Below are 70126 nucleotides of genomic sequence, written 5' to 3'. Positions count from 1 at the left end.
AAACACCCCCAGCGATAGGGGTGTATGCACAGTTCGACCGAGACCCCGTCCGATCGGGAAGACGGGGGTGAAGCAGGACACCAGCTAACGGCACTGGGCAGCGGGCCCGGGTAGCGTGGTAGAGCGGGAACGGGGAGGACGCCGGTACGTGCGAGCGGTTCGACGCCTCGACGCCCCGGCGCGGTACTGGGTAACGATCCAGTACCGACGGGCGGAGGCGGAGCCGGCTCGTGGGCGTATCGCGTGCGTCCTCAACCCGCGCTCGGTGCCGCTTCTAAGGTACTTAGCGAGCGTTACCTTAGAATAAGCGGGAAGTCGGACCTTGACGGTCGGTGGGTGACAAGTCCGTGCTTGTCCCCCTCCACCGCCGCCGGTCCGCTCCATATTTAATATACAAAACAATCTATCATAACACTACAGTACCGAGGTACTGTAGTGGGCTACTGTAGTGCAGGTCGGCCTGCACTGTAATACTGTCAGCTATGTCGAGGCTGACAGTACACGTATCACCCGTGGTGTGTGCGCGCTTCGTTCGCGCGTGGTACACGTGTGCACGTGTATGCGCGTGTCCCTTCTCCCGGTGGTGTACACGTGGACACGCGCGGTTGTACTGTAGAGCGTCGAGCTCTACAGCAGGGGATCCTGTTGTTGATCCAATCCAACTAAAAAGCCCCCAGGGGGGGTTATACTGCAAGGAGAAGGGAGACGAGCTGGGACGTGCACAGGGGAAGACGGTGCAGGAGGAGCCAAGGGGTACGGGACAAAGAATTTCCCTTCCTTTCTGGGGCTGCGCGCACGGACAGACTGTCAGTCCGGCTAGCTAACGAGGGGACCTCTCTCGTCTCTGATAGAGGTTGACACCTGGCCACTGGAGGTGAATGGGACCGCAACGGGGATTTGACCTCCTCACACTCAGAGGCTCTCGACGCCCTTATCGGAGCATTCACGGGAAGAGTGGGGTCAGCCGGATCGACAGGAAGTGAAGTCGGTGAGACCGGTAACACAGGGCGTGAACGCAAAGGCTCCTGGGGACAGAGGTCGCGCTTGCGGGGATCCGCAAGGAAGACGGGCAATTCAACCGGAACGGGCGTCTGACTCCCATACTGCCGACTCAGACGCGCCTCGTCGCAAGAACATTGCGATCCCGTCCAGGGGTTAAACCAAGCGTAGTCTCCTGCACCACGATGAGCACAACCGAGAGAGAAGGAAGGGCGTTGCCGGACGAAGGAACGAGAGGAATTTGGACGCGGTATCAAGTTCCAATCGACCTCCTCTATTTTATCGAGGAGAGAATGCAGTTCGGTGTCTGCATCAGCACCGCCCGGGGGAACCGAATAATCGAGGCGTCGCATGAGGCTGATGAGCTGGGGAGGCAAGTACCACAACCTCCAGCAGTCGTAGGTCTCCCACAGGAGGGTCACTGCCACTTTGGTACACCAATCTGTGAGGAAGACTACCCAAAGGCCATGTCGAGAATCACGTAAATACCTTCCGTAATACGTGCACACAGGGCCGAGCTCAGCCCAGAAGCCTTGGCAGACCTCAAATTGGCTCCACCACGACGGAATACGTTGATAACGATTCGCGTAATGGCACCTCGCGATTTCGCGCGCCTCCAACATCTGGTAGGCCACAAAATAACCCGTGTCAGACTGAATACGGCGTTCGAAGCGCACTGTGTGCTGAAAGAAGGGGATGGTACCCCGCTTGATAAGTCGGAAATTAGCCGGAATTATGGCGTTGGTCCACATCATAGCGTCGCCCGAGACGAACAGCAGTCAGTTCTAAAAAGAACTTTTCCAGAGTAAAAAGATTAACATTTTTCCCAAAAATAGGCTAAATTCTTACTGTAGTCTTCCGCGCATACTGGCTATTTACGGCGCGACGACCAGAACTGCAAAGCGCCTAGTGCTCCCTTTCCTATTACCGCACCACCCTCTCGCGGGCGCCGTCACCCATCACCCCCCGCATTGAACAAAAAGATCCCGCCGATCGCGATAATCGCGCGCGTGTGAGATATGCACGGTGCCTTCTCGATGAGCACACCATAGAATCATACTGTGTTGTGCTCATCGAGAAGGCACCAAAGACGCGGGCAGGAGGTAACGCTAAAGCGCGACACGTGGATTGTGCGGCCTCCATCAATAGATCTGACGGCGGAGGGGAGACAGGTGTGGGTGGAGAGCGGCCTGGACACCATAGCACAGCGGTGGATGGAATTATGCGAAGGCGCGATGAGAGCAGCACGGCGGAGGCGGTGCCGACGAAGCGGTGTAGAGAGTCCGGAATACTTTTTAAAGATCCGTATCAGACCGTGCATATCTCACACGCGCGCGATACTGTGGTGTGCTCATCGAGAAAGCACAGGGGAAGCGGACAGGAGGTAACAGTAAAGCGCGACACGTGGATTGTGCGGCCTCCGTCAATAGATCTGACGGCGGAGGGGAGACAGGTGTGAGTGGAGAGCGGGGTGGACACCATAGCACAGCGGTGGATGGAAGTATGCGAAGGCGCGATGAGAGCAGCACGGCGGAGGCGGTGCCGACGAAGCGGCTTCGAGATTCCGGAATGCTTTTTAAAGATCCGTATCAGACCGTGTATATCTCACACGCGCGCGGTGCTCCAGCTCACGTTAGTCGACTGTAATTTGGTCATTCCTCATTCGAAACAACAAGTCCCCTCTACGTGTCATGATCGTGGGCGCAGATTGTGGAGTTCGCAACACTTCTGTAACCTCTGGAGTGAATGCATCTCCACGCCGCAGAATCAGCACTAAAATGCCGACATACCTAAACCGAAACGGAATGAAAGCGCTTTTCGAACAATGCGCTATAATCATTCCGTTAATCGTGGTGGGCGCTATGTGCTCCCTAAGTTCTTCGGGATCAGCGACAAGAGCTAGTCTTTACCTTGAAATTCCAACTAAAGCCCTTCTCCAAGCAAAGCTCAAAGAAAAACCGCTGTCTCACCACCGCGATGGGCACGCTCGACCTCTCCGGCCTCTCTCGCGTAAAGAGCGTGCCGTGCTGTTCGAACAAGGTAGCGCGCAACCGGAGGCGAACGCGGTAGCGACTGTGTGTCGCTGCACTGGGTGACCAGCTGTTGCGCAAACGCATCACATGGCGACTGTGAGCTTGCGGCACATCAGGCATCTAGCCCAGCTCTTCAATTCGAAAGCAAGTTTCCTCGTGCAAAATGCGATGCCCCCCCGTTTTGGCCGTTTCCTTCGGACAAAACGTCCTCCAGCCCTCCCGCCGACTACGCTCAGCGCCGCGTATGCTCGAACTAGCGCCCGCGCAATGTGATGCACCCCTCCCGTTGGCCCTTCCCTTCGGGCAGAACAACCTCCAGCCAATACATTACGACAACTGGAGCAACGGATCCCGTTTCACAAGCGTAACCTTGCCAGTAAGTTGTGCCCCGAAGACGCGCCTCCCCCTTTCCCCCTCGGTCCTCTCTTCCCCGCTGCCATAAACGCTCGCAATGGCCTTACGTTCTGTCCTCGTCCGGATCGTGAGACCCCCTCTCCGCCGCGCCATCTGCCACACACGCACGCCCTCCCGACGACTATGCTCGGCACCGCGCATGCTAGAGCCCGCGCCTGGGTCTGACATCTACGTCATCACTGGCAGCATCGCTTTGTGCATTCCGTTCATCGTGGCCGCAGCGACCTGGGCAATGACGACATCCTTTTCGGTATCTTGGACCTCATCAGGCCAGGGGTTACCGACGACATTGTAGACAAGGCTAGTGTTCTCGGACGGATCAGGGAAAGCTTCGGACTTGGGGGCAGGGACAATCTTGCCGGCGATCATGTCGTCAACCCATGCCTCGAAGTACTTTTTAGTGAACTCTATGCCTTCCGGGAGCAGATAGCGAGCATATTAAATAATCTCGCTATCTGTTCCCAGCAAGAAATTTTCTCGAAGGCGTAAGCGCAGACCGAGGTCTTACCCCTTTTTTGAGGACATTGAATTACGCACACAGCACTACATGCATCAATATCTGGTAAATACCCGCAGGGTGTTCAACGTTCTCCAAATGGGTCTAGTGCTTCCTTAGTAAGGCGCTGGACAACATCAGGGATCTTACCGGTCGTGTTCAACTCTGGAAAGTAAACAAGAACTGCTGCGGACGGTCTATCACTCTGTGATTGATCGTTTTGTTTCATGGGGGCGTAATTGCCAGTGTAGCACAAGCTCTCTCCTCTCTGTCCCTGCACAAGTTCGAACCACCGGACAGTCAAAATAACGTTGACAGTATTTGCATTCTCAACATGTTCAACTCTTCCCAACCAGAATGGCGTCACTTCGGTCACGTTTGAACCGCAGTTTACAGTTACCATGCTGCCTCTCTCATATGTGCACGTGTCCTCCAGAGCCAATTCGATTTCCGAATCATCATGCGAAACCTCAAGGTCGCGGCAATCATCGCAAAAAGAAGCAAATTGCCGGAATTCCCACTCTGGCAGGGCAAACTCTTTGCTTTCCATTGCGGCTATTTCGGAAAGAAGTGATAACACATTTTCTCTACATCCAATTATGTTCTCTGTCACATTTACGCGCTTGCGGTACGCGCTGATGTCCTCTTGAGAGGGCTTGTTAGTTTTTATGGCCTCTGCTTTTGTCATATCTGGAACAAAACGGAGGAAAGTACCAATGAATCCTTCGGTTCTATCAAGTTTCTCAAGCGCTTCCCTCTTTTCCACCATTTTGTACCCGACCAGGCAGGTAACATGAGCACCACCTCCTTCGAGCTCATGAGAATCATCCCGCTCGAAGACAAACTTTCTGAACGCGAGCATGTTGTTGATTCTCGACGCAACTGCACTTTGTTTATCACAGGCACCTGAAACATTGTTCATCCCAGAGACGCGGCTAGCATGTATGTTGTTTTGTACTGACGCGGAGTTTCCCCCTTGACTTTCAACAATGTGCCTGTGAAGTTCTGAAACACAGGCTGTATTCCTATCCCGCATGAAGACAGAAATTCGGCTGAATCGGCGGTCAATGTCCTCATGTGTGTGCCCAACCGGTAAAAAGTTAACAACAATGCGGTTGAAGAGCCCTTTATGCACCATGTAATCACAAAATGCAAAAAAGAAGCGATTCTTGTTGTCTTTTGATGTATCATCCAGCTGAACATTCAGCTCTTTCGGAAAACAACTCATACCTTGAGCTCTTTTTGCATCTCGCAACCGAAAAAGTGAGCGACATAGCGCATCAATTGTCTGATTCGCACCTGAGGGGATGTTGTCGGCTGACGTGAAAAAACAAACGAAATGCTGTCCAGAAAGTGCCCCATGATAGCAAACACTAGTGACCTTCTGCTTGAGAGCCTTCCCCATATCTCCTTTTGTCGTCGTGTAGAAGCGCGGTAGTCCAAACTTCGCCTGGTCGGCCCCGTCAATAATTACGGAAAGAATCTCTTGGGGCCTGTCAATTGCTTTTGACTGAATGAGTCGATATTCAGCTCGCCCAGAGTGGATTTGCTGCAGATGTGCGCGGAATCCTTTCTTAAGTTTTTCTCTAGATTTTTCATATCCTGTTTTCCTAGCAATTGAGAGCAGACCCTCCTTAAAGCTTGTGCACGTGTCACAAACGAAAAATCCGTGTCTTCGTCTACACTTGACATGTGAGGCATACCGCTTCCAAGTTTCGTAAAAGTGAGAAGAAGAGCACGCTCGACGGCCATACATCCCTTCATTTTCTCGAAACAGCACGTAAACGAGGTATTTATTTCCATGTGGGAGGTGCCGCTCGATGCTGTGCGGCATTTCATCTCCAACATCGTCTGCCAAGGCTCGCAGGAATGGAATCACCGAGGATTTTTTAGTTGAACTCCCATCCGATCCCCCCATTCTCCCGGGGAGGTGGGAAGCGTTCGCTGAAGGTAGTTCCATGACATTGGCAATCATGGTCGTTGACACTTCCAGAGTGTCAATCACCATTCTCCAACAAACCTGCCAGCCGTCACAGTAGAAGTATCGCTGTGAGCACTGTGGGTCAGGAACGATTAGATCGGCGAGGCGTGCCTTTCTTTCATCACGAGAAATTGACAGGAAATTCTCTCGCATTGCCCTACACTTCTCTGTACCGACTTGGAAGACGCAAAGACGCTTGCAACAGCGTTTTGGCATCCATTTGTTGATATTTTTGATGGATTGGCGTCGTCTCTTCTGTAATCGCGACTTCAATGTTTTGCGATCGAGCTCGATTGGGACTTTTGATAGGGGAGGAGTATCGTCTAACATCGTCATGATATCGCTCTATGTGCATGTCTCTCGGGTTCAACGCTTCAGGTAGTCATGACGGACCTGCAAGTATGGACTTTGGGCAAGCACGCACTGCGGTTTGGGATCAAGAACTTCTTGATTTTGCGCCTTCAAGGCGCAGCCGAATACCAGTACAGGATATTATCCTGTACTGGTATTCGGCTGGAAGCAAAAATTCAGCAGCCCAGCTCACTGTGTTTTGTTTTCCAAAGAGTAGACGTCAGGGATCTATACCAGATTCCTCTGCTGTTGTGTTTCATTTTTTTTCTGAAGGTTACGCTTCGAAGAATTCATCAAAGTCCTTTTCTACGCCTGTCACATGCCTTGAAAGTGACAAATGTTTTCCTTTACGATGCAAATATTGTGATTCTTACGGAAATGTTTCGTCAAAAGACGGGAAATCATGGTAGAGCGGAAAGGAATTTGTTCAGGACGATAACTGATATCTATATCAACTGCCTCCCCCCAACCATTTCCGAAACTCTCACATTCGATCCACTTGTTCAAATGTTTGAACTCAACTGTTCAAATCTTCGGAATGAGCCGTGTTTATTCTCTCATTCGCTTACGATGGTTTTTATGCCTACAAAAAACAACAGCCGCAACAATTTCCAGAAGCCTTTGCTTAAGTCAGAAGACTCGCGGCATTGCCTTTTAGGATAATCAAATCCTGCAACTAAAGCGAGGCAGAAAGTCCTGCAGTCATGAAGGTTTCAGGAAGTGATAGTACGAGTGATATTGTGACTGAATACGTCGATCCGCGAAAAATTGTCAATCTCTGGTACTCCAGGCCAATTCGTTCTCGAAATGAAGATATTGTCAGAGAGGGTTTTCTGCAAAATGGATACATCAGCACTTATCTCATATCATGTCGAGTGGCTACTGTTCCTGAAATACAGCTACTCTTTGAGAGAGAGCCACATTTCTACACGCCTGAAAAGGCATCAGAAGTGGCACAAGCAGTGATAAGAGAAGAGACAGATGGACTCGCTGGAGGGTATCGCTTTTGTTATGATGGTCACATCCGCAAAAGAGTAGCGATACAGCTAATGGAGGACAGAGTTTTGATAAAAGATTTCAAGTTGAAAGGTGAATTGGTAATGCCGATGCCAGCTCAAGATGGGATTGCGTATGGACTTTCGAGAAATGCTCTTCACTCTGTTTGTGTGCCGCTCTCTTTCCTCGCAACACTCCTACGCTGCCACGAATACGACGTTGAGCTGAATTCCTGGTTGAGCCAAAGGCGACAAAAACGTTTGTCAGCGACCGAAGTTGCTCGTCGCCTGGTGTCACGTACTGCAAGAGGGGTTCAGGATGACAGGATTATGAGCAAACAGACTGAAACTAAGCGCCAAATCTTGGGGGTTGCTCGCAAGCTTCCCATTCCCACGGTTGACTACTTACAGGATTTCATGTGCAACGATGATGAAGGCTTGCAAGTTGCGTTCACAATGGCAAATTCGCGAGCAATTCCCAAAGGAGTGACGCCAGAGAAAATTTTAATGTTGATGAAACGATTTATCAGGTACTATCAAGATTGCTTGCCTTTTCCGAAGCCGCTTCTCCCCAAGGATGTTTCAACACAGCTGGTGCAATTACGCCGAGCAATTAAAGAGCTTGAAAAATTCAAAACCCTTTGTGACTACGACGAAATCCCGAATGAGATGACCCCAATTGCAGAAAGAATGACGTGTACCCAGCTTCTGGACATCCAAATGCAGGAACATGCGTTCAGCAAACACATCATACCACCATTTGAAACTGCTTGCAGAAACATGGTGCCAAATGGGACCAACCATTTAGAAATCGCTCGAAAAAGATTGCAACAAATGTCTCAAGAGAACAGTGAGCACTCAGGTTTACAGAAACAACCTACGAATGATTCAGACACTGAACCATCATCTCCAGTTATTTATGAGAATGGAAGCTCGAAAGGCAGTGAAAAAGAGGGCTCTACGGTCAAAAAATCCCTCTCATCGCACACTCAATACGCAGACCGGCACTGTGAAGAGAACAATAAGAGACCAGTCGAATCAATTGTAGGGGCAGCGTCATTAATTGAGGCATCTCAACTAATTGAGGCATCTCAATTATTACCGGTTGGGTGGAAGATTGTGGAGGCTACACTTGAAGACTTCATGACACAACAAGATGAGTGGAAAACGGTGCAAGGGAAAGCCGATATGGTCATGACCGCTCTACAAGATAATGAATCCAATGAGGACTGCCTGAAACAGGTTGTACGTCACTGCGGTATGGCGATGAAACAGAGCGGCGCGTGCTATATTTTGTGCAATTTTATTCAATTCTCGAAGCTTTTTTCAATTGTATACGCGGAGGGCATGGAAATGATGAAGCACCCCATGCTTTACATACAAGATCCGTCAACAATCAAGAAAAAGACATTATCGCAGCACCCTCAAGAGTCAGGATTCATCGCAGCGGTATTCTGGAGATCGCGCGATCGCAGCCAAAAGCATCACTACTCATATGCTAAAGGTTATGGAAGCTCAACCCTTCCGTCATGGGTGAACTGTATCACAAACGTACAACAATCCCGAAATCCCCTCTGCTGTGAACAAGGAAAAATCCTTAATGTTAGAGACATGGAAAAGGATCTCAGTGTATCTATTCTCGAGCAGTGGTGCAAACCTGCAGGTCTCTGTTATAATCCTAGAGCAGGCTCCATGTCCATGGCCTTGGCATGTCTGGACTTAGGTATCCAATACATTGCGTTACAACATGACTCGGAAAATTTCAGAGCGGCAAAAAAGGAGGTTAGTGGCATCCGTTCAACAGCAAGCCTTCAAACGAAGAAAACTGGAGCGATGTAGTCGGGGAGGAATAAAGGAAACCGACAATGAAAACGAGAAAGAAGGAATGTTCTGCGGGATTGGGGAGAAGCATTGTCGGTTTCCGGGATTGGAAACTTCGTTTTTGTGCAAAGCATGCGGCGTAGGAATGCATGACCTATGTGATTGGGCCAAAGTCGTGAGAAACGTAAGCGTAGAGTCACGAGAAATGGTTGCGGTTTGCTCGGAGAAGTGCTTTTCATTGGAAAAATGAGTCAAGTGTCTTCGCCTGGGTATATGCCGTCACTCTCGCCCGCTTCCTCGACTACGTCGGTCTCAAGGACGCTAAAACCTCGGTCTGCGCTTACGCCTTCGAGAAAATTTCTTGCCGGGAGCAGATAGCGAGATTATTTAATATGCTCGCTATCTGCTCCCGCAGATAAGGCATAGAGTTCACTAAAAAGTACTTCGAAGCGTGGGTTGACGACATGATCGCCGGCAAGATTGTCCCTGCCCCCAAGTCCGAGGCTTTCCCTGATCCGTCCAAAAACACTAGCTTTGTCTACAATGTCGTCGGTAACCCCTGGCCTGATGAGGTCCAAGATACCGAAAAGGATGTCGTCATTGCCCAGGTCGCTGCGGCCACGATGAACGGAATGCACAAAGCGATGCTGCCAGTGATGACGTAGATGTCAGACCCAGGCGCTACCTCGAGCATGCGCGGTGCCGAGCATAGTCGGCGGGAGGGCGTGCGTGTGTGGCAGATGGCGTGGCGGAGAAGGGGTCTCACGATCCGGACGAGGACAGAACGTAAGGCCATTGCGAGCGTTTATGGCAGCGGGGAAGAGAGGACCGAGGGGGAAAGGGGGAGGCGCGTCTTCGGGGCACAACTTACTGGCAAGGTTACGCTTGTGAAACGGGATCCGTTGCTCCAGTTGTCGTAATGTATTGGCTGGAGGTTGTTCTGCCCGAAGGGAAGGGCCAACGGGAGGGGTGCATCACATTGCGCGGGCGCTAGTTCGAGCATACGCGGCGCTGAGCGTAGTCGGCGGGAGGGCTGGAGGACGTTTTGTCCGAAGGAAACGGCCAAAACGGGGGGGCATCGCATTTTGCACGAGGAAACTTGCTTTCGAATTGAAGAGCTGGGCTAGATGCCTGATGTGCCGCAAGCTCACAGTCGCCATGTGATGCGTTTGCGCAACAGCTGGTCACCCAGTGCAGCGACACACAGTCGCTACCGCGTTCGCCTCCGGTTGCGCGCTACCTTGTTCGAACAGCACGGCACGCTCTTTACGCGAGAGAGGCCGGAGAGGTCGAGCGTGCCCATCGCGGTGGTGAGACAGCGGTTTTTCTTTGAGCTTTGCTTGGAGAAGGGCTTTAGTTGGAATTTCAAGGTAAAGACTAGCTCTTGTCGCTGATCCCGAAGAACTTAGGGAGCACATAGCGCCCACCACGATTAACGGAATGATTATAGCGCATTGTTCGAAAAGCGCTTTCATTCCGTTTCGGTTTAGGTATGTCGGCATTTTAGTGCTGATTCTGCGGCGTGGAGATGCATTCACTCCAGAGGTTACAGAAGTGTTGCGAACTCCACAATCTGCGCCCACGATCATGACACGTAGAGGGGACTTGTTGTTTCGAATGAGGAATGACCAAATTACAGTCGACTAACGTGAGCTGGAGCACCGCGCGCGTGTGAGATATACACGGTCTGATACGGATCTTTAAAAAGCATTCCGGAATCTCGAAGCCGCTTCGTCGGCACCGCCTCCGCCGTGCTGCTCTCATCGCGCCTTCGCATACTTCCATCCACCGCTGTGCTATGGTGTCCACCCCGCTCTCCACTCACACCTGTCTCCCCTCCGCCGTCAGATCTATTGACGGAGGCCGCACAATCCACGTGTCGCGCTTTACTGTTACCTTCTGTCCGCTTCCCCTGTGCTTTCTCGATGAGCACACCACAGTATCGCGCGCGTGTGAGATATGCACGGTCTGATACGGATCTTTAAAAAGTATTTCGGACTCTCTACACCGCTTCGTCGGCACCGCCTCCGCCGTGCTGCTCTCATCGCGCCTTCGCATAATTCCATCCACCGCTGTGCTATGGTGTCCAGGCCGCTCTCCACCCACACCTGTCTCCCCTCCGCCGTCAGATCTATTGATGGAGGCCGCACAATCCACGTGTCGCGCTTTAGCGTTACCTCCTGCCCTTGTCCTTGGTGCCTTCTCGATGGGCATAACACAGTATGATACTGTGGTGTGCTCATCGAAAAGGCACCGTGCATATCTCACACGCGCGCGATTATCGCGATCGGCGGGATCTTTTTGTTCAATGCGGGGGGTGATGGGTGACGGCGCCCGCGAGTGGGTGGTGCAGTAATAGGAAGGGGAGCACTAGGCGCCTTGCGGTTCTGGTCGTCGCGCCGTAAATAGCCAGTATGCGCTGAAGACTACAGTAAGAATTTAGCCTATTTTTGGGAAAAATGTTAATCTTTTTACTCTGGAAAAGTCCTTTTTAGAACCAACTGCTGTTGACGGTCCGTTGGTTGAACCAAAGGCGGTTAGCTTCACGAGGAGGGTTATCGGAGGTCCAGGCCAGCATGTTATCGAGGTAAGATCGCTCGCCCTCGGTGCGAAACTGCCACGTGTCACAACCGAATTCCTCAGGGATGAGATCCTTCGTCAATGGCAGCTTAAGCCTGTCGCACACAGCGGTCATGAAGCGGGTCGATAACACTGCACGACCATGGGGCGGAGTGTGACACAGGATGGAGGGAGGAATGGCGATGCGAGCCAACCAATCGTAAGACCGAATATCTTGAAGGGGGATTCGTCCTGGAAGCATACCGGCTCCATCGGCGAACGAGTAAGCAATGTCATCGAAGGCGCATACACCGATCACTGAGAACCATTTGGCGGAAGCAAAAAGCTCAGGAGTAAGGCGCGTGGCCTTATCGTGGAGCTCCGACGCAGCAGGGTATCGACGCGAGGACGGAGCGTTAGGATCGGAATCGATGTGGGCAACAGGGCCGGCATGTTGGGAATCAGGGGGTAATCGAGGGATGGAAGGAAGACTTAGAGGGTCGTGGGAAGTGGAAGAAAAGCCCACGCCGTAGCGCTTGCGTTTGGTACCACAACTCGAGTGGGATGAAGGAAACATGAGGCCCGTATTGCTCTTGCACTTTCACCGATTACCGGATACGGCGGTGTAGGGTTATGAGAGAAGCGGAGAGGAGATTATACGATGGCGGAGCGGCGTACAAGAGCGCTCGGAAGGGAGATATGTAGTGCAAAACGCACCTGAAAAGGGGGGTGAAAGGAAAGGAAAATATTTGGATATGAAAAGTAGTCCGGGTTGGGGGACACACGTTTGAATAATTGCACAGTTTTAATTTTTAATTATTTTATATTATTTAGTTAATTAGTTGGCATTAATTTTGCTGACACTAATTAGATCTAGGATCTAGCGCCGCGAGCTACTGTAGTGGCTCCGGCGGGGCGATATATACCTTAGCCCTCTGACCACCAAGTCAGTAAAGGTAACCCGAGTTGCCAGAGTTGAATATCGCCTTGGTCGAAGTCCGTCTTTCCCAAAACGCTCCCTTTTACCACAGATTACGTTATCCTTTGCGCTCGGGGGTTCCCTTTCCTTTTCCTTTATTTCATCTATCCATTTCTATTTCTATCTCTGCATCTATTTTTCCCTTAATTGTGTTGGTTCCATTGGAGTCGGTTGCGATCGATCCGGTGTAGGTGTTTTAGCCATCGGGCAGCACGTTGTGTAGCGCTGCTACTGTTTAAAGTTCCGTCGGAAGGCTGTTGCAACGACGCCTCCGTCGAAAGTCTTACTGTATAAGACAGAGTTGGTACCGCCTACCGCGATCGCGATCGCGCTGGTGAGGGTGTTTTTAGCCATCGGGCAACACGTCGGTAGTAGCGTTGCTACACGGTTACGATCCCGTGGGGTAGTGCTGAACAAGCCCCCGTCGAAGACCTTGAATTACACACAAGGTGCTGAAGACGCTCGTCGAGCATTGGCCTTACAACCCAGCGAACCGCGGTTACATCCTCGTAGACAAGCCCAACCCGCACTCGTCGAGCGCTCAAGTCTTCACAAGTCTCTACCACCATTATCCTCCCGGGCCGGGTGCCTTCCCTTAACCCTCCCCGTCGGAGTCGAGCTACCGTGGGCCGCAAGCCCACACAAGGGGAAAGGGAGTCTCCAACGCTCCGTAGCGCGTGCCATCGGCAGTGGTTGTTGCTGTTGTTGTTTTTCTTCTTTTTGTTTGACCGTCGGACTGTGTTCGCGGCCTGCCAGGCACATTGCACTACACTCGAAAAGCGCTTTTAGATTTAAACAATGCGCTTACGTTGGAAGATTTTCGTGCAAACTTCACTCGAGAAGAACTTTGGCGAGAAATAGCGAAGCGCTTCAATGATGCATCTGTATCGTACGAGGAAGATTTTTCAACTTCCGTGCCAGAAGTATGTTCCGCTGACCCTTCCCTTTGCGCAAGGTCAGCTGAGAGGCTGAAGGATGTGTACCAGAGGACGCGATCGATGTTTACTCAACGCTTTGAGTATTACAATAGGTCTGGTAACAATGACCCGGAGAGCTTCCCGAACTATTTTTGGCCATACGATAAGGAGGGAAATGTTGTAGTAGCAGATATGAAACGTGCGTAGATTTTTTTCGTCGTATGTCGTCTAGATACGAAGGAGCCCGACCATTTTTTGCTGGATGTCAGCTTGAAAACTTTTGCTGCGGGAATGGAGGGATGAGGGAGGTACGAGTCTGTTGGAAAATCTACATCTTCATCCAGGAAGAAAAGAAGAAGTTCTTCGTTTGAGCAAGTTGGTGAGGAGATAAAGGAAATGCGAGTGGAGACCCAAAACCGCTGGGTAGAGGTAAGGGAAATGCTTGCCAGCGCGCATAGTACGACGGAGGTGGCAGGAAAACATCCCACGCCTCTTTCCGACGAAATGGTTAACGAAGACTGGTACGAAATGATCGAAAAGCGAACTCTGCGCATCAAACGAGTAAAGGATGCTGGGGCTGATGAACGCATAATTCAGATGTGTCAGCAGGGTTTGGAAGAGGCTATCGACAAGTTCGAGAAGCAGAAGCGAGATGCAGGCATTGGGGAGTCATGGTTTACAAGTTGTGAATTCGTGCTCACCAGTACAAGGCCGAGCGCCTATCCGCCTCGACCGGCAGCACGCTAGACCCGCCAGACGGGTCCACGCTTACGGGCAAGCTGCATCTCATCACCGCCTTCCCCACCGCCGCCCTTGAGAAAACCGGGGTCGTCATCCTCCCGCTCCGGTTCTTCGCCGTTCCCGTCGTGTGCGACCTCATCGCCCGGCATCTCGCGCAAGGCGCATTGGTCGTCCTCTTCCCCACCCAGGGCAACGTCCAGTGGCTCGCTGCAGATCTGCTCGGTCTTCGCGAAAACCGCCCCGAGGTCAAGCTCTTCGGCCTGAATAAGCTCCCGTACAATTGCAGAATCCTCGAGTTTGGCATGCCCCAGCTGGTAAGGACGCTTTTCGGGAACAGTCTACGCAGGTTTGGCTCAAACACGCTCGCAAAAATTCAACATCGCAAGTGCTTCTGTCTTTCGGATTCCCATACACCACGGTTGCTGAAAACTGGCGTGCACCACTAGCCGCTTAAACGTGCACAAGCTTGCTTTAAGCCGGCCTACGACGCCAAGAAGGCGACCGGACGTGTGCGATAAACAGCGATAGGGACACTCGCGAACCTCGCTCCAACCCCCACCTTCATACATAGCCTATCTTCAGCAGTTTCCAGCAGTCTCCAGCCGTATTCAACCTCAGTAGCACCTTCGCCTCATCTCAGCCCTCACCATGGTTAAGTCTGTCTTCCTCCTCGTTGCTGCCTTGCTCCTGTGCGTCCCGTTCGCGGAGAGGATGCTCCGGCTGGACGTTCCCGAGTGCGTGCGCCAGGAGGTGCTCCGCGGCCCGTGCGCCGGTCGCGGCGGCGGCGCCAAGCTCTGCCGCCGCGACCTAGACGCCTGGGAGACCTGTATCATCGTCCACTGTAAGCGCAGGAATTGCCTCGGCTTTTGTGGCACTTGCCGCCGCCCCGAATAAGCTGCGGAGGAGACGCACGCACGGACGCGCCGTAATTTGGTGGGATCCAAGAACAGACGTGGAGAACTTGCCGCGGGTGCATGCGTAATGGAAGATAGTGAGAGTAAAGGGCAGCGTCCGTTTGTGAGATCTCGAACTCGCCTTCGCCTCGGTTAGCGACCCTTCCCTCCACTGCGAGCCTGCGCAGGCGTCCTGGAGGTAGAACACATGTTCGCTTCGTTCAATGGCACCGCGTCTACGGTAGCCCCTGCGGCGAAGCGGGCTCCCGCATGCTCACGCAGACATATGGGGTTGTTTGGGATTGAGGCGTGAAGGCGGCTGGAAACAGGGAGACTGGGCAGGAAGGAGGTATGTGAGGGATGGAGGGGAGTGGAGGAAAAGAGGCCAGGAATTGCGAAAAGATAGAAGGCGGCGGACGAGGGAGCAAGGAGGATTGCGCGTCATGAGAAGGATGGAATGAGGGCGTGGAAAGAAATTATGTGGGAAAATTACAAGCGACGGCAGTGGCGGCGGAGGATACCGCCTGAGGGCTTGGTTGAGGCGTCCACCGTGGGACTGCAAACGGGCCTCCTCTTACCGGGCCACGGCCGACAGTCACGCGCGGTCCGACGTCGCCCTTGCTCTGCTGCCCGCCGTTTTCCTTGACATTGACGAAACCGCCACTGTACGCCTCGCCCGCGCCCCCTGGGCCCCTACACCCCCTACAGCTACAAACGGCGACCTCGTACTCGTGCAGGAACTTGGAGAACCGAACTTTCCACGGGGCTTGAATCCAGTTGGACTCCAAGAGGGCCGAACGGCCGACTGGGGTGCAAACGGGCCCCCTCTTACCGGGCCACGGCCGACAGTCACGCGCGGTCCGACGTCGCCCTTGCTCTGCTGCCCGCCGTTTTCCTTGACATTGACGAAACCGCCACTGTACGCCTCGCCCGCGCCCCCTGGGCCCCTACACCCCCTACAGCTACAAACGGCGACCTCGTACTCGTGCAGGAACTTGGAGAACCGAACTTTCCACGGGGCTTGAATCCAGTTGGACTCCAAGAGGGCCGAACGGCCGACTGGGGTAGGGTCGAGGCCGGGGCCGGCTGGGTACATGTACCAGTCGGAGCAGCGGTGGGAGAGCCATTCGGTGAAGAGGAGCCAAAAATGAGGGTGCAGGGCGTGTTTGGGGACGAAGGCAAAGGTGTGGTGCGCGAGTTGGCTCAGGAGGGCGTCAGCGGCCGGCTGCGGGAAGGGGAAGAGCGGGCGCTCCGTGGGCGAGGTGGTCCGGGGCGGTGGATGAGGTGCGCACTCGGAGGTGAGGGCGGTAGAGGAACAAGGCGGCCACGTCTGGGCGCTCGGCGTATCGGCTCCGCGCAGCGGAGAGACAGGAGACCGCGTGACGAGAGAGATGCGTGCCAGCGAGCAGGTGCAGGCAGGGGGAGAGCACGAGAGGAGCGATGTGGGAAGAGGGAACAGTGTGGTGCGCTGGTGGTGGATGAGGGTGAATTTTGCGTCGGAGATGGGCGGGAGCGGGGAGAAGTGGAGCAGGTAGACGGGTAGGAAAGGGCTTGGTCGTGGAGGGAGGTGAGCGTGGCGCGTATGGCGGTGGAGGGCGGGACCAGCGGGAGAGCGGAGGAAAAAGAGGAGGGTAAGGCATGGTGTGGGAGTGGCGGTGGCGGGCGGTGTAGGGGTTAAGGAGGCAGAAGAGGACGACGAGGGTGGCGAAGAAAAAGACGAATGGGGGATCAGCGTTCGGAGGAGAAGCAGGGTGGAGGGTTGGAAGGAAATGGGGTTGGAGGGAGGAGGAATTAGGAGGGGGAGGTGGACCGCATGACGTGAAGGAAGGAGGGAGTGAGCGAAGGTAGGGATAGACGCGCAGAAATTATGTACTTGCGCATATCAAATGCTCAGTTTATCCCACCACCACCCCGCCCAATATGGACGGCTCCTATGCTTGTAGAAGCACTCAAAAGAAATCTAAGGACGAAGAATACCTCGTTTCTCCAGAAATGCAACCATTTTCTCTCTTTTCTTCGACGAACCTCGCGTCAAGTCTGCCTCTAGAGAATCTCGCACCATGTCAACCATCTCAAGGTTGTCTTCTTTCGCAATCCTGTACCAGTCGCTCGTCTCTTCTTGTAATATGTCTAAAGAATTAGAGCAATAATTATTAATCCTGTGTGGGCGACCGTTGCGGGCAATGCAGTAATTGTGCAATATCATCGTGACCATAACGATTTCAATACAAACCTCCAACGAATATTCCAACTGATGCAGAATTCTCCACTTACAAGGATTCCGAAGGCTTGTTCAACATGTATACGTGAAGAAGACTGAAAAATTATACGCATCGCGATACGGGTGACCACGAATCATAGAAGCAGAAAAAGGAGTTAGTAAACTTTCGTCGCAACTGTACGCTTCATCGCCCGCCACCCAGTAGTCTTTATTCAGTAGACTAGCAGCCAAGTATCTTCCCAACGATGAAACCGAATGCGCCAAGGAATCGTGGGTCGACCCCTTGCACATAGCACAAACCATTAAAAAACGATACCGCGAATCGACAAGCGCTTGTACAGGAACAGAGTAGTAACCTTTTCTGCAGTAAAACCCTTGCAGGGCCACGGCGAAATTCAGATTGTTTGATCTTCATACAAATTCCATCCAAAGCGCCAATGCAGCCTGTTAAAGGACTGATTGTCCTCCTTGAAGACTTGAACTCATCGGCAAGGAGCTGTAGTTCTTCATCACTTTGTAGAGGATTTGGGAACCGCAATTTGCGCAAAATGAACTGTCGTGTATCCTTGAAAATTTCGTAAACAGTAGGCCTTCCGATGCCGTAATGTCGCATTTCGTTGAGGTAACTCCCTCTCGTAAGCAGGCTCAGCGTTATGCCCAAGCGCGCTGCTGGCCTAATTGTCGTACGCGTGTATCGTCGCTTCAGCTCATCCCTTAAATTTTCTAGCAGTTCGTAGAAAGAACACCTTGTCATCCTAAAAGCCCTCTCGAATTCTTTATCACTGTAAATGGCAGTACTTTCTTCGAACGAAATGTTGGTTCTGTTTCGCACAATATTCACCCGGCGAGGACCGTGTAGTGGCGAATAGGCAATTTGATTCAACTTTATCGTAGCTGCCACAGAGTTCAGAGATTCGTCTTCCAATACCAAAGCTGCAATGGCTGCAAAAACAGTATTTTTGTAGTTGTTTCTTACTCTTTGCCGCATTGTGGGACTGTGGTTTTTTCTCAGAACTTGCCCTCTTTTCATAACGAAATATGGCGTGGGGAGTGGCAGTGGTGGATGGCGGGTGGCGTAGAGGTGAAGGACGCAGAGGAAGACGAGGACTGTGGCCAAGAAGAAGACGAATGGGGGATCAGCGATCGGAAGAGAAGCGGGGGGTGAAGGGGTGGAAAGGAATGGGCTTGGAGGGAGAAGGCAGCGTTAGAAACCGGAGGGGGAGGTGGTCTGCATGACGTGAAAGAAGGGGGGTGTGAGCGAAGGTATAGATGGACGCGAGAATGGTTAGCATAATGTGTGCAAGACGCACATATCGAGTGCAGAGCATCGAGGGAGAGTCCCATTTGAAAGCAGCCGAGGAAAAATTGTTGCCCAAATGGATTGATACGTGGAGTAGAACGGCAGCAGTAGTTCGGTGGTGTTGCTGTAACAAGCGGCGTCGAGAAATCATTGCTACTTTGTGAATCGGGATCGGAACTATTGTCGGTGAAATGGAGGAGGCGGTTCTGGGGAGCGTGCCGTTCGTGGTGAGGGTTGGCCGAGTGTCGTCCCCCCTTCCCCGCAGCGCCCGTCACCCTCTCTCTTTTATTTCTACGAAATTCCTTCCAGAAGCGTCCACGCATCTGGCCCGGATTCCGCCGGGCCGTCCGCGTGCGCTTCTCTAAAATTCAAATAAAATCTTGGACTACAGAATAAAATCTCCCTCTACAGTAAAATGCAAATATTTCCCTAAAAATATCTCACATGACCCCCTCCTCAGGGTAGCCCACGGGGCTGCCGCTGCACGTAAATATACTGGCCCTGCTTCCTCGCGTGACCGCTCTGGCCCCTCCGGCCACCGTCTTTCCACCTTGCCACTGAACTGCGCTCTCCCTGCCTCCTCGCGCCTCTCTCGCCGTCGAACTTCTAACAGTTAATTTCAAGCCGCGCTTCATCTGCGTCGCCCGAATTCCGGTTGCCCAACGTCAGCTTCGCGTCAGCCTCGGGCCGCGTGGTCTCCGCGTCGCCCGGGACTGTGGTCGCTGACGTCAATCGTCGTCTGGAACTCAGGCCGCGTGCTCTGCGCGTCGCCTGAGGCTCTGTTTCCAGTCGTTCCCGTTTCGAGACTTCTCGGAAACGCACAGCGTCTCGAGCCGCGCACGGGAGCTCTGTGGTCCTTCGGGCGGTACTCCCTGTGCGCACTATGGCTCGAACCAAGCAGACGGCGAGGGCTTCCACCAGCGGGAAGGTACCACGCCGCGCTATCGCCACTAGGGCCGCCCGCCGTTCAGCGGGCATGTGGCGAGAGAACGGCCAGGACGTTACCGAAAGGGCGTCTCATGGCGTGAATTGCCCCTTCATCGACTTCGAAGACCCAAGTAATGCCGAACATCTCCCTGACCTTTGGGAGCACGCGGGACGTTCCGACGTCTCCGCGCTTCGGTACCAAGTAGGAGATGGTTCTTTCCGAATCAAATATAACAGGGGTTTCCGGTAGATCGGTTTCTAGTGCAAAGAACGTTCTTTTCTTTAGTTATGTTATAAGCCCACTAAAACGTTACAAAACTATTCTGCAGTCGTTGAAGACACTAGACAATAAGTAATGGGAGCTCCTTAGGGGTTCTGCAAGTATCTTAGCGTCTTCTGCTTGCATTTTGACCCTGGGAGGTCTCTTGGTGCTCTTGTAGCCCTCCCCGTGACTGTCACGCCATCACGGTACCCGATAAATATTTTATATATTCGTTAGTCTCAAGCTCAGGAACGTGCACTTGGAGTCCGTGACGAAGAGTACCACCCCAGCTCGGAGCCTCACTCAATCTGCCACGCCTCCCATACACCCGCCGGTCATTGTTCGCCGTTGCCATCAGATTCCCCCCGCGACGTTGACTCCCGCGCACGTCACCTTGCCTCTATGCAACCGCCAGCACACTCCCTTTTTGCCGGCCTCCTGCGAGTCCACGGGCCACAATTAGCCGGCACCATCACCGATGTACAACCCGTTTCCGTCGCCCGCCAAGCTGTACGCCATCTTAGAATTGCGCTGCCCATGCCATCCCTCTGAGTTCATTTTGAGCACCTCCTCCCCGCCTCTGACGCCCTCGTTCCGCTTCTCCTGCTGTGCGGCGATCGCGACCAGCTCCAGCGCGAGCCAATGCACGACACTGTCTGCCGCGCAACTGTACACCTCGTCCCTTGTGGGCACGAACGCAAAGGTGGTGAGGTTGCAGTAGTGCACGTAGGCGGCGCTGCGGCTGGCAGCACGCGTGCAGGGAGTCGCCGAGGCGGACGTCGCTGACGCCTCACAAGCCCATGATGCCGGCCTTGTTTCCCGTGCCGATGTGGGTGCCGGCCCGGTGCACTCGGCGGCCGTGATCCGCTTCTGGTGGACGTGGCGTACGCAGCGCGCGACACGGGCGTCGAACTGGCGGCCGCGCAGCGCGACGCTATGTGCATGAAGTTCATTCCTATCACTCCTTTTCGCTTCTTCTATCTCGAACTTGCCTTCTCTTATTGATTCAGAGAATGCTTTACTTTCTCTATCTTGGCATCAAGCTGCTTCTCTGTCGCATGCTGTGCACACCCAGAGTTTTAACAATCACTGTCGTCAGAGTTTTCCATCATTAATTCGCAGGAGTGTCCAAGGAGGAGCTCCAGAAGCTCCTCTTTGGACACTCCAGCGACTTCCAGCTGATCTTGAAGAACTTCTCCTCATTCCTCACAACCTGCACATCGCTCCCCACGCCCCCATTCCTAAGCATCATCTGGATTTCCTTCTCACGCTCCTCAAACATCTTGAAGCCCTCCTCGGCAGCGCTCATATTCCTCCTATCTGTCTCTGCAGTTCCCTTCGCAAAGTTGAACACCTCCTTCTCGCAATCCTTGCCAACTACCCGCGCCCACTTGGCGCTGACCTTCTGCGACGCGATCTTACACGCCTGCTCGCGTTCCAGCTTGCCTCTGACAAGCTCGTGCAGCGGCAGGGCCAGGGCCTTCTCCCGCCCTCAATCATGCGCGGGAGCTTCTTCCTGGGCTGTGCTAGCCCCTTCATGCGGTCCCCATCCCTCGCCACCGCGTCTCCGCCGCCCGGCACATGCAGCATGTGCTCCATCATGTCGCCCTGTCCTGCCCTTCGCGGTGCAGCACGGGCAGCGGCCTCTCCTCGCCCGCCGACACCACTTGGCACGCCAGCCGTTGCACTGCGCGAGAGCATTGCCCAATGGGACGTGCCGTGGGCAAGGGGTGGCGGCATCGGCAGGGCATTGCTCCCCTGCCGAAGATTTTTCCAGCCTTCTCTCGGCATCATTGCTGTAGGGCTTATTCTCGATAGATTCCAGCGAAGGCTGCAGATTGGTCTTGACATTAGGCGCGAAAGCCTGGTATGCCCCGGACCTTACTCAGCCACTACGCGGGGCGCATGCTTCTGCTGCTTGTCGTAGCAGTATTCCACGGCGGTCCGCATTCGGACTTCGGCGTCGGTTCCCATGCCACGCTCCAGCTCTGATTCAGAGTCCCAACGCGGTTCTGTGCGGCGCGGAAGAAGCTCTCGCAATCGCAATGCAATCAGCAAGTCAAAGTCCTCTACTGCAATGAGGCGTAATGCGCTTGCGAATGAAGCGGGGACGTACAAACCACCGGTGGAGTGCTGCGCACAGCGATATGGCCAGATCATTCCATTTCAGCAGTCGAGGGGCCTCCGTCGTTCCTTTTGCGCCGGCAAAACTCAAGTTCACCGGAAACGACTTCTCATCGGACTCGTGGCCGATCGAAATGCGCTTGACGACCGAGATTCTGATAGTGGATCGAGCAGCAAGAACAAGCCTGTTTTTCAGTACCATGGGATCGTAGTCTGTCGTTCATACATGCGCAGTGTAACAACAGCGTCGCCGGACTTACTTAATAGTGTGCTTGGTACTCCGCATGCGCCGTCTTCACTGTATGCAAATAGGCGCGCAAGATCTTTGGATGGCAGCAAGCACACCCTTGTTGCTGCGTATCTTCTCGGAGTGAAATCTAGAGACGCTGACCACAGTCCGGAGCGCGATGTTTTCCATCTCCCACAACGCAACAAAATAGAGGTATGGAAAGACTACTGTGAACAGAAGAGGGCGCTTGGTCGCCTCCCATGCGGTTACACGCACTTTGTGCGGACCTGGAAGGAAGTTGCACCTGAGATCAAGACGAGACGACTGCACGGGTTTGCTAGGTGTGATACATGCGTCGAGTTTGACGAAGATTTGGATGGACCTCTGACCGCGGAGCAAAGAGAGGATACGCTGCGGAGACGGTCCGAGCATATCCAGTTCGTACGTGCAAGTCGTGCCATGTACTACGCGACAAGAGACGAAGCGCAGCTCCGCCCTGACAGGACGATTTCCTTGATTGTAGACGGGGCTGATCAAGTGAAGTACGCATTGCCACATTTTGCGAGCAAATCGAAGGCTTCTTCAATTGGGCTGGGTATTCCCATACATCTCATTGGTGTACTGAACTACGGAGGGAAGTCAGCTGGTGCCGGAGCATTTTTGTTCACTGCGGAGGACTACAATCTAACTGGATCCAACCTTGTAGTCGAGGTGATTCACAGAGTTATTACGTCAGAGAGTAACCGATTACAAGCCTTGGATCTCATATTACCGCCCGTGCTCTTTGTTCAACTCGACAACTGCACCCGCGAGAACAAAAACTCGTTCACTCATGGGTATTTTGAGCTGCTTGTCGTTCGAGGAGTATTCAAAAAAGTGGTGGCACGTTATCTGCCTAAAGGTCACACTCATGAGGACATTGATCAGATGTTTTCTAGTACTGGGGCAGGCATCCGTGATAAGAACATATGCACTATTCCTGAATTACATGCCGCGCTTGGGGAGAGCTTCACTCCGCAGCCGATCATATCACATATTGACTCAACTATCAACACGAAAGCTGTGTTCGAGGTTAATAGGCTTCTTCGACCGTCCTCAGAGCTCAGTGGATTTACTGTGTACCACGAGTTCTCATTCACAGTTGACGCAGCAGGTGCCTCTACGTGTGAGGTCAAGCTTTGGCCAATTTCGCAGAGTTCCGTGTCTCTACTGTCTTCTGGGCTGCCGGGGGGGTTTCTGCGCCCAGGCTTAAGTTTGGACCTACGAAAAATGACAATTCCTCCTCTTGTACGCAAGAAGAGCACTACAGAAGACGCGCACAGGATGACGCGACGCATTCAGGCAGTTGAACGTCGGATCGGTTCCCAGGCGAGCATGGAAGCTCTTAGAACTCTCATCGCAAGACTGACACTTGGTGGCGAAGTTCCATGCCCTTGGAACCTAAGCACTTGTCCAGAGATGAACGGGCATTACACACGCGATGCAGTATACATGAGAGAACGGCTGCCTGATGGGCGATGCGGAGAGTCGCTCTAGCCAGGCTCTGAAGATGAGGAGCATGACTTCGACATGGATGAGATACCGATCGCGGGCGTGGTGTACAATGTGGGAGATCTTGTCGTGGTCCGACCGCACGTCACCCAGCTCAAGTTCCGGAGATTCTGGATTGGAGCGATAGTGAAGCGGAAAAAGACCAATCCTGTTCCTGGGCAAGAGCAACGCATCGCGGTGTTGTGGGTCCAATGGATGGAACCCGAAAATGGAGTCGCAGAGCTGACAGCTAAATTTTGCCCTGCGGTTGGCGATGCTGACGAAATCTATGTCGATTCCGTTCTCTGCAAATTTCCTAAGCTTCTCCGGAGCGGGCAGCTCCCAGTGAAAGTACAAAAAGAAATATCGAGGACGTTAGTCACGTGTGAATCTCGAGATGCTGGTGGCTAGATCAGCAAGCGAGGATAGAAAGTATTCGGCAGCGCGCTCATGGATTAAAAATGACCGACCAAGGCTTTCGCGGAGATTTAGTGCAGTTTATGGATATTCAGACGCTGCACACGGCGTTATAACGCCGTCGATGGCGGTTTTTTGATTTGCGGATGATAGTTACAACGGTTTGTGGGAGGAAGAGACGGATTGCTATGACGAAAATGGTGCCCGGAGCTCCAAAGTTGACTATGAGTTTGAGAGAAATAAAAAGGGAGATTTCATGTCGTTATCTTTAAATCCAGTTCCATGTTGTTGTTATATGCACACCTCGCTCAGCACATTAGTCCTGCTTGAACTGTCTCCATGCGTCAACATCTGTCAGTTCACGGCAAACTATAAACGGGTGACAGAGATGTTGTATATCCCCAGCAATCGCATACAAACTTCCCGTGAGAGGGAACGAACAAATACACCTATGAATAATACATGGAATCCTGCTTAGGTAGGCCATATCAGTCCTCATCTTCAAACTCAAACTCAGCTGGGTTGGAAAGCCTCACTTGGACGTCTGGAAACCTTTTCTTCAGCGCCATTCGCCTCGCTACGAGGCATCCATCAGCAATCTCAAAACGCTCAAACGCCTCTAAATCATCATGAGACTCCAGTTCCGGTACAATCTCGGACTCGACAACTACGATTGCATAAGGGTCCACGCCCACATCATCCCAGTCCCTTTCTCGACTGACCTTAGTCAACTTTCTCCTCCAGGTGGCCAGTGCAAAGCGGCCGTCGAGGTGTATAAAATGCTGCGATAGGACGATAATCAGGAGGCAGATGCGGTTACGTACTGGGAAATGAGTAGCAACATCTTGGCGAACCGGTTGAACATTCAGGAGTGGAGCATTGTCAAGGAGGTTTAAGATAAGTTGAGAGAGGCGGTTGTCGCGAACGGAGATGTCGGGAGATCGATCAAGTGCAGCAACGCACGTCAGGATCGCCGCGCAGAATGGAGGAAGGCGAGGCGGAAAAACTGGTCGCCAAGCTCAAGCGAATGTGTGGGTGCTCGGGGACGCCGTCACGGGCAAATCACGCATTGGAAGGCGACCAGCGAATGACGATAGCGGCGGAAACGCACCAAGTGCGGAGACGGGGACGGAAGGCTTGGAAATTGAATATGAAAAGTAAAGAGGGGCTAGGAAGGGGGAATGGTGAAAGATTAAATATATGGCTCCCAGAGTTGTGTGTACAATGCTCCACTCCAACTTTCTCGAACTCAACATTCACATTTTTCGGCCTGCGAGGATCCCTCCCAGACGCATGAGCCGAATCCTGTCCACTGTTTACATTTCTTCGCTCGGAATCCACGCTGCCGTTGTTTCGATTGACGAAGACTGAACCCACTGTCAGCAAGCACCCGATAATGTTTATTCAGGTCATAAGAGGTCCAAATATATTTGTTGGCAGAAGGAAATCGTAAAACTTCGGAAAAAAACACTGTCATAACTCTCAGATCGCTGTAAGTAAGGGTATGATATCCCGAAATGTCGATATTCTTTGCCTTGGCTAATATTTTTGCCTCTTCCAAACACCGAGTATCGTTTATTCGTTCTTTGCTGACAGTGTTATGGGGATAGGGATATGAGCTGATGAACACGTCAACTTCTCTACGTGGCGACGGTCACGTGGTGATCAGCGTCGGCTAGGCTGTGCTGGCCTGCTTCGCATGAAGCAGGCCAACTCAGCCTAGCTGAGCCATCTCACTGTGCTGATGGCACTGGATCCTTTACAACATCGAGTGAGGACGCATCGCGCAGCAGCTCGCTTGCAGAGGACTACGATCAGAAGCAATTTGCTAGATTTATCGCACATCTGCTCGAAGTCGGCGAAATGGAAAGCCTGCCGGCCGGTGATGGTCATGAGGCCGAGAGCGCAATGTCTTTCGCCGACATGTTTGACGGCTTCGTGCACGTTGACCCGGCGAGGTGTGTGCCTGGTGCGCGCATTCGCGCTGTCTCTAAATCTCGTGTACGTGCGCTCGCCCACAGCATCTCAACTCTGTCTTTTGTGTCAGCTTCCGCGGCCCTGACTGTGTACAAGGCGCTGCCGTCGGATCTCGTTCAAGCCGGCAAGGCCGTTGACGACCCAACCGCGGAGCGCGCAATCCAAGAGGGGGAAAAGACGGGAAATATATGGTATGGTGTGTGCGATGGCGCCGCGTTGCTCGAAGCCCTGGTTATGCTGGCAGAGGAGGCTCCCACTCCACAAGATCGCAAGGACTTCAAGGAGATGCGGCCACAAGCCCGACTGCTCCGAACGTGCAGCAGGCATTCCATGGTTATGCTGGGAACGATGCTTAATGCCGCGTCATCCAATCGCGTGAAGCTCACCTACGCGGATATGCTTGTGGCTGGCAAGCACCTTCTCGACCAAGTCAGAGCTGTAGATGGAGAGTTACACCTCGTGCGACGGGCCATGGACATGTATCATTCTCTTGCCAGTAATGGCCGCAGAAAGGATGCAGCAGCCTATGCCCGCGTTTCGGACAATTCCAAGTTTGCCTCTTCTCCCGCTCAGGGATTTGAATCTGAGAACACATTTCGGCAGCGCCTGCAGATTGCACGGAAGTTTCATTGGCCGGCGCTCCACCTCATGCAGAGCGTGATGACGGAGATCGGATACGAAAATCTCTGGACGTCTTCAAACACGAAGGCAACTGGGATTCACAAGCTGACTAGCCTACAACAAAAGAGATTGATTACGAGCGTGAAATTTCTCAAGAAAGATACTGGGGCGGTGACAAAATCACAGGTGGATGCTGCTAGCTTTGCCATGACCGTAACGTCCACGCATATTTCTCGGCTACTCGGCTATCTGGGCTACAATGTCTACGTGAACGATGATGCTGGCCTCGAGGCAGTGGACGAGAACTGTACAGTACCAGAGAAAACCCCGACGGGTGAATTTCGTCGCGAGCTGCTGCATATGGTGAACACTGGCGCGGCAGACAAATTGATTGCAGAGCAGATTTCAGACCAGGGAACAGCTGCTGACACCTCCCACATGATCCCGCCCGCACTCCTGCAGGCGGCACGGGCGGGGGGGAGGACAGCGCGACAAGATGCCGCGTAGCTGAGGGAAGGACTAACGTCGCTCAGGTGTCTCGAAACGGGGTCGCAGAAAAAAATGAAATGGGCGACAGCGAAACCGGTGGTCCTGCACCGGTTCAGCCGGAATTATCTGATGGGGAAGGCCCCCTTTCTGATATGTTCAGAGTGCTCCACATACGCCGGGATTACCCAATGATCCAAACACTCCAGGCTCACCCACGGCTCTACAGATGCCCCTACCGAAAGGGAAGCAGGTGCTCAACATCGAAGCATTCGCTGTAGCAAGAGAAAAGCTCTCTTGCATGAATATCGAAATGTTCCGCGAGTCGTTCGAATTATTCTCATCAAAATCGTACTTTGGAGATCATGTTCGAGGCAGAGCAATGCTCGTCATTGTCGATCTACCCTATAATATTGGCGTATCAAAGGGCACTAGAGACTTTATTAGCGCGGAAGATGTGAAGCGAGTCGTAACTCATGCAGCAGAGGCCTGTGCAACGCGTGGGAATATACTGCTTTTCTGTTCATGGCAGACCTATGTCCTAATTGTGACAACGCTACAGAACATGGGCTCGAGTTGTCCGTTTTACTTCAACATAATACCAATTACCATCGAAAGGGAAGTAGTGCTTCGGCGACGAGCGCCTGGGAAGATGATGAGACCGGATAACGGACAGGAACTGGTTCTTGTGCTCTACAAAAGCATCGATCGATTTACGCATTTGGACCAGCCCTATTCATATCTTAAACATACGACGCGAGCTGGAACAGTGAATATTATCGACCATGTCCGTCCCTTTTCGGGTAAGTTCCTGTGGAACTCCTATTTTGAGGGATACCTCGATACGGACGACGTCTACAGCACTCAGACCTCTGGGCTCCGTGCGCCGCGCGGCTCGCGGCGCCGTAAGCAAATTCGTCCTGAGCAGAAGTCGATAGACCTCCTGAAAGACTTGGGTCTTGCGTACTGCAAGCCCGGCGGGCTCTGGTACGACTGCATGTGCGGAACAGGTACAGCCGGGATTGCTGCGCTTGAACTCGGATCTCCTGCTGTAATGACGGACATTGACTTCGACTGTATTGACGCATCCGCACCGCTGCTTTTGCAGCTTCTAGAGAAACGTAAGATGATGCAAGGAGCGAAGAAACATCTCCAGCGTCGCAAAAACACGTTGCCGGAGTCTTCCTCCGACGAAGGACCTGAAAAAGCCGAGGTCTCATCCCATTTAGGATCCGTTTCTGAACAAGAGAGCCACGCTGGTGATGACGACATGATAAATGCGAGCGAAATCGATGCAAATGTTGAGCCAGGCAGCGGTGAAGGAGCAAGGAGCGCAATTCGTGATGGCTGCGATATAATAAAAATCGGCAAAGACGACGAAAGGGAAGAGGCGGAGCCGCCTACGAAGAAGCAAAAGATGGAGATTGCCGGCGGCGATGCTGACACGGATCAGCAACTTCTGCAACTACTTGATCAAATGTCTTCGAGCAGAAATTTGCCATTGATGCGCAAGAGGAGAGGTCGGAGGATGACAGCTGCCAGAGGGTTTAGATGCGCAGCAGCCTCCATCTGCGCAGTTCTCAGTGATGATGAGCTGACGTTTGACATGAAATGCGGGAACATGGCGTGCGCGAGTGATGCGAATGGCGGTGGACGTCTGCATGATATGTGTGCAGGGAAGGTATGGATGAGCACTGCGGCAAAGAAGCTGGATTTGTGGAGCGAGCCAGCGAATGGCGAGCCGGGATACTGCTCCCTCACATGCTGGAAGATGGTAGCGAGATCAGCCCGCATGTAAAAGTTTCTTCCTGGCCTCTTTAGGTAGTGCAGGATGTTTTTTGTCTGAAGTCCTTGACATCTGTCAATGGTCCGCCTTGACAACGAAGAATAAATCACGACTTAGTGCACTCAGTAAGCACAGCTCTGCTGTCAATTTTCTCAGCTCTCAGTTAGGTCCCTACTGCGTTGCAGCAGAATAGTAAGAAGACGTGCAAGAGGAGCGGAACGGGGACAACACCGACGACCTCGGTAGTAGATTACAAGCAAGAAACGAGGTTCAAAAATGAAAACGATGAGGAAGCAAAGACAACGACGCACAGGAAGGAAACAAAAGCGGATGTCAGACGCGATGATGCTGAGGACGAGAGTGAGATGACGACATGGTACGGATAAAAATGTGGTTGCAAAGGCATTCTTCGGAGCAGGGGGTACTGACAAGCCAGACTTTGATGCGATGAAGGAGGGTGAAATCGGACGGACTCTCCCCCAAAGCTGTGGACTTGGGCGCAGAAGTGCTGCCAGGGTAGGGCAGCTGGGAGGGGGTCAGGATGAAGAAGCGTCGCAAGGACGGGCAGGCTGAAAGCGCGTTTGCGCGGGCCTCTCGCGAGCGCTTGGCCACGGGTCGCTCGAAGGCGCTCTGCGCTAGCGCGGACTGGGACCTGTCGCGCGTGATCCTGGACGAGCGGCAGATCAACCAGGCGACGCAGTTGAAGCTGGCTTCGGGCCCGTTTCCGTTCACGTTCGGGGCGCAGTGGCTGCGCGACGCGACCGCGCCCGTGTGCTGCGACCTGCCCACAGTGCGGGCTTTCCAGGAGCAGGTCACCGGGCGCATCAAGAAGATGGCCACTATTTCTTCCAAGCCTATCAGCCTCTCAAGCGGGCTTGCCGCCGTCCTGCAAGACCGCAAGCGCAAGATCGAGGCGAGCAGTGGGGTTTTAGCGCGGCATCAGCAGAGTTGTGTCACGTCCACGCGCTGGATTCGATCCGCCGCTTTGATCCGACCGCATCCCACCCAATCGTTGCCCGCGTTGTGCGTTGTGTCACCCTCTAATTTACTCCGCTGTTCCGTACGATAGGCCGGCCCCCGTCAATTCATTCACCTCCCCCCAGCCTGCCAACATTTATTATTATACGCACCCTGCTCTATCCCCAGCCCAGCTCCCCTGGCCCTCTCCCCATTCGCAGTGTCTCACCCTCCCATCACAAGATGAAGCGCTCTTCTTCAAAGCTCATCGGAAAGGTGAGCTCCATGCGCAATTTGAACAAGCTCGAGTACAAGTTGGGGTTCGACCTCCACATCGAGTCCGTGGACAAGATTATAGCGTCAAGTGATGTTGTCGTTACCTGGGAACGGGAAGCCAAGGTTATGTTAATGAAGGCTGCAAAAATTGACAGGTCTTCTCGCATCGCTCATTTCGGAGGCGAAGTTCTTTCACAAGAAGTCATTCTCTTCAAGAAGAAGAAGGAGGGCTCCAACTTCGAAGACAAAGTCTACAGGCTTGCCGTTCGTCAGAACTCTCAGCGTGGTAAGATTATCGGCAAGATTAAGCTCCTTTTTGCCGATTATGTTGAGATTCCGTCATACTCGAAGCTCGTGGGCGCCCCGCTTTCCTGTGGTGGCCGTATCGCCATGCGCGTCGTTTCTACGTTTCTGGCAGAGGCAAAAAATAGGAAACCATCTCGCGGCACAGCCCTCTTCGGCTCTTACGATCCGGGATCAGATGACCAGTCATCTACGGTCGGAGATGACGACGAAGGTCGGAAATCGATGCCGGTGATTCTCTAGACGACATCGGTGTTGACGATGCTACCCTTAACGTGCAACCACCGCAACCTAAATCGCAGCAATACTTGAGAAACCCCTCGAATCTTAATCGTCAAGGGAATACACCCGCTCCTGGAGATCCTGTACAGAAGTCAAAGATACAACGCAAGCCATCTGCGTCACCGAGAACCGTGTTTTCAGGGACTGACTTGTCACTTGGAACCTCATACAGCAGTCATTTTAGAAGTACTGAGACGGACGTCGGTGCCATTAACACGGCAGGACCATCACGGGTTGAGTGTGACAAGTTGCGTAGGGAAAACCGAGCGCTCAGGCGACAGAACGATGAACTTCTTCAAGACAAGGAATCGCTTGAACGGGAGCTAGAGGACAGCCGGTATGGAGAAGACGCAGAATCTCTTAAAAACTGATGGCAGAAAACACAGCTCTGAGACGAGATGTAGGGGATCTGGAGGTAAAGCTTTCAAGGGAGCCCGTCTATTCAGATGTCGTGCGTGATTTGCGAGAGACGAAAATGGCACTCGCTATTCTAACTTTGGAGAAAGATGAGTTTCACCAGCAATTGAGAAAGATGAGGAGGGGTTAAGAAGTGACAGGACGGTGTTCCTGTCAGTGAGCAGTCAGGAAGTCGGTCGGGGAGTACTGCCACTGCAGATGCGACTTATTTGGCACCATGAAAGGGGGCCTTCATGCTTGGTAGATATAACTTGAAGATGGTTGGGGTTCGGATGACTACTAGTTCGACTTATGTGTGTAGCACGTCAAATACAGCATTCCAGACATATATAAACGTGGAAATGACTTTTTAAACAACGAGAAAACGTTGCATCATCTTCGTATATTGTGGGAGGGCAAAGACGACCAGGATTGCCCCCGAAGTAATATCTACCTACGGTACATAGGCAAATCTCGCTCCGAGTCTATATAAATACATACACAACATCTAACTCTCGAGGGCAAAAGACCTTACTAGCTGCTTCCGCCACCGCCACCACCAGCACTGCTGCCATCTTCAAAAGCGAAATAACTGCCATCAGCCCCCGACCGCCGCGCCTCAGCGACAGCAGCCGTATCCAACCGCGTCAATTCAGGACTTGTAGTCATGGGAGTTTGATCGCGTCCATGTGAGTTCCAGTCGTTCATCATGTCGAGTGTGATAAAATCGCTGTAAAAATGATGAGCCCTTCGCATGCGAAAGTTATACTCCGGTTCATAAACATCTCAGCCACTGGGTTGACCGTTATTCGTTCAGGCCTCGACTGTTTTCGGCTCCAGGACCGCTCTGTCGAGATAGGGAAGTGGCACAGGTGGGTGCAGATACGATCGGTGACGACAGCGATGAGGGAAATGTGGATGTGGCATCCGGTGATGGAATGGAAGAGGCAATAAAGACGACGACCGGACAAGAGAATAGCAAAGATGACGTCCAGTACGTAAGGTTCGCGCTGCAATGTACAGTATTTAGTTGAAATTTTCATATTAAATATACACTTACCGGCTACCGTGATGGCGTGACAGTCACGGAGAGGGCTACAAGAGCACCAAGAGACCTCCCTGGGTCAAAATGCAAGCAGAAGAGGCTAAAATACTTGCAGAACCCCTAAGGGGCTCCCATTACTTATTGTCTAGTGTTTTCAATGACTGCCGAATGGTTAAGCAACTTTTGGTGGGCTTATAACATAACTAAAGAAAAGAACGATCTTTGCACTAGAAACCGATCTACCAGAAACCCCTGTTCGGTACGGTTCGTACCAGTTTCGATTATCGATCGCTGATCACGAGAATATACCGATTTCCTCGCTTAGTTGTAATTAGCTCGCCGAGGATGTCGATGGCGACAAATTCCAGCGGCGCTTTGGGCGTGAACAGCTTCATTTCCTTCGTGTTTCTTCTTAACTTCACCCTTTCCCGCGCACATGCGGCGCAATTCTTCGCGACTGCATAGCAGTCTAAGGCCATCGTAGGCAAGCAAAAATATCTTCTCAATGTCTTGTAAAGTTTCCTGCCTCCCGGGTGTCCTGCCAATATTGCGTAATCGCTCAACCCTAGGACGCCGTCCCTTAACGATTGTGGTATCACCACTTGTACAAACTCCGCCGCGGTACGGCATAGAGTTCCTTCGAGTTCCTCGGTCTCCGTGCTGAACGTTCTCACCTTTCCGGCGTCCATTTCTTCCTTGATGCAGTTGCAGAAGGGGTCGACGGCTTGCTCGCGAATGAGCTCCTCCGGAGTGACAGCTTGGAATTGATCGAGGCGATCAGGGGCGGTCCCCCCTCAAGAGCGAGGATGTCGTCTGCCGCGTCAATACTTTCCTCGTCCTCCACTGTACCCTCGGCCAGTTCGGCCGTAAAGCAAGGGATTTCGTCGTCGATTTCGTCGACGGTTTCTCCTGCGGTTCGCAACCTTGACAAAGCGTCCGCCTGGCTGTTAGCCTTTCCCTTTTTGTACTTGATTTCAAAATCGAATTCCGAGAGGCGGAGCCTCCATCGGATTAATCTCCCGCTGGGGTCGGTTCCGTTCATCAACCACCTCAATGAGACATGGTCGGTATCCACGACGAAGTGCTCGCCATATATATATGGTCTTAAGGTCTGTACGGCCCAAATTACCGCTAGACATTCTTTTTCTGATACAGAATAGTTTCTCTCGGCTGCGGCTAACGTTCTTGAAAAGAACCCGATGGGTTTGCGTTGCGCATCCGGGTGTGTTTGAAATAGCGCAGCGCCTATTTGGTAGTCGCTTGCATCGGTATCTACCGAGTAGGGTAGGTCCTTCTTCGGCAGCGCCAACACCGGCGGTGCCAAGATGGCGTCCTTGAGCTTATGAAAAGCTTTCTTGCACGGTTCGTCGAATCCTTCCAACTGGACCGGTTGTCCTTTCTTCAGTAGTTGGTTTAGAGGCCGCGCGATTTTCGCATAATGCGGAACGAACCTGCGGTAGACATTGCAGAGTCCCAGGAAGCTCCTGAGCTGTGTCTGTGTTCGCGGGTACCGCACTTGTTCAAACGCGGCGGTTCGCGCGACATCGACTTCTAGCGTACCTGGGCGGACGACGTGGCCCAGGTACTTGATCTTTTCCACGAAAAATTCGCACTTGCGAAGCTTGAGCTTGACACCTGCCTTTTCCAATACGGAAAGTATTTCATCCACGTGCACGATGTGCTCCTCCCACGACTTGCTAAAAATGATTATGTCGTCTAGATACACCAAGCAGCATTTCCAACGGAACGGAGAGAGCAGGATATCCATTGCTCTCTGAAACGTCGCTGGCGCGTTAGTTAGCCCGAAGGGCATTCTTGAGAAGCGATACAGTCCTGAGTGACACGAAAATGCGGTCTTGTCGCCGTCGCCTTCAGGGATAGGCATCTGCCAATATCCCGAAATCGCGTCCAACCCGGAGAAAACCTTGGTGTCACCAAGCGAGTCCAAGCACTCATCCATGCGCGGTAAGGGGTACGTGTCCTTCACCGTTACTGCGTTCAGCCTGCGGTAGTCTACGCAAAAAGGCATTGACCCATCCGGCTTTGGCACTAGCAACACGGGCGACGCCCATTCTGACTGCGCCGGTTCGATGACTCCTGCTTCTAACATCTTCTGCACCTCTGCATCTTCTACTTCCTGGGCTCTAAGTCCGGCCCGATACGGGGCTTGTGCGATGGGGCGAGTCTCGGGTATCAACTCGATCCGATGGACGGTGGTATTAATTTCGCCAAGCGTCCCATCCCACATCCTTGAATACTTCTTCAACATCCGACGGAACCGCTCTCGCAGCCGTTCCGGCACGTGGCTCAGGTCGAGGTCCTCCACGTCCGGCGGTGGCGGCTCAATCCTGCGTTGCGGCTTCGTAGATGCCGACGCAGAGAGCTCGGCCGACCGTTCTTCTGGCTGGTCCTCGCGCGCTTGATCCGACGGTTCGCCTCTTGTCTCGCCCGTAGGCGTCTTGGGGGAATTAGGAAAATTCTCCTTCTTCCTTTCTTGAATTCCGAGAACTTCACCAATGGTGGTTTTGCTCTCGAGCGCGGCTCTCGGGTGCGGTAATAATTCTGCCACCACTTGGCCTTTTTGCACCCTGACAGGGTACGTCCTAAAATTCGCAACGAGTAAACGAAATGGCCTGTCAGGCTCAACCTGAACGACACCATTCGTGCACGTCAACCCGTGCCTTTCGTACAACGACGAGTACGGCTGAACCACAACCAAGCCCGCCCTCTTCGAGGTGCATTCCACGACGCGTTGCGTCCCTGGCTCGATAGTCGTGGCTCTTGCCACTTTTACCTTAGGGGAAATTCGCTCCCCTTTCCATCATTCTCGTCCTCTCCCGCGACGAGATTCTTCTTCCCTTCTCTCGTCGAGAACCGCGTAAATATCGGGACCTCCGAGAAATCCGCCAACTGAACCGTTTTCTTCCTTGGATAAATTACTTCCACAAACCGGTCACAGTAGTCCGCGCCTAGAATTAGCGGGACGGCTAGTTTTTCGCATACAATAAACTCGGCTGCGGCCACAAATTTTCCAAGCCTCACAGGCATTCAAATTGTGCCGAGAGTCCGGAGTGGCCTATTGTTCGCGTCGCCGATATCTTGGGTCGGTCCGTAGGACACTAGAAATTCCATTCCAGCTGGGAGTTCCGATTTTCGCACAAGGTTTGGTCCCGCGCCGGTGTCTAAAACAGACAACACCCGGCTCATCAATCCAATTGTGGGTCCGATGTCCGCGTAAACTTTGTAGTTTTTTCGCGCAAGGACCAAAATCTTCTCGGGACACTCCCTTCGCTTAACCCTGTACCAGGGTCCTCGAACTTCTTCCAGCGGATGATCTCGGGCTCGGCTCAAAATGTTTTTGACTTGAGCTGGCCCTTTGGGTTTATCCACCAATCCAACAACCTCCTCCTCGAGGCCTGATTTTTCCTTTAGAGACGGGGAACGGGGCTGAGCCCCGGGCACAGTACGTCGACCCTGTGCCTCTCGCGACTCATGCGAGATTCCCCTCTCTAGTTTTCCTGCCGTTGCGGGATCCTTCTCACATCCGACGGCGCGGGCCCCGCGGTGGGCCCACTGAAGGGTTGGTTCGACCTCGGCGTTGAAGCACTCGGCGTGCTCGCCGTCTGCGAATCGAACCAAGTCTTGACCTTCAGGTAATTCGTCGATGGTATCCCTAACCTCTCCATCGGAGACAACGCCTCATAATTTTCCAAAACTCGGTGCATTTCCCGGAGGGAAAGAATGCACGTTGGCGCGGCGTGCCCCATTTCATAGCAATGATAGCACACCAGACCGTGCGTCTTGACGGGATACGGCGTCCTAGGTCCTCCACGGGCCGGCGGCCTTCCTTGACGTTGCGGCCTTCCCATCCAGCCTGGCCTTCGAAACGTCGTACCCTTGTCTTCCATCGGAATGCGCGGCGCCGGCGTGTGGCTGCGCCCCCAAAACATCATCACGGGATCCGTGGGCTCTGAAAACGACTCCGTCGTGTATGCAGGGGTCGGTAAAGTTGACGACCCGCTGTCCCCGTAGTCCTCGTGTCCGTAGCCCTCCGATGGCTCAATGAACTCGCCTTCGGCTACTAACGCTCCTTCGTAGTGATTTTCGCTACTTCCATGCGCACCGCGCTCATCTGACGCGGACATGGACTCGGCTAAATGGACTGCGGCGTGACTTTTACGACCGGGATAAGAAGCCCTCGGCTTCTTCCCCGCCCTGAACGTCGACGGCGTCTGAATCGTGACCTTCTTGGTCTTCTTGTCCTTAGCGCGGCTCGCCGAGCCATGCGCCTTCGCGTAATTCACTAGTCTCAAAAACGAAACGTCCCGATTGTCTTGCCGGTATTGAGATACCATCGGCTTGATACTCGAATCGAGTCCTTCAATAAACATCGTCATCTGTTCTTCCATCGAATATACGTTTCCACATCGGTTGCTTGCGTCCGTCAGACGGATATAAAATTCCATCTCGTCTTCAGACGGTCTTTGCTGAACTTCTCGCAATGCGAGCACGGCTTGACGGATCGCCTCGTCGGTTGCGAAACTCCTCAACAACCACTGTACGGCCTCTGGCCAAACGGATATCTTTCCGTGATGGGACCCGACCGTCTGAGACACCGAAGTGTACTGTCTCAAGGCGATGCCGCTTAAAAATTCAGGCAACAGGCGGATCGCTTGCCCCTCGTTCATTTCTTGAGTATCAAACTCTTGAACTAACTTTGCCAAAAAATCCAACACAAGGACCCCGTCGTCTCCTGTGAACGTGTTGTCCTTCTTCACCTTAGGCGGAATATCTCTCCTAATTTTTCGCACGGCGGTCCGCCGGGAACTTGACAAATATATCTGCGGGTTCCGCAAGCGGTACGTTCGGTACGAAAGTAACTTCTTGAAGAGGTAGTTGGTCGGATTCAGCTCCTCCAACTCCTCCCATCGCGGCCCGCGCTGCGTTGCGACATCTTCGGGCTCCGCGTCCTTGTCTCTCCGCGAGGCGGACGAAGTGACTCCGCCTCGTCTGGAGGAAATTTTCTTGCTTGACGAAATTCCGTTTCCGTCTTCTGAACGGCGTTCGGAATCGCCCGAATAGTTCGACGAACCGCCGTTACCATCTTCGGAGGGACCCAGCGACTCCGACTGTGAGTCGCGGTTCTCCGGATCGTCACTACAGTAACCCTTGCTTGCACGTCGCTTGGCCTTCTTCGAGGGCTTCGACTTAGAACTCCGCTGCCGAGCGGGCTTGTCTTTCTTCGACCGACGGTCGCCCTCTCTACCCGAAGGGAGCGGCTCGTCGTCCGATCCTTGCGGAGCTTGATCCGCGGCCTGCTCGAGGTCCTTGAGACGTTGCGCGGCGCGATCGAATCGGTCATCGATGCTTGTTCTAAATTTTCCTAAGGACTCCAAAGCTTGATTCGCGTCGCGCCTGGCGTCCTTGACCGAAATTTTCAACGAGGCTAGGACCTCCGGCTCCAGACCGTCGGTCGCCTCACCTCGCTCCTTCTCGACGAGGTCCACTCGAGCCGACAGCTCTCCCAAAACGGCGTGGAACTCGGATGCTTGCAACTCTAGTTGCTCCCGGACGAGGGCTAATTCAGCTTCGAGATTTTTCTTCGCTTCTTGGCGAATTTCGCTGCTCATCTTCTCCAACTTCTCGTCGAGGTCAGTCTTGTCGGCGGCTATCCCCGTAGGGGATTCTTGATCTCCGGGGTCCGTGGCCGTATTGGCCTAGCTCCGGGTGCGAGGACCACTCGGGATCCTCGACGCTCGTGCCGATCCGGCTCTGCTCGCCCCGGGACCGACGTCCCCGGGTGCGCTTGTTGACATCGCTCGTACGAGCGGACCTACGCAGCAAAAACGTTACAAACAAAAGAAAATAAAAAAAAGAGTCCGGTACCCAGACCACTTTTGTAGAGTGTCTCCAGACCGAGACTGTCGTCGACAAAAATTCTAGGTCGGGTCTCCTGAACAGTAAACAAAAATTCTAGGTCGGGAGACCACTTTTGTAGTGCAATGCGCCTGTCGGGCAGAGAACGCGGTCCGATGGTCCAGCAAAAGCAACAACAGCAACAAAAAGAAGAACTGCCGATGGCACAGCGCTACAGAGTGTCCGACTCTCCCTTCTCCGTTTAAACGAGCTTGCGACTCGTAGTAGCTCGGATCCCTGATGGGGGGGGGGGCGGGCACAGAGAAATAGCCCGGCCCGGGATCGGTGTGGTAGAGACTTGCGAAGAGATCTGCTCGACGAGTGTGGAGTGGGGCGCGTACGTAGGTACCCCGGTTCCACTGGGTTGTAAGGCCAATGCTTGGTGAGCTTCTTCGACACCTTGTAACGCGACAAGGCCTTCAACGGGGGCGTCGCAACGCAGCCCCACGGGATGAAATGAAACTAGCAGCGCTACGTCAACAGTGCCGCCCGATGGCTCGAAACACCTACACCGGTTCGGTCGCAACCGACACCGATGGTACCAACACTGGCTCGTACTACGACGGAGCCCTTCGAGGGAGACGTCGTTGCAACGGTCTCCGTCGGAAAATGGGTCACAGTAGCAGCGCTACGTCAACTGTGTCGCCCGATGGCTCGAAACACGTACACCGGTTCGGTCGCAACCGAGGCCGATGGCACCAACACAAGATAAGGGAAAAATAGGTAGAATTAGAGATAGAAAAGGATAGGGAAATAAAAGAAAGAGAAAAGGGAACCCCGAGCGATAGAGGATGCCGTAGGCTTAGGTAAAAGGGAGCGTCTTGATAGAGACGGACTTCGACCAAGGCGACATTCAACTCCGGCAACTCGGGTTGGTTTATTGACCTGTTCGGTCAAAGGGCTAAGTTATATAGAGCCCCGCCGGGGCGAGTACAGTAGCTCCCGGCTCTAGATTCTAGATCTAATTGGTAAATAAAATTAAATAATTAAAATAATCGTGCGCTTCGTCGCACACGCGTGTCCCCCAACCCCGGAGTACAGTATCCAGTTTTTTTCCTTTTTCACTTCCTTCCTCCCCCCTACCCGAGACGGGTATTGCACTACACGAGCTCAGTGGCTCGCGTCGTTCGAAGGCACTCAGGACCCCGGTTCGTAATACCTCGAAGGACAGTAGCCGGGGTAAGAGGGGGCCTCCGCCGCCACCTCTGCGACGATGGGCATCGCCAGGACGTCGTGGCCGCCGACACGTTCAGCTGTGTCAGGAGGGTTGTAAGCTCGCGGCTGGGAATTAGCTGCCTCGTAGTCAGCGTACGGATCACGGAGAGCGGGAGTCGCCGAAGCGCGGGGAGTGGCGTGAATTACCGGCAGAGAAACCGGCAGGGGTGCCCGCAAAATATCGCGCTCGCGCCGGTAGCGCTCTCGATCGCGCGACACGCGCTCGTACGCCGTGCGCATGGACGACAGCTCGTGTTGAAACCGCTGTAGTTCCATCGTCCGTGCCCCAAGGTCGTCACGAAGCCCTCGCGCCTCGTCACTCCGGGCAAGAAACCACGATCCGAGAGTAGGAATAAGACCGCCTACAGTCCAAGAACGCTGCAGAGCTGCACCTAGAGCGCGCCGCAACTCGGGAATGGATGCCAGTTCCCCTGGAGGAAGCACAAGGGCCCGCACGGAGCGGGTATGGTCGGGGCCCTGCTCCGCCTCGCCGAGGGGAGGGACGGGATGGACGTTCTGTACACAGCTGATACCTCCCTCGAGGCGCGGGCTGTCTGGTGTCGGTGCCGTGAAGGGAGGACGTGGTGCAGAGCCAACGGAGTCCGGACCAACAGCGTCCAGGTTGCGATAGCGTTTCCGCCGACCGCGCCGGCTCTCCGAACCGACGCCTCCCCTCTTTCCCGTACCGCCTCCCGCTGGGGTGACAGGGACAGGACGCGCCACGAAGGCGTCCGACAGGGCATCATACGCGAGGAAAGGACACCTGACCCCCGTGGTGTAGTCGATCCACGAGCGGTGGTTTTGCGAACTCACCTCCCCCGCCCGTTTCATGAGACCAATAACGTGATTGAACGCCCACGGTACGTGAGCAGATTCGTGTTCCGAAAGACGAAGCGCAACGCGGGGCATGCCCGTTGCGACGCGCTCCACAAATGAGATAGTGGGACTTGGTTGTAAGAAAACCCGCTTATTCATGGGCACTTCGGCCATGAAAGCGCAGCACAAAGACCACGCTCACTCTCGCTCGTAATTGTACGTCAGGAGAGAGTGGGCGGGGTGCTGTGATTTGGCACAAGCCAGACCGAAATGCTTCAGAATTGGGGGTAGAAGGGGATGAATCCCCAGCGAGGGGAAACTCTCCCGCACGACTACAGGAAGAGACGGGAAATCCGCAGTCGACAAACCGGACGCGAAGGCGACCGACGGGGTAACTCTACCATCCAGCTCGCCCTCTCCTCTGCACGCGGACCAATCGTAATGCGCAAAGGAGACGGAATGTAAGCGCATTAGAGAGCACGACGACTTCTGCAGAGCTACTCGGGCCTTCGTGAATACGTAAGCACGAGGGGACACGTATAGTCCGGCTACCTCGGACAACACAAACCGTCGGGGGTAAACTTGTCCTGAGCCAGAGAGGAGTGAGCCCATGCAGTCAAGGTAGGCTACCTCCGCAATACTGTACGCAAACGTGCGGTCCCCAGGTAACTCGTCGGGTACCTGCTATCCGGAACCCCAACCCTCGGCCATCAAACGGTGAAGCGACGAAGACGCCTCTTCCGCTCCACCCGCCTCGTAAATCTTAAAAATGCGGGCGAGATCGGGGCGGAGCCATCTGCAGGAGGTCAACTCTTCTACGGTCACATTCGAGCGACCACGGATTCGCCAGGGATAGCGCAGCTCACGGATAGGGAGCTGCGCAGCATCCGGCGAGGGCTCCCCCAACCACTGAGTAGTGGAGGGTAATTCCCCATCTCCTTCCACAGGAGGGGGATTGGAAGCAGGAGGCTGATGGCTTGGAAGCGCGGCGGGAGGGGTAGTGTTTGTGGCCTCCGGACGGTCGACAGGCCGGACTTCGACCGGCGGAGGGGAGGTAGTCGCTGGACGGAACGACAATACCAGCTGCGGCGGGCCCTCCGTGGGGGCCACCAGCTCTACAGACACGGTAGTCGAACGAGAGCGACACTTTTGGAACGCCGGCGGTAGCGGCGGGGCCGCCCTCGTCAAGTCGACGGTCGCCTCACGCGGACAGGACGACGCGTCCGGGAGGCCACCCTCACTCGAAGATGGGACCACGACCGTCGGCCGCGGGGTAGGGGTCGAGTCTGCCATGCCGGAGATGGTCAGCGGAAGCTCTCAAGAGTGGAGTGAGGCACTGAGCGGTGGGCTATGGCTGCACACGCTACGGGCGGGGCTGGCTTGGAGACCAAGAGGGAGGTGGCGGACTGGTCACGGACTATTTGAGTCATCTCAGACGCCACCCTGGACAACACGTACCAAGTGCACAGAAGCTACCGCGTGTCTTCCAGCACGCATACGGCGCGCCGACCGCTGCCACGTATCGTGGCATACAGTAAGGGCATACAGTCCATCAGCGCCCGCGTGTACAGCGGGCACCAACGAGCACCACGTATGCACTCCGCCTGCCCCTGCGCCGTATCATACTCAATACGCCGTCAGACCGGCCCGCACGTCGGACACACGGAGTCGCCGTACGCGCACGGGTGGCGTATGAGGCGGACCAACAATTGCTGCCCTCTCGCGGATGGGCAGCGCGCGGGCAAGAAGCCGGAGCGCGATGAGCGCCGGAAAAAGTCCGCGGGGAGCGCCGCGCCCTCGCCATCGCTGGCGAGGGCTGACAAACATAAGGATTCCCGTCGTGCGTCGTCGCGCCCCGCGCCCTCGCCATCTCTGGCGAGGGCTGACTAACATAAGGATCCTCGTCGCGTGCCGTGCCCTCGCCTCCGAAGGCCAGGGATGGGCTAAGGATAAGAGAAGCGACTACGCCAGTCCGCTCCCTACAGATGCACATCCCTACACGCTGACGAAGGGCGTGCGACGAAGCACAGGGAAGGTGCGAGGACCTGAATCTCGCCACCGCGCAAGAGCAACACGGTCGAGAGCCCGGTGCTTGGGGTAGACGTGTGGGACGGGAAGGACGTGATCGCGAGGGCGACGAGAAAAGGGACGCGAACAGGAGTCGTGACAACAAAGGACCGGGAAGGCAGGGCGAGAAATACGCTGACGCAAGGGCGATGGGCGGTAAAAGTTGAAGTGCTGTGGAAAGAGCTACGACCGCAGCTCACTGAAAATGGAAAGCAGAAGGCACCCAGCACGGACGGACAGGGGATCACGGGGGCGGTAAGGATGGCTGCCGCTCGGCTGCGAGGAGGTGACGGACAGGTTCTAAAAGCCTCAGGAGTGAACGCGGACGTTCACTCTTGAGGGGGGGGTGATGTGGTATAACCACAAACGGAAATTAGATTAGGATCGGATCAGGGACAGTAAGGCAACGAGCCTTACAGCCATGCGCGCACACACGTGTCCTCCACGTGTACGGGACGCGTACTACACGTGGACTGTCATCCCCGCCGGCTGACAGCGTTACAGTGTCGGTAGACCGGCACTACTGTAGAGTTATGATAGACTACAATGTACATTAAATATGAGCGGACAGCCAGCAGTGGAGGACGACAAGCACGGAGTTGTCAAAGATCCTCCACCTTGGTCCGCCCGCTTACTCTCAGGTATTTCCGTCCGTTTTACCTAGGAGTAGCACCGCGCGCGGGTTGAGGACGCGCACAGCACGCCCACGAGCCGGCTCCGGCTCCGCCCGTCGGTACTGGATCGTCACCCAGTACCGCTCCGGGGCGTCGAGGCGTAGAACCACTCGCGCGTGCGCGTGTCCTCCCCGATCCCGCTCTACCACCGCTACCTCGAGCCCGTGCTCGGTACCGTGGGTGGGCCGTGCTTCTGTCTTCCCGCCGATCGGGGTCTTTCCGAACTGTCAGTACTCACCCCCCTCGTCGTTGGGGGTGATTATACGACACTGTCTTGAGCGGTTTCGTCATCATTTCCGCATACATTTGCTTGCTTGGTACGTATTGCACTGATATTGCATTGTGTTGGACCAAGTCTTGGAGGATGTGGTACTTTATGTCTATGCATTTTCGGCGCTTGGTTGGTGCGGTGTTGCGTGCGATGCGTATTGCCGCGGAGTTGTTGATGTTTTGCGTCGTTGGTTTGTCCTGTGTAAACCCGAGCTCGTTGAGCATATTGCGTAGCCAGATAGCACCTTGGGCTGTTTCGGCTGCTGCTATGTACTGGGCCTCCCATGTCGACTGTGCCACAAGGGGCTGTGTGTTTGGTGAGTTCTTGGTAATAGGCGCGTCGTTGTCCTCAGATTGTTCTTACTGTTGGTTTCCTTGTGGTTAGAATGGTTGTTGGACTGGCGGTCTCAGTGGTTAACGGGGGCCCATGACATGTGACGAAAGAGTCTCGTGCCCCCCTCCGGCCCGGCACCGCCGGCCGGGGGGACGGCGAGCTTTTATTCAATCTGGACAGCTAGGGCCACACTAATTGGTGTGGCCTTTGTGGGGCATCACAACGAAAATGAGCTCACGACAGGAAGGAAATAATAAAGTAGAAAGGTAGAGGAATAGGAAAGGGTATCAAAAAAGAGGGGGAAGAGGAATGGATCATCGCAGTTGGTCGCTCGGGGTGAACGTAAATTAGAAACGTGAGCCATGGCATCGTCAGTCCTTGCGGCTGACAGACGGTTTGTCGTAATCAAGCTCGTCGAGCTACCCGATCTCTCTGTCGGGGTCGTCCTTATCACCGTGGTCGCCCGAGGCGTCTGTTTGTAAGACGCTAAAAAGTTCCGGTTGCGTCTGTCACACGGTTAAAGCGTTGGCGGCTCGTGTTGACGTGTCTTACGCCGCCAACCCATTTCTCCCCTCTCCTCAATTGATATCCTCTTCTCTCTTCCATAATTCTCGTAGACTGGCGGGTCGACGTGCGCAGTTTCATTGTGTCGTTGACATCACCAACTAAAAAAAAAGAAGAAAAGGAGAACAGGAACGAAACAGAGATTGAGGCAGGAGCAGATCGGACGACTGAAAAGCAAGCGGTTGACCGCCTTGATGACGACGTCGAGCCGATTCCCGTTGTTGACGAAGTCAACAGAAACGACAAAACAATTTGTCCCCTCCACACAGTGTAGTCTCGCGCGGTAACGCGCACCAATTGTCCTTTGTCTATTCGTGAAAAACCTCCCAAACATTTCCGTTCAAATTGATTCAGACGAGCATGGATCCCTGATCCACACGTCCCTTTGCGTGCGCACGCATGCAACGCGTGAGCATACGTAATTTGTGCATTGTCTCCACCTGAAGCTGCAGTAATTTCGTCACTTCCTGATGTAGCGCGTCTCGCCGCTCTATCTCCATGAGCGTTAAGCCACGCATACCTGCCCGTCTCACCTCATCTTTCCTTCTCGCCATTGCCGATGCGCCTTACTTCCGCTATGCTCATTCCTCGCTAGCTTCGTGCTGTGGTTCACAGCGTCTGTCGCGACTCCACAACATCCCGCATGCGTAATCCCGCCTGGGCGTGCGTGTGTGAGGACCGTTCTTACTCCTCACCACGGCGCAATCCGTAACATCCTTTCCAACTTGATAACTTCTCGACGGGGGCATCCCCGTTCGCTACCACGCGAATACCTTGGAGCCTCATAACTCCGCACAGAGCCGATATCCGGTTGCTGATTCTCGATTCGATCACTCTCCAGGCGAGCGATTGCTTTCATCCTATCTCCACAATTTCAGTCGCGGTTCTCTCACTTCTCGCATCCTACACGTCGTCCTGATCTGCCTCGTCCGCGTGCAGTCGCCCATCGACTGCGTCCTCTCCCAACCTTCTACCTTATCTCGAAGGTAACACACTCGTCAATCTGACGCATCCCCTTCTTCTCCAATCTTCTCGTCACACCCGCTCCCTTGTAGAACAGACTTCTTCCTCGACTCGAGATGCAGCTTGTAGCCTTAATCACGATCGGCGGTTCGCAATCCCCTGTCGCCCTTGGGCGCCTGTCGTGTTCTCCCGAAACTACGCACGCTCGCTCCGGAATGGCCGACCTACGTGCGTCTCGGGAAGAGAAAACAAACATAAAAAAACAAAACAACCAAATAACAAAAACGAAAAAGAACAGTTAAGAATGTAAAAACATAGGAAACTGGTTGCGGCTCGCGTCTTCTTTTCGCTTTCCATCATCACATTCCGTAGGGAGCTCATCCTGGTCTCGCGCGTGCGACTTGCGGCGGGAGGGGCAGTTTCTTCCTCCGGAAATAGGTCACCACTGCGCTGCGCGGTAGCTGAGAAATCGGCTCCCACGTTGCTTCCTCAATCGCGTAGCCATACCATTCCACCTTGAGAATTAATTTTCCATCTTGATAGGCGTGGTCGACTATTTTGTCGATCACGTACTCCTGACCCCCGGTTCCTTCTTCCTGCGTGTCCAACTGTCCGTCCCCCTTCCGAAGAGCCAGCGACTCATCGTCATCCTGCTCTTCCGAACCTCACATCTCTTGTAGATCGGGCGGGATGCCCACAGCTTCCTGATTTATCAAAGGTCCGTCATCCGTCCTATCCTTCGCTTGCGCGGCGGGTTCTTCTCGTTCGCCTTCTCGATTGAGGAATTGTAGCGCTTGTCGTAGCCCGACTATCGGCGTGTAGTCCATGGGACTAGGGGCTAATTCGACTCTATCTCGCGACACGCGCTCTTCCTGGTCGCCGATGGCAATGACGACCGTATTCTCAGGTGCCTCCTTCACTTGATATGGACTCGTAGCCACTTGTGCCGACTTACGTTTCGGCTCGGTGGCCGTGCCTTGCTCTTTCCGAAGGAATACGTATGATCCTGAAGGGATGTCATACTTCGACTTGCGGAGCCTTGCGTCGAAATTTCGCTTGTAGCGCGCTTGTTCTTTCCGCAAGCTCTTACTAGCGCCTTTCATCAGGCTTTCCAACCATGACTGCCATTTCAGGTAGTACGCTCTATTCGAGCTAAATCCTTCCGAACTTGGCTGTGCTTGTAACGCAATGCTTCTCGGCGCCCGAGCTAACACCAGCTCGAAGGGCGCCATGTTCGTAGTTCGATGAACTTGCGTGTTGTAGGCGAACGTCACAGCGTCGCTAAATAGGTCCCAGTCCTTGGGATGCTCTCCAACATATTTTCGCAACGCGGAAGTCAGTGTGCAGTTAAACCTCTCAACTTGGCCGTTGGCTTGCGGGTGGTACGTAGTCGTGAACACATTGCGTATGCCGAGAATTCGACAGACGTTCTGAAAGAACCGGGCCGTGAACTGTGTTCCATTGTCGGACAGCAGCTTGGCCGGCGGTCCGTACACGAATACTCAATGGTCACCGAAGGCTTGTGCGATATGTGCAGCTGATATCTTCTTCAACGGTACGGTTCGTACCAGTTTCGAGTATCGAGCGCTGATCACGAGAATATACCGATTTCCTCGTTTAGTTGTAATTAGCTCGCTGAGGATGTCGATGGCGACAAACTCCAGCGGAGCTTTGGGCGTGAACAGCTTCATTTCCTTCGTGTTTCTCCTTAACTTCACCCTTTCCCGCGCACATGCGGCGCAATTCTTCGCGACTGCATAGCAGTCTAAGGCCATCGTAGGCAAGCAAAAATATCTTCTCAATGTCTTGTAAAGTTTCCTGCCTCCCGGGTGTCCTGCCAATATTGCGTAATGGCTTAACCCTAGGACGCCGTCCCTTAACGATTGTGGTATCACCACTTGTACAAACTCCGCCGCGGTACGGCATAGAGTTCCTTCGAGTTCCTCGGTCTCCATGCTGAACGTTCTCACCTTTCCGGCGTCCATTTCTTCCTTGATGCGGTTGCAGAAGGGGTCGACGGCTTGCTCGCGAATGAGCTCCTCCGGAGTGACAGCTTGGAATTGATCGAGGCGATCAGGGGCGGTCCCCCCTCAAGAGCGAGGATGTCGTCTAACGCGTGAAAAATGTCCTCGTCCCCCACTGTACCCTCGGCCGGTTCGGCCATAAAGCATGGAATTTCGCCGTCGATTTCGTCGACGGTTTCTCCAGCGGTCCGTAATCTTGACAGGGCATCAGCTTGGCTGTTAGCCTTGCCCTTCTTGTACTTGATTTCGAAATCGAATTCCGAGAGGCGGAGCCTCCATCGGATTAATCTCCCGCTGGGGTCGGTTCCGTTCATCAACCACCTCAATGAGGCATGGTCGGTATGCACAATGAAGTGCTCGCCATATAGATATGGTCTTAGAGTCTGTACGGCCCAAATTACCGCTAGACATTCTTTTTCTGATACAGAATAGTTTCTCTCGGCTGCCGCTAACGTTCTTGAAAAGAACCCGATGGGTTTACGTTGCGCATCCGGATGCGTTTGAAATAATGCAGCGCCGATTTGATAGTCGCTTGCATCGGCGTCTACCGAGTATGGTAGGTCCTTCTTCGGCAGCGCCAACACCGGTGGCGCCAAGATAGCGTCTTTGAGCTTATGAAAAGCTTTTTTGCATGGTTCGTCGAATCCTTCCAACTGGACCGGTTGTCCTTTCTTCAGTAGTTGGTATAGAGGATGCGCAATTTTCGCATAATGCGGAACGAATCTGCGGTAGACATTACAAAGTCCCAAGAAGCTCCTGAGTTGGGTCTGCGTTTGAGGGTACCGCACTTGTTCAAACGCGGCGGTTCGCGCGACATCCACCTCCAATGTACCTGGCCGAACGACATGGCCCAGGTACTTGATCTTTTCCACGAAAAATTCGCACTTGCGAAGCTTGAGCTTCACACCTGCCTTCTCCAATACAGAAAGTATTTCATCCACGTGCACGATGTGCTCCTCCCACGACTTGCTAAAAATTATTATGTCATCCAGATACACCAAACAGCACTTCCAACGGAACGGAGAGAGCAGGATATCCATTGCTCTCTGAAACGTCGCTGGCGCGTTAGTTAGCCCGAAGGGCATTCTTGAGAAGCGACACAGTCCTGAGTGACACGAAAATGCGGTCTTGTAGCGGTCGCGCTCAGGGATAGGCAACTGCCAATATCCCAAGATCGCGTCCAACGCGGAGAAAACCTTGGTGTCACCAAGCGAGTCCAGGCACTCATCCATGCGCGGTAAAGGGTACGTGTCCTTTACCGTTACCGCGTTTAACCGGCGATAGTCTACGCAAAAGCGCATCGATCCGTCCGGCTTCGGCACTAATAAAACGGGCGACGCCCATTCTGACTGCGCCGGTTCGATGACTCCTGCTTCTAACATCTTCTGTACTTCTGCATCTTCTACTTCGCGGGTTTTAGGCCCGGCCCGATACGGGGCTTGCGCAATTGGCCTTGTATCTGGGGCCAGTTCAATCCGGTAGACCGTGGTGTTGATCTCACCAAGGGTCCCATCCCACATGCGGGAATATTTTTTTAACATCCGACGGAATCTTTCGCGCAGCCGGTCCGGCACGTGGCTCAGGTCGAGCTCCTCCACGTCCGGCGGGGGAGGCTCAACCCGCCGCTCCGGCCTCGTAGTTGCCGTCGCGGAGAGCCCTTCCGCCCGTTCTCCTTGCTGCTCCTCGCGATCTTGTTCCGACAGTTCGCATCTTCTCTCGCCCGTAGGCAGCGGGGCGGAATTAGTAAATTTTTCCTCGTCCCTTTCTCGAATTCTAAGTACCTCACCAATGGTGGAATTGCTCTTGAATACGGCCCTCGGGTGCGGTAGTAGTTCCGCCACCACTTGGCCTTTTTGAACCCTGACAGGGTAATTTCTAAAATTCGCTACAAGCAATCTAAAAGGTTTGTCAGGCTCAACCTGAACTACACCGTTGGTGCTTACCAGTCCGTGCTTGTCGTATAGGGGTGCGTAGGGTTGAACGACGACCAAGCCAATCCTCTTCGAGGTGCATTCGACTACGTGTTGCGTCCCTGGCTCAATGGTCGTGGCTCTTGCCACCTTCACCCTGGGGGAAACTCGCTCCCCTTTTGCATCAGTTTTGCCCTCTCCGGGGACCAGATGCTTCTTCGATTTTCTCGCCGAGAACCGCCTTACGATCGGAACCTCCGAGAAATCCGCCAACTCAACTGTCCTCTTCCGTGGGTAGATAGCCTCCACGAACCTATCGCAATAGTCCGCTCCTAAAATCAGCAGTACCGCGAGCTTTTCGCACACGATAAATTCGGCAGCAGCCACAAATCGTCCAAGTCTCACGGGCATCTTGATGGTTCCGAGAGTCTGGAGTGGCCTGTTGTTCGCGTCGCCAATGTCTTGGGTCGGTTCGTAGGACATTAGAGATTCCATTCCAGCCGGGAGTTCCGATTTTCGCACAGGGTTTGGTCCCGCGCCGGTGTCTAATACAGACAACACCCGGCTCATGAATCCGACTGTTGGTCCAATGTCCGCGTAAACTTTGTAGTTTTTTCGCGCAAGAACCAAAATCTTCTCGAGACACTCCCTTCGCTTAACCCTGTACCAGGGTCTTCGAGCTTCTTCAAGCGGATGATCTCGGGCTCGGCTCAAAATTTTCTTGACTTGGGCTGGCCCTTTGGGCTTATCCACCAATCCAACAACCTCCTCATCGGGGTCTGATTTTTCCCTGAGAGACGGGGAACGGGGCCGAGCCCCGGGCACAGTACGTCGACCCTGTGCCTCTCGCGACTCATGCGAGATTACCCTCTCTAGTTTTCCTGCCGCTGCCGGTTCCTTCTCACGTCCGACGACGCGGGCCCCGCGGCGGGCCCTCTGAAGGGTTGGTTCGGCCTCGGCGTTGAAGCACTCGGCGTGCTCGCCGTCTGCGAATCGAACCAATTCTTGACCTTCAGATAACTCGTCGATGGTATCCCTAACCTCTCTATCGGAGACAACGCCTCATAATTTTCCAAAACTCGGTGCATTTCCCGGAGGGAAAGAATGCACGTTGGCGCGGCGTGCCCCTTTTCGTAACAATGATAGCACACCAGTCCGTGCGTCTTGACGGTATATTGCCGCCTAGGTCCTCCACGGGCCGGCGGCCTTCCTTGACGTTGCGGCCTTCCCATTCAGCCTGGCCTTCGAAACGTCGTACACTTGTCTTCCATCGGAATGCGCGGCGCCGGCGTGTGGCCGCGCCCCCGAAACATCATCACGGGATCCGTGGGCTCTGAAAACGACTCCGTCGCGTATATGGGCGTCGGTAAAGTTGACGACCCGCTTGCCCCGTAATCCTCGTGTTCGTAGCCCTCCGATGGCTCAATAAACTCGCCTTCGGCTACCAATGCTCCTTCATAATGATTTTCGCTGCTTCCGTGCGCACCGCGCTCATCTGACGCGGGGATTGACTCGGCTAAGTGGACGGCGGCGTGACTTTTACGACCGGGATAAGAAGCCCTCGGCTTCTTACCCGCCCTGATCGTCGACGGCGTCTGAATCGTGACCTTCTTGGTCTTCTTGTCCTTAGTGCGGCTCGCCGAGCCATGCGCCTTAGCGTTATTAACTAGTCTCAAAAACGAAACGTCCCGATTGTCTTGTCGGTATTGAGATACCATCGGCTTGATACTCGAATCGAGTCCTTCAATAAACATCGTCATCTGTTCTTCAATCGAATATACGTTTCCACATCGATTGCTTGCGTCCGTCAGACGGATATAAAATTCCATCTCGTCTTCAGACGGTCTTTGCTGAACTTCTCGCAATGCGAGCACGGCTTGACGGATCGCCTCGTCGGTTGCGAAACTCCTCAACAACCACTGTACGGCCTCCGGCCAAACGGATACCTTTCCGTGGTGGGACCCGACCGTCTGAGACACCGAAGTGTACTGTCTTAAGGCGATGCCGCTTAGAAATTCGGGAAACAAGCGGATCGCTTGCCTCTCGTTCATTTCTTGAGTATCAAACTCTTGAACTAATTTTGCCAAAAAATCCAACACAAGGACCCCGTCCTCACCTGTGAACGTGTTGTCCTTCTTCACCTTAGGCGGAATATCTCTCTTGATTTTTCGCACGGCGGTCCGCCGGGAACTTGACAAATATGTCTGCGGGTTCCGCAAGCGGTACGTTCGGTACGAAAGTAACTTCTTGAAGAGGTAGTTGGTCGGATTCAGCTCCTCCAACTCCTCCCATCGCGGCCCGCGTCGTGTTGCGACGTCCTCTGGCTCCGCGTCCTTGTCTCTCCGCGAGGCGGACGAAGTGATCCCGCCCCGTCTGGAGGTAATTCTCTTGCCCTGCAAAATTCCTTTTCCTTCCTCTGAACCATGTTCGGAATCGCTGGCATGGTTCGACGAACCGTCGTCGCCATCTTCGGAAAGGCCATTCGACTCGGCCATTGAGTCTTGGTCCTCCGGCTCGTCACTACCGTGACTCTTGCTCCGGCGTCGCAGATTCTTCTTCGAAGTCTTCGACTTGGAACTCCGCTGTACCGCGACCTTGTCCTTCTTCGGTCGACGGTCGCCTTCTCGACCCGTTGGGAGCGGCTCTTGCCCGGCGACCTGTTCAAGGTCCTTGAGACGATGAGCGGCGCGGTCAAACCTGTCGTCGATACTGCTTCTAAATTTACCTAAGGACTCCAAAGCTTGATTCGCGTCGCGCCTTGCGTCCCTGACTGAAAATTTCAACGAAGCTAGGACCTCCGGCTCCAGACCGTCGGTCGCCTCACCTCGCTCCTTCTCGACGAGATCTACTCGAGCCGACAGCTCTCCTAAAACGGTGTGGAACTCGGATGCTTGCAACTCCAGTTGCTTCCGGACGAGGGCTAATTCAGCCTCGAGATTTTTCGTCATCTCTTGGCGAATTTCCTAGCCCATCTTCTCGAACCTGTAAGATAGGTTATCCTTGTCGGCCTCAATCCCCGTCGGGGATTCTTGACCTTCGGGATCCGTGGCCGTATTGGCCTGGCTTCGGGTGTGAGGAACTCGCGGGATCCTCGACGCCCTTACCGATCCGGTCCTACTCGCCCCGGGACCGACGTCCCCGGGGGCGCTTGTCGACATCGCTCGTACGAGCGAACCTACGCAAAAAAAGTTACAAACGAAAAATAAAAAAGAGACTCCGTTACCCAGACCACTTTTGTAGTGCAACTGCAGACCGAGGCTGTCGTCGACACAATTCTAGGTCGGGTTTGCTGTAGACAATTCTAGATCGGGAGACCACTTTTGTAGTGCAATGTGCCTGGCAGGCCGCGAACGCAGTCCGACGGTCAAACAAAAAGAAGAAAAACAACAACAGCAACAACCACTGCCGATGGCACGCGGCACGGAGCGTTCGAGACTCCCTTTCCCCTTGTGTGGGCTTGCGGCCCACGGTAGCTCAACTCCGACGGGGGGTGTTAAGGAAAGATGCCCGGCCCGGGAGGATAATGGTGGTAGAGACTTGTGAAGACTTGAGCGCTCGACGAGTGCGGGTTGGGCTTGTCTACGAGGATGTAACCGCGGTTCGCTGGGTTGTAAGGCCAATGCTCGACGAGCGTCTTCAGCACCTTGTGTGTAATTCAAGGTCTTCGACGGGGGCTTGTTCAGCACTACCCCACGGGATCGTAACCGTGTAGCAACGCTACTACCGACGTGTTGCCCGATGGCTAAAAACACCCTCACCAGCGCGATCGCGATCGCGGTAGGCGGTACCAACTCTGTCTTATACAGTAAGACCTTCGACGGAGGCGTCGTTGCAACAGCCTTCCGACGGAACTTGAAACAGTAGCAGCGCTACACAACGTGCTGCCCGATGGCTAAAACACCTACACCGGATCGGTCGCAACCAACTCCAGTGGAACCAACACAATTAAGGGAAAATAGAGGTAGAGATAGAAAAGAATAGGGAAATAAAGGAAAAAGGAAGGGGAACCCCCGAGCGCAATGGATAACGCAATCTGCGGTAAAAGGGAGCGTCTTGGGAAAAACGGACTTCGACCAAGGCGATATTCAACTCTGGCAACTCGGGTTCGATTGGGAAATAAAGGAAAAAGGAAGGGGACCCCCGAGCGCTGAAGGATGCCGTAGGATTAGGTAAAAGGGAGCGTCTTGGTAGAGACGGACTTCGACCAAGGCGACATTCAACTCCGGCAACTCGAGTTACCTTTACAGACTTGGTGGTCAGAGGGCTAAGATATATATCGCCCTGCCGGAGCCACTACAGTGGCTCGCGGCGCTAGATCCTAGATCTAATCTAGTGTCAGCAAAATTAATGCCAACTAATTAACTAAATAAAATGAAATAATTAAAAATTAAAACTGTGCAATTATTCACACGTGTGTCCCCCAACCCGGACTACTTTTCATATCCAAATATTTTCCTTTCTTTTCACCCCCCTTTTCAGGTGCGTATTGCACTACAGCCCAGCTGCGTCGCCCGCCTGCTCGAGGAGCGCCGCGAGCGGGCGCGCTTCGCGCGCGCCCGCACCGTCTTCGTCTACCCGCTCGTCCACGCCTTCGAGACCCGCACGCATCTGTGCCTCGTCACCCCTGTCTCGCGCTACGGCAGCCTGGCGCCTCGAGCGACTCGCCCTCTGCGCGGTACGGGAAGCACACGGGCCACCGCTGGAGCATGTGAAACACAGCGACGACGGAAACCATTTCCATGATCGCGTCCGACTTGAACAGGTCCTCGATACGCGCGGCGGTTGCCGCCGTCAGCGGAGGCCCTGAAGGGGCGTCTGGACACTTTTCCATCCGCGCAGAGTTCCGCTTCGAGGCGCGTGCGATGTCGTGCGCGAGGAGCAGCACGGCCACTTCTCGCTCGGTGAACACGGATTCGTCGAATGCGTAGTGGTCACCCTGCTCGTCAAAGTACCGCTGCTCCTCCTCGGCAGCGTCGATCATATCACCATGTTTCTGAAGCTGCTTGTATATTGCTTCGTCGCCTTCTTCTTCGTCCTCCTCGTCCACGTCGTCAAAGCCATACTCATCATCGCCGACAGTTGCAATTGCGTTCAAGCTGGGCACCTCGAGCACTTTTGGGTTGTCACCCATGTCCGAAAAGCTGGGCTCCGTCCCCTCGAAATCGTAGGCGGTCTGCTGGAACAAGCCCCTCACGCTACACGGCTGCTCTGGCAACTCGGCATCCCGCCGCATCCCCCCACTATGACCGGCCTCACCGAACATGGGTCTCAACGCGCGCCTCTCCATCACCGCGTCCTGCTCGCCATCCTCGAGCGCCAAGCCCGGGACGCCGCGCTGACACTTTAGCAGCCCCAGTTTATACGGCGTCTCCCCCGTCGGCAATATGTCGGAAATGGTCGCCGGCTCCTCGACAAAGTCATCCTCATCCTCCAGCACGCCGTCCTCCAAGCCCACGTACAACCTGCTCTCCTCCGCGCTCTCTTCGAGCCTCCTCCTCCGTCTCGACCGGGACAGGGTGCGTCTTGACAGCGATCTCTTAACCTTCGGCGACGATGACAGCACGCCGGCAATGATGGGGAGCTTTTTCTCCTCGCCCGGGCGCGGGGCGGTGCCGAGCTGGTCTGCGAGCTGGGCTCGCAGGCGCATGCGCTTGCGCACGGCGTCGACCTTGGATATTGGGCGGCAGTGATCTGGGCAGGGCGGCGAGCTGGCGGACGCGGACGACGTGGACGAGTCGGAGGCATTCTCCTCCTCCTCGCGGTCCCTGCGGCGGCGATAGGCGGCGTTGAGCGCGGCCAGGAACGGGCGGTAGGTGCAGGCGGCCAGCCGGGTGTCCGTGGCGACGAAGCGGTTTGCCAGGTAGGCCGAATGTGCGGTGAGGGTGGGGTTCTTCGCGCTGTGGGCCAGGACGTAGCACGCGAGGTTCTTGAGGCGCACGGACAGGGCGGGGCAGCGGTGGTCGGCGAGCAGGACGTCGAGCAGGGCGTCGAGCACACTTGCCGGAGCACTGTGGGTCGGCGCGGTATGTGGGGCCGTTCTAGACGGCACCGCGGCAGCGGTACGCGGACCTTAAGGTCCGCGTCGCAACGGGGATCCCGGGGCATGTGAAGTGCGAAAGTGCATGCGGTTCGGGTGATCACTATTTTTTATGACGAGGGCATCCGGAAACATTTCCCAGAGATGCAACGATACAGAGAAAGACGTTGTTCAGCGTACCGTCCGGGTCTGGCAACACGACGAGTGTTAGTCGGACTCGTCTGTGTTGTGGATGGATCTGAACTGCATTTCAACTCTGCGACGACGTTTCTCGCGATACCTCCTCTGCAATTGACGGCGTTTCTGAATCTGAGTAGTTGCGATATGATAATGTCGGTTCTTCATTGCTTTAAAACTGTAGAGTCCTCAGCACGTAGAGGATGCTTGTGCAAATGATAGGTCGTCAGTCCCACACAAAAACGGAATATACTATCGTATCCAGCCTCGCTCCATTTCCACTTCGCCGCCATGACATTCCGCAGCCCACAAAGCCGTCCAAAAAAATTTTCCACTATAATTCTATCACTTGAGATGTGCCCGTTATTTGAAACCTCAGCTTGTGTTAGTGTTCTATTAATGGGCTTTTTCGTTGGATGGATCACAAGACAGAACTCCTTCGCCCCATAGTACCCTTTATCACACAGTACAGCCCAGTAATTGGGGTACTCATCCGACAAATGCCCATCATCGTCGATGTCAGTTTCACCTTCTCTTTTGCGAAGTTGTTTCGCATGAAAAGGGAGCATCACCTCCAATATTTGTAAATCCGACACCGACCTGGGCTTGTGAGCGCTGCAGCCAAGCGCGAGGCCATTCGGAAGTACCGAAACTTCAGTTTTGTACCCATAAATTTTTTTGCTTGCCACTAAAGTACAGTTTTCCTTCTTCTAGGCTGCCACTAGGGCGAAAACTTTGCTGGAATCTCACATAACACATCTGTGGCATAGCGTGCAATAGGGTAGTTTTTAAATCCAATGTTCTTGCTGCTCATGAGTTCCATTTTCTACTTCTTATTTTAATACTCCACATAGTGTTCAAACACTGGATACGAGATAATATCTATAAATTTCATAATCATACGCTCGAACGTGGGAACTTTTAAACTGAACATCTTGGCCAAGAAGTCCCATTGACCTCCGTGCTTTAGCACGGCAAGTGTCATAAAAAAGACATCCCAAGGAGTATGTGAACATTTGTGTCCCGCCCCCGCATTGTACCTCTCCTTGATTGCCTTTTCCAGAACGCACCAAGTGGCATAGAACTCTGTAAGGCTAAAATTGGTCATCTGAATGATAGCGCTTGCTCCCCTATTTTCGTAAAATTGATCATAAATTGGGGACTCGCTCTGCACCTCCTCGTCCGTATCAATCGCGTCAGAGTCGGATGCAAACTCCTGCAAGTCTGCACGACGCTCGACGGCGGCATCGGAGAGCAAGAGCAAAGCTCTTGCACCTTGCGCAGAGGTTGCAGATGCCATTTTCAGGCTCTGGTAAAAAAGGGAAGGAGTGATGGAAGGGAGAAAGAGTGGGTTGATGTGGTTGCAGTTTGGCAGGGTGCTTTACGGGCTTGCGATGCTGACATCTTACCGGAAGACCAAGGTATATTGTAAAAGACCGCCCTTTTTTGAATTGGACCAATGATTTTCGTAACACAGTACAGCTCTGGTTATGGGGAAGTCAATCGAAAACAGATCACCTGGAACTGAAAAGACCATGTATTCTAGCAAATATTTCGAGAATACTGATATACCTGATCAGTTCCAATTGCACAGTACTTTTACTGTAAGTATCAAATTCATTCCCTGTGCGAGAGGTATTTGCATGAAAGGTCTAATAATATATATAATAATAAGGAATGGAAATACTGTAGTCCTGATCTCACGTTTTCTCTCAGGATCATACAATAGTCTGGCCACCCTACAATTCACAGACAACATGGCAGCTCTGCCCTACCCTTCGTTTTTCCGAGCCAAACTGTCTGTTCAGAGGTGCAACCCACAAAAGAAGGCATGCGTATGACCTTAATGCTCCAGGCGACTCGGGTCTAACTACTCTCACATCTGAAGTTGTGTGATGCAACACCGAACTAGGTCTGAAGGGGACAGATGCATGTCCACATGCTTTGGACAGAAAGAACATGGTAAGCGTTCGTAGCAGCCTTGAGCAATGCAAAAGCTCTCGGTACAGCCTAGCCCTGCTTTCTTAGTGCCCAAAAAGGGGAGGTTTCCATTCCAAGGGATCTTTTGACGTGAACGCCATGTCCATCGGCTTTCTTGTCATGGCGAACACTGAACATCGTGTGGCCAGTCGCGCTGCTTCGAAGACCAAAAAAGCACTTGGACCAAGTCTTGGAACTGCCTTTCAGCATAGTCGAGATTTGCTTGTCATTGTGAGACGTATAAAGAACTGCTTATATTTAGGTACGTAGCCATCACGGAATCCGTTTCCCGATATAGGTGATGGAATACGGGACATGTTTAATATTAGCATTTGTTTCGGTGTATGAAATCATAAATTGTGATGAGGGCAGCTCCTGGCCGTGAAACTTCCGTAACGAGAATGTGCACATTTCATTTTTTGTATATTTTCGCTACGGATACGCGTCAAGCACTCGCTTTTAAAAGTAGTTTGATAGGTGTCGTCGCAGCCTCTGTAGCAATGCCTAATGTTCAGCAAGTTCATTGCTCCAGTGCCCTCCTCGAATTAATGGGCTGTTGAAGGACCTTGCAATTAAAGAACATCTCCACCGGGCCTTATCCTAGTAGATGAGCTACATGGCTGCAGTGAGGCTTCAAATCTCGTGAAAAAAAAAAAAAAAAACTGCATACTGCATCCGGGCAGTTCTTGTATTTGTTTATGCTCTGTTACAAAAACAGTGACAAAATCAAAGGCTGCATGAATATGTTTGTGACATGTCATGCGTCAGGAAATCTATCCGTGCACGTCTGGCACATGACAGGATAGCTCCGGTTGGGAACTTGCACGTTTCCAGCCAGATCGCCCTTGGCACAGCTTCAGTACTCTCAATTCACTTAAAAACATTCCAGGTAGCTCCGAGATGAGTGGTTTATAACATGTCGACTTCTCAGGGCCGTTCCTAACTCGCAGTCCATCACAAATTTTTCTTCTCTTGACTTGACAGTGGTACAAAACCCATCACTGCCTCCCTCTGCCCCCCTACCGTCTCTACTCCTATGTAGACTACCTGTTTGCCCTCTCCCACCTCGTTTGCAATCTATCAGAGCTTCTGGCACCATCTTTTGCCTTTGTCGTAAATATGCAAGCGGCACCCACCAAGATCCAAGCCATGGGTCTCCAGAGCCGTACAAAAAGAGTATCGAAAACTGTCTTGATTGTTCTGTTCATATCGGGCATGATCTGGATGCCGTTCTGGAATGCGTTTATGTCTCACTACGGAGAGCCGAACAAGAAAGGGAACCCTCCTCTATTATGGCCAGGGAGGGGAGCAGTGGCAGCGGACAACAAATGGTCAGAGGCAAGCTTGACATCGACTAAACCGGAACCATCGAAGGAGCGTAGACCGCTCAGTCACCGAGATTACAACTTAACTTTTGCTGTCTGGACAGCCCAGATGATGTACGCTGTGCAAACTCCAGATTTGAGGGTGGTATCTTGTGTGCCTCCTAAGAACGGGTGCACTTATCACAGGAGTCTCCTTCGCAGAATATCTGGAAATGAAGATTTTGACCGCGTTTATGCCATACATAACTTGACTTGGAGGCTGGAGATGGCGCTTAGTACTCTCCGGGAGGAGCAAATAGAGGACATTTTGGAAAATGACGAGGTGCCAAAATATATTCTTACTCGAAACCCTATCACGAGAACACTTTCAGGGTACTTGAATATGGTTCACAACAGACTTCCTATTGAGAAGCGAACCGTGACACATTTTGAGGACTGGATCCGACAGGAGTTCTCGGACGGACGACTAACGCAAGAGGGCCGCATCGAGATGAATCCGCATTGGATGCCGCAGTCGAAGCTGTGCGGTGTGGAATATGGCATCCACAAATACTTCCGATTGTTGAAGTTCGAGGAACCAGTTTCAGTTATCACTTTTATATACGATCATGTGCCGCGGAAATTCTTAGATGATGGATGGGGACGTAAAGACAAGGTGAACGTTTCGTTCAGCAACTATATGCTCGGCCCGAGAAATCGGACGGAGGGTACATCAGAAAAGCTGCTGACGTACTTCAGATCGCTGGACACCTTCGATCATTTGGCTGGGCAATTAAGCTTAGATATTGATGAGCTCGGATATCGAAAAGAGGTCACGGAAATGAGGAATCTATTGGTAAACAGGGACAAGAATTCTCAAGGAAGAGGGCTTGTTGGCTAGTAGCCTATTTTCGTATACTAATTCTTCGTTATGGGCGGATAAAGGAAGCACATGATCGGAAGGGAACAATTGCCAGGACGAAAAGATGAATGTAGTGCGATGTAGTGCGATGTAGTGCGATGTTGGCTCAGTTCATTATTCTCGTCAATGAAGGTACGCAGAAGGAGACAGCACTAAGGCTGTGCGGTCCCGTTGAGAAACCCTTCTCTGCACAGTAGAGTCCCTTCGTACAGTACAGCTCTACTGAGACCTCCTCGTACAGTATGTGACATTAGGGAATCCCTATTGCGTGCTGTGGGAGGTCTCTGTACAGGACCAAGGGTACTCCCTAATAGAGGGTACAGTAGAGGTGTAGCAGCGAAGTCTCGCGGAGCAGTGCAAGTGAGCCTGTTTTTGTATCTTCAAGTTCGTATTGCGACCCAAAATCCTGCTTTGGAGAGCTACATGCAGTAGTGCACCATGAGATCAAGGAAAATGAAACCCGCTAGACAATGCTAATTGAAAAATGGTCACATGGCAAGCCTTCGAGGTGGACTTTTGCTCAAAGAGCTTAACAAATGTTCTTTCAATCAGAACGAGAGCTAAACAAGTACAATAGTGATCTAGCAGGGCCTTTTTGGCGTATCGGACTTTTGAAAAAAAAAAAAAAAAAAACGCTAAAGAAACCGGCTCGTGTTGGTACACGTGCATGAAGTGGCATTTATGCGTTTGTCTTCTACGTTTTTAGTTGAATTGTGAAAACATAGGTACCACTTTATTGTATCCCGGAGAAGTCATGAAATAGCATGCAATTTGCTTTGTAAGGAACCTAGGTATAAGTCTGCCCTTCTGTGGCAAACCATGTCGTCGGCCTTTGCAGACAATGCACCATTTCCCAGCATGCGTCTTTTGCTTTCCGAACTCCGAGCCAGTGCAGTAGACCACTTCGAAGAGTGTGGCCCGTAAATAGAGTCTGTGGCCATTGTTGAAGATGTGTGTTTTTATTTCTTAGAGTTGCTGCACGAGACCTAATTTATACTACTTTGCATCTGCAGATACCATCTCAGTGCGTTCCAGATCATGTGAGGTAGTCGGATGTCAGAAGTCTCTGTCAGAAGTCTCTGACATCAGAAACTGAGATGGCCGCAGACTCAATTTACATTTCAACACAGCCTGAGATGCCCTGTTGACATCAACATGTTGACATCAACAGGGCATCTCAGGCTGTGTTGAAATGTGCAACAAATGCGGAGAAGTACAGTATTCATGATATGTGCCTTATTGCTGTGCCCACTTCTGGCTCTGTTTGGATGAACTGTTTTGGTTTTGAGAGAGAAACGCATCGGGGTGTTTCATTGGCTGGTTATTTCATAAGGCGAAATTTACTACAGTCCATACCGCTCAATAGTGCAGTGCCGTGCCACGCGATAGAATACTGCACTATTGGCGTATTGCAATACTCAAGGGGAGGATCTCGCAAATCACTTTTACAACGTGGTTTTATTTTTTTTTTAAAAAAAACCGTCGCAACTTGATTGTCGAACTTTTGTTCTCTATTGAGCGTGATACGCTTGCAGCAATGCACGCCTTGCTTTTCTAAGATGCATACACGTGTCAAAAGTCGTGACAAGCGGTTTTGACCTGCACTATTGGCGGTTTGCACTACTCACAATGCACTATTGAGGAGATACTCTCTGTAGCTCTGTACAGTAGATGTCTGTCATTTCTGCACGTGATCCGCCTTGATGTACCCTACCCTTCCGAAGGGTACTGTTCAGTACATACAGTACTGTAAGCGTATGTGGCTCGGGTGGTAGCCGTCGGGTTACTACAGAAGATCACGGTGGGTTTGGGAGCAGGAACAAAAAATCGATTTTTCAGATTATTTTCAAGATTCCGCTTCGTCGTCTTCGAGATTGATCGTTGAGCAGGCTGCTGAAAAACCGGAGATTGCCTGCAGCGCCCGAACGTCCGCATTTGATCGCATGCACCCTAGTCAGATCCAACTCCCCTTCTAACACCAACAGTTCCCACTCATCTTCCCTCAACACGCCCATCCGAAATGAATCCACGCAACTTTGCTTTTGCGACCCCGGCCTCACTGCCGTTGCGAGGCGTGAGTGTTCGCCCCTCCATCTGCCCGCGTATGCCGCGCATGACAGCCGCCACCGCCACCCATACACTCAATGGGAAGACCCTTCCAGGTCCCGTGCAGCCCGCCGGCCAGAACATCTTGGTCAAGGTCGCCGAAGCCCAGGCCACTACCACAGGCGGCCTTATTCTCTCGAGCACAGCCAAGGAAAAGCCTACATACGGCGAGGCCGTCGAGGTCGGCCCCGGTAGACACTTTGGCAACGGCGTCAAGATTCCCATGGCCGTCAACAAGGGTGACTTCGTTCTGTACGGAAAGTATGGAGGCACAGACGTTGACTACGACGGTGAGAAGCATACCGTTGTCACGCAAGACGACATTTTGTGCAAGTTGAGCGGTGGCGAGTACAAGCCGTCGGCCGTCGTTCCGATTTTTGACCGCATGCTCATCAAGGTTGATCAAGCTAAGGAGGAGACGGGCGGCGGTATCATTATGGCCAGGAACACCGCGGAGAAGGCTACCTCCGGCACGGTTGTCGCTCTTGGCGAAGGAAGATTCATGGAGAATGGGGAGACAGAGCCGGCGGCGTTCGCAGTTGGCGAAATTGTCCTGTATGGCAAGTACGCCGGCACTGAGGTCGAGTTCGATGGGGAAACCTATATGCTTGTTCGCACCGCAGATATTTTCGCAAAGTACTAGAGCCGTGCACTGGCAAAGGCCTTTGCCGTATAAATATCTGTCCGCTCACTGACTTTGATATTGTCCTTGTCTGAAACGTCTCGACTCGCATACACGAAATCTTAAGAGTAAGAAAGTTCTTTGCTGTTCTTCCTATGTTGCCGCTAGGATCACGTAGTCTTGCGATCTGTTAATGAAGGTGAATACTATTCAACGAACTCTACATCACGTAAAGGAGCACCGCGCTCAGTCGCATTCGGAGTTTGTTAGCAGTATTTGTTGATCTCACATGGGACTTTTCCGAAGCCCACCTTCAACCCCATCCGTCTGCACTGCACCTTCCTGTGCCGCCCAAAACGCTGTAATTTGTTCTGCAACCGCCTGATACTGCTCGACAACCGCAAAATGGCCGCACTCTGGCACAGCGACGACCCCCTCCGCCCAACCATTAGCCACCCCGTCCCAAATCTCTCCTGCAATCTGATGAAAATCCCGCGTATCCCCCTCCCCTACCATGACCAAAACCGGCGCATCCACGCCGCCCAGCCTCTTCGCCAACGGCATCCCCCCAAACGCATTGGGCTCGACTTTTTCCTCCCTGAAGAAACGGAAGCCTCCATAATCCCTGGCCATCTCCAACAAGGTCCTCGCCACGTCGGGATCCCCCCCGTCAATTACCTGCGTCCACGCGACGCTGGCCTTGATGAAGGCATGCTTCCACTTCACTAGTTCCCCACTCGGCGCAGCATCTCTCCGGTCGAGCTTGTTCATGAGGGTCTGTCTGAGGGCCGAGTCGCGTGCTTCCGTGATGTCGAGCATCGCTTGCGGCGCCCAGCGGTGCCCCGGGAGCCCGCTGCCGATGCAACACACGGAGCGGACATTGGCCGCGCGCGCGAGCGCGTACTCCAGAGCAATAGGGCCGCCGAAGCCGACAGCCACCAAGTCGAGCGGGTGCGAGACGGGGCCGGCCACGCACTGCAAGTCGTCGAGGGCGGAGTAGAGGGCCTCCGTGGGGTTGTCGGACTTGCCGAAGCCGCGCATGTCGTACGCGACTGTCCGATGGTCGGGGGCAAGCGACTGAAGCGCGGTGGTGAGGTCAGTGAAGATACGGTGGTCGGTCATGAAGTCGTGCAGGAGGACGGCGGTGCGGCTGGCGGCGGGGGGCGTGGTGACCCGACGCAGGAGCGACGCCCCGTCCACGGTGACGACATGTGAGGTAGTGGGGCTGGTGCAAGCGTGGGGGGGCGTGCGGGGCCGCTTGCGGAGGGTGGGGAACGGTGGGGCTGCAAACGCTGAGAGGGACATTCCGTTGCTGATGCTGATGGAGGACGACGGCGAGGGAATGGAGGTGTGGATGGAGAGATGAGATCATGAGATGCTGTGGCACAAGGGGCGCATGCTGATTGGATGTGCTCAGTACGTTGAGCCTGGCGGGGGGCAGTGATTGGCTGTGATGCGAACCTCTCGTTTGGACCCTTAGGGTGAGCGCAAAACGCCGAGAACGTCATCATCGCAAGTTGCGGTACTCTTTCTCTCTTCACCAACTCCACAATTCATTCGACTCAAGGCCTTCGGCTCACCGACTTAAAAGACTAGTCCATCGACCAGCGGGCCCGCGTGCCCAACCCCAACCCACCTTCTACAGCAACTCCGCGCCATGCTCGGCTTCGCAGCCCCACCGCCGCTCACGGGCCGCGCCCGCTCCACGCGCTCTCTCCACCGGCCCTTCACCCCCCTCTGCACGCAGGCCCCACCCACGAAACCCAAGTCCCGCCCCAATGTGTCCGCCCCCACCGCCACCACCTACAACGACGGGCGCTTGGCCCTGGCCACCATTGCCCTCTTCCGCCGCGCCATGCGCCCTTACGTCGGCTGGACGAGCCCGCGGGCAGGCTATTCGGGATTCGTCGAGGAATGCCGCATGCTCATGGCGCGCGTAGGCCCGGCCGAGCAGCAGCGCGTCGTCCGCAAAACACTCGACATGCTCTTCGTCGCCCCGTACGGCTCCACCGCTTTCAAAACCGCGTTTGCACACCCGCAGCTCAACGCGCGCATCACCCCGGCCGTCTTCCAGTGGCTCGTCGGCCCGTGCGAGACCAACCGGCCTCCCGAGGGCGGGTGGGGCGTCAAGATTGATAAGTGTCGCTTCTTGGATGAGTCGGGCTGCAAGGGACTGTGCGTCAATATGTGCCAGCAGCCGACGCAAAACTATTTTACAGACGTCCTCGGCTTGCCAGTTAGGATGACCCCGGACTACGAGGATAAGAGCTGCCAGATGACCTTTGGTGTGGCCCCATTGCCGTTGGAAGACGACCCTGCCATTAGCGGCGAATGTTTTGTCGATTGTAAGATGTCCGGCTCAGTTAAGCAACGGGACGCGACATGCTATGTCACCGGCCGGCCGAACAAGAATAAACGATGAGACTGCACATTGGTGTTGGACGCCAACCCCGGTAAACTACTTTGCGTCGCGCGAGGCGTCAGTTATACCGTACACTCTGCGCGTGAGCTCGTGGACATCCGCACGCGAATCGTATCCGTCGCGGGACACGTCTAGTACGATGGCCACCTCTGCAAGCACGTTACCCTGCTCTGTGACGCCTTTTTGACGCAATTGGGCGTGAATCGCGCAGATGTTGCAGATCGTATCCACCGTTACGCCAGCCCCTTCCATCACCGCCGTCAACGCCGAACAGGGTATGTGCAAGTGATGCTTCTCTTCGTCCATGTTCGCGTCCACGCGTAGCAATGCGTGCCGCGATTGCAGATGCGCCACGTCCACTTCCAGTTCCACGTCCCATTCGTGCTTGGCGCCGGCCGTGGCCCTCTTGTACAGTTGCTTACGGTCGACCGTGATAGAGAGGTCGAGCGGGTCGACAAACTTGCCGAGCGCCGCCGAGTGAAGCGCTGTGTCGAGCACAGGGTTGGTGTTAGCACCGCCGGCGAATGAGCTCCATGACGCACCCATCGGCGTCGGTGTTCTGGGTCGGCGAGGTCGCGAGCGCTGGCGCACCAGCTGACGCAGGAGGTTGCTTCCGCTCGACGCAAGAACGGGGCTAAGGGTCTGTATTGGAATGGTGTGGAGCGCTGTGAAGCTTGCGAGCATTACTTTTGTTGATTTGAGGCTGCGGTAGGAGGCTGTCAGAAGATTTGCACTCACTCTGAAATGAAGGCTGCAGGTTTTTTTGAGCCGTCGACGAAATCAGAGAGTTTCCCTTTCCCATACAGTTCTTTTGTCCGTCGTTTTAAACGTCTCGTCCGTTTCGCCTTTGCGTCCAGGTGCTCGGCTCCTCCATCATCAGGCACAATACGCTAACTCTAGAGGTACAGCACTGCGGGCATTGCGTCCTTTATCTCATCAGCTTCTCCCGAATAAATCTTCAAAGTAACCATTCCCTCATTCGCTTGAACATCAAACTCAAGGGTCATTCCCAGCGCAATGTTCACGCGCATTTGAACTATTGCACATATTGTACCCGCTCGTCCTCGCCAGCGCCTCTCTCGGAATCACCGGGTGGTACACACGATATCGAACAAACGAAATTTGAGAGGCCTCTTTCGGCCCCCATTGTAATAGAGCTTACTATCTTCAGATGATCACAGCTGCAAACACGAACAATGCTCTCACGAATGCACCATGAGACATCAAAACTCTATTTGCAAGGTTCGAGGTTGTCCGGAAAATAAACGCGACCCTTGTGCAACAAACTGTACAGTCTAATGCTGTGCTTTCACGTATCAAGGCGAAACGCAATCTCTCCAGGGAGCCCATTGAGTTATTTGGATCGTCATTGCTCAGTATCTTAAAACGTGATTAGCTACTCGCTTTTTCAACAAGAAAGACTTCGAAGGAATCTGTTCGTGGCCACGAAAAGATTCCTTTGACACCTCGTTTGGAAAGGCCTTCCGCGTGTATGGAAAATAAATTTTTACTTCAATACTCTAAGCAGCATTGTTTTTTGGCATCGCATATCCCATACGGCATTCACGCCAGCTCAATTGAGCTTCCTGAGGAGATATTCATCTTTGTGCCAGGGAGGATTGCGGCACACAAAATGCAAATGTACGCATTGATAGGGCTACGGACAAGGGAGCGACCACGGAAACCGAGCGAAGTACTCGTAGGCCCTCGCGCGACGAAGAAATTGTCATTTTTTCTCAATGTTGACGAAGCAAGTTTAGTGTGCAGATCAAACACAGAACTTTCTGCGGGTGCAAATACTGTATTACAGGCGACGGGCCTGCAATGAATACTACATGCAAGATATTGAACCTTTGCCTTTGGTGAACACAGAAATCGCTCAGTTGGCGGTATTTAGCATGCTATTTTGCTGCCACGCGTAGGTTCGTAGAGCACTATTAATTCGGGTTTGGAAGCATTCACAAAGCTTCGAACGCCAGTCCAATCGTTCTCAGGACGAGAATCTTCTACGTTTTATGGTCGCCTTGTGGGCTTGAATTCGCATCGAAGCCATGGCTGAAAAACCTTTAGAACGGGATCCAGGAGGCACGTGCCCGTGAATGAAACCCCTTCCTTCCATAAGCGTCATGAATGGCCCTTGCGTTCTGGAACCCAGAGCTCCTTGCTCATGTGAAATCATTCGACGTATGGTATGGCGCTTGCATCCTCTGCATTACATGACATGTATAAGGGCTGTGTAAATTGCACAGACCAGCGTGTTGATTCGGACATACCCATTCAAGCACCCCCCCCTCATCCCTTGAATCAAATTTCTGATGTTTTCGCCTTTTGTGTTGCGGTTTGCAGCGCAAGTATATGTTCTAGGGTGCTTTGTTGCAAAAGGCAGAAATGAGTACGCAGTGTATGCTTTCCTCACTACCGCCTCTGAGAGTAGACGTTTTGTTATGTCAGACATCCGACGCCAAGGTCGAAGGGAAAAAATCCGTCCAAATTTGGTTGCGGCAATAATGGTGGGAGCGGAATATGTGGAAACTATTCTACCTCTCACTATTACACTCTCGCACCTGCAAATGCATCTGGCGATGGTGTTGAACACCTTGCAGTTATGGCACTGCTTCCATGATCTCGTTGGTGGCCTCCGTCTTTGTATAGGAACAGATCCATAATCCCCGTCATGTCGGTTCAGCTCGGTTGGGCATTACAATACAGTGACGGGTGCACTGATTTTCTTTCATTCATAAAAAAAGTAGTACGTTATGATTTTTCACTACACAAGACATATCATGTTTCATGTAGACAAGAAGCAGATATAGAGAAATGAATGTCCTATAAAAATAAATGGATAAGCAATGAACAGACGTTTATTCTAAATGCTTAGGCTTCTCATCTGGGTCAGTGCAACTTCAGGAACACCCGTTCTATTCTCATGTATCAATTTCAGTGGCTGACCACAAAACAAAAGTCAAGAAGTGTTCCTGTTCTGGCAGGAAATTGGAGCGATGATACACTCAGGTCCGTGTAGCACCTATACCGGTAGTGACGAGCACAGATCATGAAATCTCCTGTTAGAGATTGTCATTTACAAAGCCGCTGATAAGACGAAAAAGATATTATGGAACCCGGATAACGGGATGTAGCCACAAAAACAAGGTATGTTTATACTGTTTTTATTGTACTGTACCGACTAGGTTATAGATGGAGGTGTCGCTCGCGCGCCTGTCGCTTTGGTTCATATTCCAAGTTTTAAACTGCGATTTCTATTCCTTTGGTAGGTTAAGGACATTGACTACTTTCTACGCACGCAGTCTGTTTTCAGAGAATGACAAGAAAGAAAACGTACTTTGACGGTTTGGCACTAACATTAAGCCCTACTTCTGTGCATATGCCCCCGGCGAAGCGCAAGGCTGCAGATACCCTGCAGATACGCGCACTCACGAATGAAAAAGTACGGCATGACAGTTGTGAATGAGGCTAAACTTGGAGGCCGACAAGTCGGACATTGTCAACGGCGTGGAAGTTGAATATGCTTCCTAAACAAACACAAACAGAAAAAAGGGGAAATGTGCGTGTAGGGTAGTGCGGTGGAGTCTACTAAACTGACATGTTCCAGCGAAAAACGGTTCCATGGAAGTGCGGGCTTTCGTGAAGTGCACGGAAATGCAACGAAAAAAAGTAATGCCTGGCGAGAGACGGGGACAACCGGCAGAGACTACCTATCAGTGGGATGCTGCAGAGGTGCTCTTCTCATGAGAGATAGACCCTCTGTGTAAAGTGGATGAGGTATGCAGAAACGCAAGGAGCAGAGTGATGTGGTCGGGAACGATATGAGATGGCAGAAAGACAAAGGCGATGTGTTTGTCGGGGCATAACTGCGCTCGATGAACTGAGTACGATGAGGGCCATGGAAAAATTTGGTGTGCGTGCCGGGCATTGGATTTGCTGAGATGCAAAAACGAGGTTGCACTGTTTGGAACGGGCTGTGGACTGGGCCTCTATGGCATGTTGGGCTCACAGCAGCAGCAGTGTAAAGAGAGAGTAAGCGGGGGGCAAGTGAGTGAAGCATGCGGGAATTACGTCGATGGAGACACACAGAAGCTGAAAGGTAACAGCTGGAAGGAGGCGGAAAGCAATCATTGTCTGTGTAAGAAGGATTAAAAAGCGTAGAATGACTGACTCGAAACGGCACCGGCAGCAAGGACAATGAAAGCAGGACAATAGTGTTTCGCAAAATTTAAAACGGAACTCGAGAAGCGCCTCCGCTCTGTTGGGTGTATCTTTAGACGTGAGTGCGACTCCAGGGAAATGTGCAGGGCATGAAGGGGAGGTTCCAACAGGGGCAACTGAATGCGGTGGGTGGCGAAGGGAGGGAATGGGGAGACTAGTTTTCGCGGCTCAATCCACATGAGGGGGAAGCAACAGGACAGACAGAGAATTGGATGTAATATCTGAACAGATATTTGGGACTGATCTGGTGACTGTGTGCTCCAATGACGCACGTGGTGAGGCATGGGGAGGACCTCATGAGGAGCGTAACGGGGGCGACATGAGCAAAGTTGACGCCAGCGTTGACAGATGCAAAATGGGCGCATGGGCGGGGCGTTGCTGTGCTTACAATGTGTGCCATGTCGCGAGGCGAATTGATCGACGCTCTAGAAACAGGGAATTTCGGGTTGCGATTGAGCATTGTCGAAGGGGAGGAAATATCGGGGGCAGCGAGGGGGCGTGGGATGTGCTGGTGTACAGGACAGGAAACGCGGCATGATGTCGAGACATGAGACATGACAGGTGCGAGGCACTGGAGTGCGTGCGGAAATTGTTCTGCTGCACGTGGCGTACTGCCCCCGCATGTTCTTCACATCTGCAAAAGATGAAAAGACACATGGGACAGAATGTAGGGCGGTGATTGGAATGCGGGGGTGGGATGGGGGGGCTGGGGGAGGCGGCGAGGAGTTGCTTCGCATAATTGCATAATTGGGGTTGCATAACTGGGGTTGCATAAGTGGGATTGCATTGAAAGCAGCGATCGGGGCGGCTGGGAACGAGCAGGGGAAGGAAGGAGTTTGTCGCAGGGACAATTATTTGCCGGTTGGACTTTCGGAGGTGGGTTGTATTGAGCAGGACATGGGGTGCAGATATGGAGGTCGTAGGAGATAGGGGGAGATGTGTTTCTGACGACGGTTGAGGCGTTTCGGGATAGTCTTGGGGCCTTACCCGTGATGGGAAACAAGGCGGCGGATGTAGCGAAGAAGGCCGCGGAATGCGGCGGTAAAATTCCCGCAAAATTCCCGCAAATAACACCCGCCACCCTACACGTGTGCCCCGACTTGCGCGCGACATACCGCTGATCGTATGTGTGATGGCACACTCCTCCGCAGATAAACTTCACCTCAGTGTACCCGTGCGTGGCACTCGGCCTGAGCTGACGTGTCATACAACCCCCCCTCCTCAGGCCTATTAACCACTTCTTTCCCCTTCCGCGTCCGCC

The 70126-nt window shown here is 53.3% G+C and overlaps 7 protein-coding genes; 5 read left to right on the top strand and 2 right to left on the bottom strand.

Moving 5' to 3' along the window:
* Positions 1–19583: 19583 nt before the first annotated feature.
* CHC_T00005427001 (hypothetical protein) lies at positions 19584–19877 on the top strand. Its single transcript, XM_005717028.1, has one exon. It carries the CDS (start codon positions 19584–19586, stop codon positions 19875–19877), a length of 294 nt encoding a protein of 97 aa, XP_005717085.1.
* Positions 19878–58480: 38603 nt separating this feature from the next.
* On the top strand, positions 58481–60001 carry CHC_T00008834001 (Putative carbohydrate sulfotransferase). XM_005717027.1 is given in 2 exon segments: positions 58481–59470; positions 59471–60001. 1 exon segment carries the CDS (start codon positions 58481–58483, stop codon positions 59468–59470), a length of 990 nt encoding a protein of 329 aa, XP_005717084.1. The 3' UTR covers positions 59471–60001.
* A 26-nt stretch (positions 60002–60027) lies between these two features.
* CHC_T00005426001 (hypothetical protein) lies at positions 60028–60162 on the top strand. The gene has a single exon (XM_005717026.1). The coding sequence runs from the start codon at positions 60028–60030 to the stop codon at positions 60160–60162; it is 135 nt and encodes a 44-aa protein (XP_005717083.1).
* Positions 60163–61511: 1349 nt separating this feature from the next.
* On the top strand, positions 61512–62489 carry CHC_T00005425001 (hypothetical protein). XM_005717025.1 is given in 2 exon segments: positions 61512–62240; positions 62241–62489. 1 exon segment carries the CDS (start codon positions 61512–61514, stop codon positions 62238–62240), a length of 729 nt encoding a protein of 242 aa, XP_005717082.1. The 3' UTR covers positions 62241–62489.
* Positions 62490–62504: 15 nt separating this feature from the next.
* CHC_T00005424001 (hypothetical protein) lies at positions 62505–62852 on the bottom strand. Its single transcript, XM_005717024.1, has one exon. The coding sequence runs from the start codon at positions 62850–62852 to the stop codon at positions 62505–62507; it is 348 nt and encodes a 115-aa protein (XP_005717081.1).
* Positions 62853–63876: 1024 nt separating this feature from the next.
* Positions 63877–64641, top strand: CHC_T00005423001 (hypothetical protein). The gene has a single exon (XM_005717023.1). The coding sequence runs from the start codon at positions 63877–63879 to the stop codon at positions 64639–64641; it is 765 nt and encodes a 254-aa protein (XP_005717080.1).
* A 36-nt stretch (positions 64642–64677) lies between these two features.
* Positions 64678–65325, bottom strand: CHC_T00005422001 (hypothetical protein). Its single transcript, XM_005717022.1, has one exon. The coding sequence runs from the start codon at positions 65323–65325 to the stop codon at positions 64678–64680; it is 648 nt and encodes a 215-aa protein (XP_005717079.1).
* Between the last annotated feature and the right edge of the window lie 4801 nt (positions 65326–70126).

The sequence above is a fragment of the Chondrus crispus genome, genomic scaffold (assembly GCF_000350225.1).
Source record: "Chondrus crispus Stackhouse genomic scaffold, scaffold_290, whole genome shotgun sequence".
NCBI lineage: Eukaryota > Rhodophyta > Florideophyceae > Gigartinales > Gigartinaceae > Chondrus > Chondrus crispus.
Note: the sequence above shows the minus strand (reverse complement) of the source record. Positions and strands in the feature narration are given on the sequence as shown.

Coding starts and splice junctions, on each gene's coding strand:
- CHC_T00005424001 (XM_005717024.1), bottom strand. CDS start 62,852: ATGGCCAGGGATTATGGAGGCTTCCGTTTCTTCAGGGAGGAAAAAGTC.
- CHC_T00008834001 (XM_005717027.1), top strand. CDS start 58,481: ATGATCTGGATGCCGTTCTGGAATGCGTTTATGTCTCACTACGGAGAG.
- CHC_T00005422001 (XM_005717022.1), bottom strand. CDS start 65,325: ATGCTCGCAAGCTTCACAGCGCTCCACACCATTCCAATACAGACCCTT.
- CHC_T00005425001 (XM_005717025.1), top strand. CDS start 61,512: ATGAATCCACGCAACTTTGCTTTTGCGACCCCGGCCTCACTGCCGTTG.
- CHC_T00005426001 (XM_005717026.1), top strand. CDS start 60,028: ATGTTCTTTCAATCAGAACGAGAGCTAAACAAGTACAATAGTGATCTA.
- CHC_T00005423001 (XM_005717023.1), top strand. CDS start 63,877: ATGCTCGGCTTCGCAGCCCCACCGCCGCTCACGGGCCGCGCCCGCTCC.
- CHC_T00005427001 (XM_005717028.1), top strand. CDS start 19,584: ATGGCTCGAACCAAGCAGACGGCGAGGGCTTCCACCAGCGGGAAGGTA.